The sequence below is a fragment of the Akebia trifoliata genome, chromosome 3 (genome assembly GCF_017979445.1).
Source record: "Akebia trifoliata isolate Shusen 1 chromosome 3, ASM1797944v1, whole genome shotgun sequence".
NCBI lineage: Eukaryota > Viridiplantae > Streptophyta > Magnoliopsida > Ranunculales > Lardizabalaceae > Akebia > Akebia trifoliata.
The window spans coordinates 50,785,471-50,857,559 of record NC_141377.1 but is presented as its reverse complement, the minus strand read 5'-3'; the positions used below and the strand labels follow the sequence as shown (position 1 = coordinate 50,857,559).

The window sequence follows — 72,089 nt, the reverse complement described above, 5'->3', positions numbered from 1 at the left end:
AAACACGCACAACTTACTTGGTGCCTGGTACAGTCAGATTTCGACCTCTCAACACAAGAGAAGTTTCCTGTCCACCCACAACTGCCAAAGGTGACACGGATATTAGCTCTGGGGTACTCCAGGTTCTCCACGATTTACACAGACGGATCTTGCCTGAAGATTGATTGTAAGCACAGCATTAGAAAAGTTATATTAATAGACAATAGAAAAAAAAAAAAAGTCTCCGAGTTGCCAACTTCGACCCATTTTAGGTCCCCTTGCTCTTTTCAGTCTCCAGATGCTATGAAAATCCCCATTGGAACAATACTAAGATCAAGGTACATAAGCCTAAAACAAATAACTAAATTAATTAAACATATGAGGAATAATCCATAAATAATCACCATCTTTATGTGATGCCAGTAGTCTGTCTGTATGAACCAAAAACCTTCCATTTCTCCAAAAATCTGAATCCGAATCCTGAACTAGCAACTTGACACGCTGAAGAAGGTCTTGTTTGAGCTGAAATCCAAGACACACCCTGCCAGTGGTCAGGAAAAAAAGGCTATAATATGAATACCCATTTATGTTAAAAGCATCACTTTACTTACTTGCTCCCAGGCCATGGCAGACATTGATATATAAATCGATAAAATCACACAACCAGGTCTAATGTAGCTCTCCATTTCTGAGGGGCTGTGAGCAAGCCAATTTAATATCTGAAAGAAGGAACAATCAAAGTAGTTAGGATTTCAAAAATCAGAATAACTTGATAATCAAGTGCACAGCCAAAAGCAAGTTTATTTATTAACCAAGGTGGCACCTTAAAAAACACCATCTTTCCTTACCTGTGTCCTTAGTGTTGAAGGGAGTTTACTTGGGTCTTTGTCAAAGAGTTTAAAAATGATACGCCCAGTCCGATCCTGCAGAGAAGCAAAACGCAGCCATTTCAATCCCACAATAACAGCATCAAAGTTGGGAAGGAACAGAACACAACATAAATACAGAAAAATCTAAGACAGAACAGGTTTCAGTGGAACAGAATTACCTGAGCATCAGAGTTCGAACTAGAAGGGGACTGATCTGACCCAGAAGAGGAAGTGTAGCCAGCTTGCCAAGTTACATTTTGAACTGACCTATTCTCAACTTTTCTATTCGGCTCTTTAAAGAGCTCCAAAGATGAGCACCAACCACCACGAGTAGTACTGGCCTCAACTGTCCCATTATCCTCACCACTGATCGACGAACTTTCATGTTTCATAATTTCTGATTCAGCCTGAAGTGGAAACAGTTTTTGCACAACAGGAGGTGAACATGAAGGAGACCTCTCTTCCATGGGATTGCTACTGTCAGAGGAAAAGTATTTTCTGGAAGACCCCAGCTTTGGTGGGCTTTCATTCTCAGGCGAGGAATTAAAGAGCTGCAATGGAATACTTGATCGAGCTTCTTGTATCTGGCAACTCGAAGCATCTACTGGGGATTGATATGTAGTGGTCCTTCTCTCTCCAACTGAAGGGAAGCCAGGAATTAGTTTCTTCTGTAAATTGAAACCAGTGGCCGGGTCAAGGCAGTTCAACTTGGTGTTATTATCACCGCTGTGGCGAATACACTGAGACAGAGCAGCAAGGGCATCAGGTGAAGACGAAGCCAGTGCAGCTGAAAAAACTGCAAGCAAGTCCATGGTTGATGGAGCAGATGTGTTTCCATTCGTTTTGTTCGGCTGTTCTGAAGAAACTTGTTGTGAAACATTCAGATCGAAACCTCCGGGTACAGGCGGCAACCTTGCAGCAGAGTTGGCAGTGACGGGTAATGAATTTACCTTACTAAGAATCTGGATTAGCCGGTCTCTATCAGGTATTGATGCACCATTGGTAGTTTTTTCTCCATTGTTCCCTGTAATTCAAACCATTTATGTTCCAAAAAAAAAAATCATGGGAGATGGACAAGTGTACATGGGCCGATGTGATAAGAAAAGTCTCCAACTCACCTTGTAGACCAGCTAAAATGGTCAACAGATTGACGACATCAAAGTTACCACTGCCGGTGTTATCTGGGACTCCAGGAAGTAACATCCGAGACGAAACATCTTCTGGTTGGGTTTTTCTTCTTCGCCGGTTATGCCCTGCAAGCCTACGCCTGCAGCTTCTCTTTCCCTCGTCAAACTCTGATAGAGGATGAAACCTGCAAAATAGAAACAGAACTTCAGCATGGGTTCAAGTATAACAAAGCACCAAAGCCATCATTTGGATGAGACCATGTAAAAAAAGAGGTAGTAGGGGATCAGAATATCGAAAACTTACCACATATTTCAACAACAACAACAACAACAAAAAATCAACGGAGAATCTACATAACCCACTCTAGCTCTAACCTACAAATGCAAAACCAGAAGCAAAGATCTCCCAAAAATAAGATCTAAGACGCAGACAAAAAGAACTTTGAAGGCATAAAATGTTCAACCCAACAGAGCTTAGGAGAAACAAAGCAAAAAAACCCACATGAATTGATAAGTTCTGCTAAAAAATTGCTTATTACCTACTACAATAAGAACCTTGAAGGCATAATATTTACAACCCAACAGAGCTTAGGAGAAACAAAGCAAAAAAAACCCACATGAATTGAGGAGTTCAGCTAAAAAATTGCTTATTACCTGTTACAATAAGAACTTTGAAGGCATAATATTTTCCACCCAACAGAGCTTAGGAGAAACAAAGCAAAAAACCCACATGAATTGAGGTGTTCTGCTAAAAAATTGCTTATTACCAACTACAATAAGAACTTTGAAGGCATAATATTTTCAACCCAACAGAGCTTAGGAGAAACAAAGCAAAAGCCCACATGAATTGAGGAGTTCTGCTAAAAAATTGCTTATTACCTATTACAATAAGAACTTTGAAGGCCTAATATTTTCAACCCAACAGAGCTTAGGAGAAATAAAGCAAAAACCCACATGAATTGAGGAGTTTTGCTAAAAAAATTGCTTATTAGTATTACCTACTACACTGCTGGCAAAACCTCTGCATCTGATTTCCCACAAGTGCCTTAGTGGTCTTGCTGTGAACCTCACACACTTTATGCCTACGATGATAATCCTTCGCGTTAGACAAATCTCCTCTACAGTCATCAACCTGGCACATAGGATAGCTACCACCTCCACCAGGAGATCCAGATCGAACCCGTTTGTTGGGTCTCGAAACGGGCTCATCAACAGAATACAAACCACCGCCAAGCTTCAAAGTAAGATTCTCACCATCTTCATCCACAGTATTCTTCTTCGAGCCCAGAGGCTTCAAGGGTTCTTGCCCTTTCTTTTTTTGACCAAATCCCAAGTGCACAACCTCAGCTTCTGATGGTTTGGCCACAAATTTGTCACAATCCCAATCCCAAACCGTAGGGTTCCAATTACTCTTTGTGTTTTGGAATCTCTGCTGCTGCTGTTGTTGTTGCTGCTGCTGCTGCTGAAAATTAGGGTTTTGCCATGGTAGATCACGCTTCTTTGCCATCGATGCCACTTCGCGAAAACCACCAGGAATTGCTTGGTGGATGAAAAATGGATGAGCGACTTGCGCACCTAGTTCTTCCATTTACCGAAACCCTAAATCACAGAAAAATTTGAACCCCCCAATTCTTCCAATACTCACTGGAACCTATAAATCTACAACAATTAAAATCGAAAATTAGGATAAAAATTTACAAATTCAAAACAAAATAAGGTGATTTGTTCTGTATCACACAAAAATGAACCCCTAAATCATCAAGTACTATGAGAATCGTTCCTCAAACGAAATCTGATGCAGAGAAACAAATCTTTAATTAAACAAACTTGATCTCTTTTATTAAAAAAATCTTTAACAATCCTGACTTCTCAATCAAAAACAGAACATTAAAAAGTTGACAAAGAAACAAAAGTATCAAAATTATTCTAAACTGAAACTTCAATCTTCGTCGAAGTTGGAAAAATCTACATCGAGATCTTTGACTGTTTCTTGTTTTTTGTTGTAAAAATCTCCTGAAAATTAAATTGAACTAAAAATAAATAAAATTAAAGATCGAATCTTGAAAATTCATAGATGGTACTCACCAATAACCAGATCTAAAATTAGAAAAGCGCCGACTTGAACATTTAGGAGACGAAAGATGTTTCTGTAATTTCTTCTTCATGACTTTCCCCTTTGTTTCTGCTTTGTTGTTGGTAGAAATGGTAAATATCAATTGAAATTAAGGGCTTTTTGTTAGGTTTGTCTCTTGGGTTGGCCCCGCAAGTGATGAACAGGGCCAAAAACGAAGAATCGGACACCACCTTCAATTATTTCCTAGTAGTGCTTAGAGGAATTTCTCTCTCTTTGTCTCACGATGGATCTTTTCTTTCCATCACTTTATTTCATGTTACTTCCTTTCTGTTTAACAAGTCATCAAATGAAGACTCCTATGATGCTTCACCAAATCTCAACCTACTCCACAATTCACATGAACCCACCCTCCCTAATTACCAAAATACCCTCACTTCTATAATTAATGACAAAAGAGATTTATTTACTTTATAAAATTACAAATTTACCCCTCCCAAATAGATCTTGAATATTAAAAACTAGAAAAAAAAAAGTTTATGTGTGGATATACCTCTCCCACAAGCACAAGAGTAAAAGTTTAATCTCTTCCGCAAGAGCAAAAAATCTCTTTGCGAAATGACAGATTCTTGAAGTTTCTCAATAAAGAATAAAAAATCTCTTCTCGCAAAAACAAAAACCCATCTAAACGTTTACTAACTCCCGCAGGAGCAAAAGTCATCAAGAAACTCTATCTAAATGCATAGAAAATATCCACAAAATACATGTGAAACTAAATTATCTTTTACCATTATGAAAGAAAGAGAAAGCAAATATGTGTTTGTTTACACAGAAAAAAAAAAAATGCCCTCATATTACATTTTAACCTTGTTATTATTAAAAAAAATTTCTTTAGTCAAACTCAATAAAGAAAATGTTGGACTGAGACGTTTCACACTGCAGTGACATGGTAGTATGCAAGGAATCATAGATGCTTCTTACTCGTATCTCAAGGAAAGGCATCTACCATGTCGATATCGTGTGAAACACAATGAGTAACACCATCACTCCTGCACGATTGCATTCTAATGATGTTAGATAATTTTCTAAAATTACAAAGACAATCGTAATAAGATAACATTTTACTCTGTCATCTTTTATCTTAATTAATATTTTAAATATAATATAAAATTAATATTATCTATTTAAAAATTTGCACAAATCCTATTTTATGTAATGCATTTGCACTTGCACATCCCACCTAATATTACTATTAATGTGGGAGACGGGTGTGTTTTGTTGAAGGTAGTTAGTTTTTTTTTTTTTTCCCAAAATTATCACCTTTGCATTGTGGTAATGACATAATATATTATAAGATTCGATTATTTATTTAAAGTTTTTAAAATAATCTCTAAAATTTATTTTAAAGACAATTCTACCACAAATATTCATAATTCGTGTGCAACTCACATACCACCTATTAGTTACCATAAAATATTTAAATTTAGGAATTTTAAAAAATTGAGAAAGTGAAAACTAACTATACATATATAATCTTTTGGATCATGTCATGAATGAATTATTTACTTCTTTTTTTCATTTCTTAAACAATTTAAAATGTTATTTCTTTTAAGCTTTGATTCAACAAATTGTAGAGCACTTTAAGGAAAATCCAAGGTAGGGGAATGTACAAACAACTTTAAATATCCAAATTGTGCTTTGATGAATATTTGATATACCCCCATGTTTCCAAATTAATGAGATGGTCTTTTTGACCTTAGTCTTTTTTATTAGGCCTCGTAAGAATGTGCCAAATGTTGTTGTCTCCAACCTTTATTCAAGAGAATATATCCTTGTAGTACATTTTTTTAGGGCACCTATAAACATTTTTCATGGTTGAGGGAGAGCGACACGTTGAAAAAAAAAAATACCACCTCAACTCCTTCGGAGGAGGAGGGGAACTAGTTGAAAAATGGAGGTGGCAACTTTAGAAAAACACTGTTGTTATAAGAATAATGCACTAAAAATGATCTACTCCATGACCATTAATTTTTATTTTCAAATCAAATCTTTAATTTCTAATATTTAAAAAAAAAATAAAAAAAAATTAATTGTCACCTTCAATCCTAAGATTTAATCTACTTCACATTTCAACTTCAAAGAGTAAGATAGGAATTTTATTTATTTATTTATTTATTTATTTATATATTTTAAAAAATAGAAGATGCTGGAATTTCGAATAAATAAATCAAGGGTTTTTTTAAATAAGGTTAAGGCAAGGTTGAGAAAGTTAGGTTGAAGATGAATTTAAATAAATTAAAAATAAATTTTTTTCGAGGTTGAAGGAGGGGATGTTATTAATTGTAATTTGTTAGGTAGTTATAATGTCATATAACAGTTTTGTTGATTATAAAAGTACAAAATTGGTTGAATGATGGTGAAGTTTTGATAAAGGGGTATTTGAGACATTTGTGAATATTTGATTTTAATTGCAACTTTAATTCTAGACCGTTAACTAACGCATTTGCACTGAAAGAAAGACAAACCATTCTCATAGTGGTAATCACCGTTTATTTCGTCGAGGCTCCGTTAGATGCTGACACATCGACTTCTTCTTTCTCACCACCGACTCAAAAAGAGGATACCTTCGGCGTCACGGAATTATCGCTGATTCGAACATTGGCAAAATCACTTAGTCGAAATGACAAAATTAACCCTCACATTGCAATTTTTTTGACTTTTTAGTTCCACTATGCGCCATTTTCGTTGTAATTAATGGAAGTAGGACACCTGTCTTAATCACAAATTTGTAAACGGGTTGAACAACGGAGGTAACGTGTATCAACACATTTGATGCATCTCATGTGCAGCAAAGTTGGAGTCTTTGTCGTACGCGCGCGTTTGAGCACACAAGTCCGTATCATAATGTGCTTGTCATCATCAGTCATGGCTGGAATTTCACTCGCGCGTGAACTTGTGACACAACTGCTAACACATGTAGAGAACTTCTACTGCCACACCAACTATTCTAAATGCTAACATCACCCCCAAGATATGTGCTAATTCTTTGGTGATCTACGTTTGAATCGGTGTGGCGTTAACAAAAGTTGGTGTGACAATAGAATCTTTCTATAATTATTGGCTTATCATATACTTCTTGGAAGTAGATCCTCTGTAGCAAAACAATCTTGTAGCACTTTCTCTACAGATGAAGGAGAAAAGAGTCATGTTTAAAAAATATGATATCTCAACCCTTTATTGTGCATCCTTTAGATATGATTTAGAAAGAAAAAAAAATTCAAAAACATTTTTTTCCACTAATCCAAGTCCTTGGAAATGAACAGCCATTGAACTCTCAAAATTTGGATAATGAAATTTAATTATATTGTTGATGCAGCGTTCTTTGAATTGTTTAAACCACGCTACAGGAGATCTGCTTCCTGTACTTCTTATTTTAAGATCAAAATAGGTTTTAGTATGGAGTCCAAGGAAGACATTTTCTTTACCATTATAATAAGAGAAGACAAAGTAGAAATGTTTCCACACTAATTGGATCTCACAAATGCCCATACTTTTACATTTAAACATACCGTACTTAAGGTCATTTTAGTGAAGATTTAGATCACAAATTACAAAATTATTTTTTTTTACTATGTAATTTTCAAAAAACTTTTAATCAATATTTTAAATTACAGATAAACCCTTCTTGATGATAAAACTTTTGGTGTTGCCATCAAGAATGTTTTAAGATGGATTATGAATTTAAGTCTATGATATCAACACCCACAAAATTTATCAAGCTAGTTACATCTAGAATTTGCATACTTCCACATTCATGTCTTGGTCAATCTTTTTTCTAGTTGTTGAACTTTTTGAAATCTGTATAAGGGACACTCGATACTTAAATTTGAAATTAGTTTTATTTTTTCAAGAAAAAACTCCTTCCCCCCACACGACTCTATTTTGCACTTTTTATTGATTTCAGGCTTTTATTGGTATTTTGCTATAATTTTTCAAAAATAATATTGACTTACTTATCAAGTCAATGTCATACATGACGATTCATTCCATATCAATTATCTTATTTTAGTTGTTTAGTATACTTTATCTTGATGTAACACATGTACTAAAGATAAGCCCATCTCAAATATCTATGCATAATGAAATCTTTTGATCTAATTGAATATGAATGTTTAGATTAATAAAAGAAAATTCCATTTTTGGTTTAGTGAGAGAAGAATTATTTTGATTATATACAATTTACAAAGGGATATAGATAAATTATTCACAAAAGTATAGAAATAGAATTCCATCTAGAAGGACATTCTTTACACTTTGGTCTACAAGGGACACGTATTAAGTCATTTCTTTACATAAAATAGGGAAATTGACATCCACGATCTCCTCATCACATTGAAAAACTAGTTGGGCTCCTCATATAATAGGGGTACACATGTAATAAGGTTTCAATGTAGAGTAGGGATCCAAAACAGTGTCCCGTACCTAACCAAGGTTAGGTGGCACACCATGTTATGTCTCATGGCATTTTAGATCACCAATTGACTATATGGATATGTGATCCATCCCTTGATGAATCTACACACAAATATCAGTTTGATTGGTGAAGTACATCCATTGATTATAGCATTGTCTTAGGAATGATTTCTAATTGTTGGATTTAAACCTTTTTTCAAGTGCTAAGATCTATTGGATGCAAGTTATCAAATACTATGATTTTTGGTACGTAAGTTCACCGAGGGATGGACCACATATACATACAATCAATGGGTTTCAAAAATGCCACATGACATAAAATTGAGTGTCACCTGACCTTGGTCAGGTATGGGACACCATTTTGGGTCCCTACTCTTTAATGTATAAATAATAATAATAATAATAACATTTTCGATTTACAAAGAGGAGTTATTTTGATTATATACAACTTATAAAGGGATGTAGATAAATTATATACAAAAGGGTAGACATAGATTTTTATTTAAATGGAGACTCTTGATTCCATGATCTATAAGAACACAAAATGAATCATGTTCTTCTTATCAGGTAAGGAAATGACGGCCACGATTTGATCACCACAATGAAAGCCTAACAGAATTCCTCATATCAAACTGGGACATGCAAGAAAGTTTTAATGTGCTGCAAATCTCACAAACATTTCACTGATACAACCTATCAAGCAATTCTTATACTTCTCTATTACACCTCCCTCAATTCGGGTGGGGCTCTAGGCCACAAGCCCGAATTGATTCTCAATAATATATATCTATTTAGAGACTTGGTAAAAATATCAAAGTTCTTGACATGAAGTTAAAAACTTTGTTACAAGCAATCAAGGCCTACCTTCTACTACATAGAATGACAATCCATTTCAATAGGCTTCGTGCAAGTATGGAAGACTGGATTGACTATTATGTAAAGACATTGGTATTATCACATAATAGAGTAGTTGGTTTAGGTAACATGACGGCAATATCACAAAGAATAAATGGATAGCCACGTTAGCTCATCAATCGTAGAGCCTATAACTCGGTACTCAACTTCAACATTGGATCAGACAAATGTGGATTGCTTCTTGGTACTCCAAGACAAGCAATTAGAGGCATATAAATCATGCACTCTTAACAAGCATCTATAAGGCAAAGTCAATTATACCACTAATACATCGAAGAACACGTTTGACAACTTGATATTGATAATGATCCATAAATTGGAAAATAGTGTCACTAGAGAAAGGTCGATCAAGTCAAGCCATAGATTGGTACCAAGTAAACCCTAAAAATACTACAATAATGAGAATGATTGGGATATGGAGTAGAATAATACAACAAGGACTTCATCTATGCATGAAAATAATCATTCACCAGGATACTTAGACAAAGAAAAAATATGACGGCCTTGAAGTGTAAACTAAACATTGGTTCCAAGAAAATAAGAAAGCTTAGATCTTTTATGAAAAAGTCTCCACCAAACCCACGAATGAAAGATTTAAGAAAGCAAATATTATCACCATTTAACATAATCTCGTTCACATTAATTAATAGAAGAAACACAATATCTTATGAAGTTCGACAAAGAAAAAGAGAATGGTCAACAATACTTTAATAGTAATTGATATTTTATCTTCTTAACTTTAATATTTAGAGGTATAAATATAAACATATGAAATGGTTTGAGAACCATACCAATTTATCAAACAAATGGAATCATCTGGTTCAAATCGGAGTCAGCTGTACCCGATTCGATCCGAAAATTCGATTCTTAGAACCTGGTGCTACCACACAGTGGCATGCACCATAGTAATTGGAACTTTGCGATGTTGACAGGACTCATCACCATTGGGGCATCACGCGTGTCAATCAGTACTAAAACAACTATACGTGTATACACGTGGCAAGATAGTACGGGTCCACTTAACGTTAATCAAATGTTGCTTTCCGGACACTGTTGCACTGAATCGCCAGCTGTCTCTTCACGTTAAAAAAGAAATGCAGGTTTCCATCGAACCGCACGGACGCACAAAACCCCATTTTATTCAAACCAACCACAGACCCAGACCGTACGGAATGTCAGAATTTTAACTTAACCAGGATTGTGGTTACTAACTATGGTCAAGTACCTGTATTGGACTTTTCTTCTGACATAGTTTTACACGTGGTGGATATAATTAATATAGAGATTTACTAAGTAGTCCTGTGTGTTTCAATTTTATTACATAAACCCTCTTAATTTTACAAGTTTTTAACTCAACATACCTTTCTTCCTAAATAGGTTGTCTGACTAACTTAGTAACATTTCAAATCTTACTATGGGTCGTTGCTCATACGAATTATCATATTTGCAATCCAACACAATATATTTTTAAATTTTATAAAAAAATCTCAGATTAAAAAAAAAAAAAAAAATCATTTTTAAACTTAATCTATAGTATTGAAATCAGGCGATCATCGAACTCCTAAATTTAAATTTAAAATTCAATCATAAAAATTCTTTTTTTGATTTTTTTTTTTTAATTCTTAGAATATAATCCTCTACAACCGCATTAGATCATGTTTTTGAATGCAACATGTGATAAAAAAAATTCCTACTAATTGAGTAAGGAAAGTGTTTTTCTTTCTTAATAAATTATGAAATGGGATCTAAATTTTTCATAAAGATTAAATATTCAAATACCCTTAATTCTTTTTTATAAAATAAATATTTAATTAAAAAAATAAAAATATTATTGATATTTAATCATTTAGATGCCTCTTAAGGTTTGTTACTTAACAAACTTGTAAAAATAAAAGGAATTTTTATAATAAAATTATAATAAATAGGTTTGTCCAATAAATTTTTCTAATTAATTATAGATAAGTTTAGGTATCGAAATTCGAAGATAGACCTTATTGCCACGTAGACAATGTAATTGCTGACCTGTCCATTAACGTACTCTCACTATCACGAAAGCCCTAGCTCCCTCCTTGTCGTTAAACTTATTAGTGCTGTACATCTCATCTTGTCCGGTACCTCGTCCACGTCTTCTAATTTAAGTACATTTACGAAAAGACCCCTCACACCATTTGCAAATCAATTAAATTACCCATTTACCCTTCGCTAAATTAGATCTCAAAAAGCACCACCGACTTTAATGTGTTTGTCATAAGAACCAAATAATCGTGTAGGGTCTGTTTGGAAGTAACAAAAATTAAATTGGAAAAAGCCTTTTTCCTTGAATATCAAAGGCAAGCTACGACCAGATTCTTGTTAGACTATTATTTCTCTTATAAAATTTGTTCGAGGGCTTAAACCAATTTTAAAAGAGTGCTGATTTTTTAATTCAACCTAACAGGGAGACTCAAAACTCACAGATGTGGCATGGGCAAGAACTATAGATTTAGTCCCTCGGGATACACAACTACCTACCATCTGTAGTAGTGTATCCCGAGCGAAACAATTTACGATTCTTTGCGCATGAGATGTCAATAAGTTTTTGAGTCCAACTTTTAGGTTGAGTTAAAAAATCATTAGTCATTTTTAAAACCAAATTGCCACTGGTCCAATTGGATTTGATCAAATTTTTCGATTGAACCAAATCGTTCTATGAGTATTTATTTTTTTTTTAAATGTATACATATTTTATAAATATCCATATATTCAATTGAGTTGAATTAAGTTCCGACAGTAATCCAATCAATTTGACAAATATTGAGGTCTGTCCTTAAAAACATTGACTAAAACTTTTATTTTGATTTTGAAGTTCTCTTTGGACAACCCACATCATTTTCTTGATTTGATAAGAAAAGGGAGATGAATTAGAGAATGGACATGGATGACTCAAAGAAAAAGAGAGAAATGATTTGTTAATTGACCAATGATAATCTGACTTGAAAAGACTTACTCGGTTTGGATTCGGTCGATGTGGCAAATGCACAAAACTGCAGATCTCTTTTCCTTGTGTATCCCAAAGAAAAAGATATACGATTTTCTACACTTACCATGTCAACCAAATACAAATCAAGTGAAATTTTTTGAGTCAGAATATCATGACTCGTGTTAATCATTTCAAATTAAGTAGTCATTGAAAGGAAAAAACAATAAGAGACTCCAACGAAGGTTACTAAGAAGTGACGAGGGAGAAAAAGAGAGGTCCTACTAATAATGATACGTAGTTACGCTTCAAGGGTTAAAGAAAAGGCTTATGGTTCTCTCAAATGTACCACCAAAGTCCAAAGTCGACATCACAAAGTAAATTCAAGATGTTTCTTTAAGATAATTTTAATTTTTTTTATTGTCCTTAAATCAAATAGTATTTACATAAGAAGAAAAAAAAAATGGTATTTTGTTTAATAAATCAAGTACGTCGATAAGCATGCCAATTGGCATAATCTTATTTGGATAAACATGAATCTAAGAGTTACTATTCTAGATAAGTATAGATTGATTTGCCTTCCTTTTTAGGGGGATTATGATTTCTTTTAGAGACTGATTAGTCGCACACTATTAGTAGCTAGTTGCACACCAATCTTGAATAATAACCATCTTTTTATTACATATATTTTAACATGGTACTTGCACATCATTATTGATATTGTTAAGATTTAGAGTTATTCACTTCTCATGATTTTTGTCATCTTTTCTATTGTAAATTGTAAACATGCTTGTTATACGATCAAGTCTTTCTTACAAAAATCATTGAACCAACAATAATTTATTTGAGCACAGTTCAAGAAGAATAGGAAGAAAAAAAAAAGTGCAATATTTTAATTTTTAGTGCAATCATTGAACTGGATTGCAAGGGAAAATTTTTAAGTGATGGATTGCAGTTGATAGTGCTGGGTGTGCAACTAATCGGTCCCTAAAGGGAGGTTGGGGGAGGAAAAACCGGAGAAGGAGATGTAGTCAGTTTTATTCTAGATTATAGTTAAATTGTACTCATGGAGCACTGACAACATAGTCGATTGATTTCACGATGAATCCCATAAATAAATCATTTTGTTCTTTATTTTTATTTTTGTTGTTTATGTGATTGTATGATCAATTGATGAAGAAACCTAAAAAATATTCCTATATATACCAATTATCTAATTTTTGGTTCTTTTCCTTGTAAACATTGTTGCAAACTCATTACTTTGCCTTCAAATAAGAGAGACAATGAGAGAATTGTACGATGAGAACATAGTCTTTGATATACAAATTGCAGATGCAACAAACATCCGCATCATACCAAGTCAAAGGACTAAACAATTGATTAGATTCCAAGGAAGAACACTTCCTCGAAATCAGAGAGCTAACTCTCTTTTCGAGGAAGCTCTGATATAATTTTCGTCGACATCAAAGTTTAAAGGTCAAAATAATGATTAAAAGTGGGTCATAATGACAAATGTATAAGCAATTTTAATCCGATAATCCTATCGCTCTACCAAAATTTATAATGACTTAATCATCAAAGTACAATCATAGTGTAAATGGGACCAAAGATTGAGAATTAAAATTTACCATCAAATTAAAAGGAGAGAGATTAAATATGGAAGAAAACCACAAACCATGAGAGAGGGAGTTGGGGAATCTCAATTATTTAGTAGAAATCTTTTTTTCTCACATGAGAGAATCTCATTGGGGGACACACTCCCCCAATTGTCCTTATTTTGCTCATCATTGGTGTTTCCTTAAAACAAAAGGTCGTCAAATAATAACATAACCTTGGAAATTAAAACGAGGAAACAAAAATGGGATTGGGCCCTAAACCCAACCTTAAAGAGATGTATTCTAATTAAGGATCAAAATAAGGTAACCTCTCCATTTATTAGGGGTCTTTTTATTTTGGGATTCTTTTAGAATAATGCAAAACTTAAGGATGTGCACTTAAAGGATTTGCATCAAAATATATCTAACATCGAGATACACACTTTTTGATGCCATGTGTTTAGTCTAGAAGGAGTACAAGATTAAACTTCCAACAACAAATATTGCAAAAAAAGAAAAAAAAAAATCCATAAATTATGGATTTAACATATAAACAGTCGGGGAAAATAGATTTTTTTTGTAATTCTCTTGTAAATTTATTATGAGTCCTGATAATATGACTCGCCAGGTGGCATACTAAAATGACTCCATTATGTGGATATGTTTGGGAACCATAGATATGTATGCCTCGGGATACATCTTTGTATGGGGAAGTGTAATTGTGAATCTCGAGGTGTTTAGTTCTACAGTTCCCGAATTCATGAAGTCATTTGAGAATGCCACCTGGCGAGTCATATTATCACGAGTCATTTGTTATATCTGTATAAGACAATATGCATCCGTTATATTATTTTGGGCTTGGTTGGGCCAGGCCAGCTCAGGTCACATCATAGGCCTTGGCCTGGTTCTGATTTAATGGACTTAATAAAGAAAGATACTATTGCCACTCCAACTGTGTACAATTCATTGGTGATTTATATAAGACTGGAATGGGTGAATCTCCATTTCATGCGTTGAATATGACGAAATTCTGAGTTTGGTACATTGTTCATTATTTTAATTCCGAAAACATGCATTTGTCATTTTTATAGCTTACGAACTCGTGAGTTCGTCACTTTTAATATTTACGAATTCATAGATTATAAAAGTGACGAATTTACTCGAAATGCATGTTTTGGGAATTAAAATGAACAGTGTGCTGAAACCATAATTTGGACATAAGTTGCTCACATTTTGGGAAAAAATCCTATGCGAATTGGTGAGGCATTAGCAAAAGTTGGTGCGGCAATAAAAAATTTAATGTTATAAAAGGTTATTTTAGAAAAATAACTAACTATGTTAATCATTTAATATGTTATAAAGGTATTTTATAATTAAAAATATTAACTAATGTGATTTTGCATATAAAATAATAATGAAAAATATTTTTGTAATTTTTATTTAGAAAACTAAAAACTAATTACCATGGTTATAAGAGGTGGTGAGATTGAAATTATAATCCTTATGACTAAAATGACCTTGATAATAGTCAAATTAAATGTAAAAGTGTGGATATTTTATTATTTCAAATTTTGGTTTCAACAAACACCCATTTGGCCTTCTCTTAGTATCTAGAGAGGTGGGAAAATCTACAATTTTCAAACTTGTCCACATCAGTGACTCGATTAAGTATGTCAGCTTGCAAGTCATTTTATCAGGACTCTTGGGTGTAAATAAACAATTATTGGGCCATCTCTCAATTACAATAGTCAAAGATTAAAAAAGAGGTATTATTACATAAATAGCCCTCGTTACAAGAATTGGTCTCCAGTCAACAACTAGATTGCCAAACTCGAAAAACCTTTCTCATTCCCGATTCAGAATTTCGGTACAACCCTCTTCTTTGAAATACACGTGGCATTTTTAAAGAGATATCAAATAAAAAGCCACATGTTTTATAACGAAGAGGGTTCTTCCAAAATTTTGAAGCAGATTATCCGCTTCAACTATTTAGCTGTGTAGAATAAATTCTACATCAAAATTTGAACATTTACATTTAAGCTTGTTATGATAATTATTATAAGGAGGCATATGTAATGTGCAAACGTGAATGTATCAAAAAGGTTTATTTGTAATTTAAAATATTGATTAAATGATTTTGAATATATAAAATGATATTTTTGAAAACTAACAACTGTGATTCAAGGGAAGTGGATAGCAATTTTCTTTATTTTTGACTAGAATGACTTTGATTATATTAACTTTAAATGTAAAGTAGAGGGCATTTTTTAAATTTAAATTTTGGTGTTGAATCACTTTCTACTCCACCTTCTCTTATTATAATGCTAAAGATAATTAAGATCATTTTAGTCAAAAAAACAAGAAAATTGAAACCCACGAGGTCACGACCCTTGATTAGTTTTCAAAATTACAAAATATATTTTTTTTTACTATAATATTAAAAAATCTTTAACCAATATTTTAAATTACAAATAAACTATTCTCATACATGTGTTTGTGCATGCACATACCACCTTCTAGTCATTCTAAAAGAGTTTGTGCAAACATGAATATATTATAAGGATATTTTTATAATTTAAAATATTTAATTAAGGAGATTTTGAAGGTAAAATTGAAAAAGGTGATGTTTTTGTAATTTTAAAAACTCATTGATCTGATTTTAGGATTGTAAGTTTATTAATTATGGATGAAAATGACCTTATTAAGTTTAGATGTAAGGGTGGGTGTATTTTTTTTACCATTCCAGTTTTGATGTCGAATTAGAATGATGCTTGAACCCTTTTTGGAAAAAAGATTCCTATAGGTTCAGATTCAAATTCTCAAATCAATAGAATCAGAATTGGAGAACAATAGATACACTCTTTAAATGTTTTTATCGTTTCCTAGTGGATTTCATTCTCAATCAGTTCGGTTCCAAGAGATCGAACTGTAATTGATTCCGATAAAAAAGGAAACCAAGAATCATCCTATCAAATTCCAATTCTAGTTAAATGGATACCCATTGACACCCCTAATTGAGACTAAGATACTTCCATGAAAAAAAAAAAAGAACAATTACAAAGAATAGGTGATTTTTTTTTTGCATTTTCCAAGGGAGGATTTCCTAAGGATTGGAGTAGATGATATAGATCATAAACTCTGGGAGGTCGATCTACTACCTTGAGAAGACGCCGCGTTCATTAATGATGAGGAAAGCTGACTTCACCCATGATAAAATGTGTTTCGAACCTATAAAGAAGTTGACCTACATTCATTGATTGCTAATGCATGATATATCGTAGAATCACCATGATAACAATTGAAGGCCACTATTTGTCACAAATCTACATCACTTTAATTACAAAGAACATATTTCAAATGTAAAAGTACGCAATCTTTACGACTCTAAATCAAAACTTTATTGAATTATTGACTAATTTAATTTTTTTTATATTTCGTAGTACCCACCACCTCCTTGATCCATGCAAAGAAGGAATTCAAAGAACAAGGATGGAGCAAGAAAAATGACTAATAGAATTATATATGTTATTTATTTTTTATTTTTTTTGTAAGAACAGAAATTAAATATTATTTTTACACTAATGCTAAGGTGACATTCCACAGTGATTCTCACATTTCTGACGTAGAGGTGCACATATAATTGTAGATGTTTTTTACTCATATCTTGAGGAAGCACACTTACGATTATGTGTGCACCCCATGTCAGACATGTGAGAATCGCATGGTAAATCCCAATGTCACCCCATCAAGACTCTTATTTTTTATTTTTTATTTTTAATTATTAATAATAATTTTCTTTTTAAATTAATATAATTTTATTTGACACATCCGAGTTAACTCAGAAGTTTTGGAGTTAACTTTTTTTGAGTTTTGAAGAGCATAAATACATGCTCTGCACATATATATTAAGGAGTTGGGAGGAGGAGGATGCATATTGGCCACACAACATGTGGAGAAAGGTGTCCCGTAACTCCATCCCAAAACAAAACACACATGCTTTTCTATCTTGTAAGTATTGACCATCCTTTCAATGTATGTTAGGTAACTTAAAGTTGACCACCTCAAAGTTAGGTCATTTCTGATCATATAAAGGTTACAAAGTACAAACATTGGATGAGGCGTGAGGGTGAAGGCCCATTATGGTCCCAACAATAGCCGGTTCTCTTAGTTTGACCTATCTAATAGATAGATAGATGTGAGTGTGTGGATACATACATATAAATTAGATTGTTGGAAGCTAAGGACATCTGTAGTGTAGGGTGTGAATGCTGGATACAGGAAGGAGACATGAAATTTCACCTTGCACTTTATATCTTCTTTTTTATTGAAAAGGTGAATTACTTAAAAAGGACCTGATGGAGGGATTTTTTCTAAATAATCCCTAAGTTTTGGGCAGTCTCTTAATAGTATGTTTAATAAATTTTATTTTTCTTAACAGTCCCTGAACCTCATCTCCCATATTTCTCACAATTGAATGTCCTAACTGATCTAACTCATCATTTTCATCTAAAAAATTGGATTTTTGACATTTCAATTAAGTTTCGGAGGTTCTATTCCATTAGAAAGGATTTAAGAAGGAAGAAGTCTGAAAACAATGGGATTTTTAAATATTTTGAAATATATGTAAAAAAACTTAGGATTTTTTCACTTTTTTTTTTCTTAATTTTTTTGATGAAAATCGATCAAGAATGATTCTTTTGGTTTGAAATCACCTAAACAAGTTGTTATTTCAAGTTTTTAGTAGATCTTTCCATGTATTTTTGTCGAAAAACTCGAAAATTGAAAATGGGTGGATTTTACTAATGTCGAATTTGTCAGTAAATAAAAAGTGGTGAACTTGACAATAAATAGTGGTGAGTTTGACAGTAAAAATTGTGAACTCGACACTAAATAAAGAAACGACAAGTTTGACAATAAATAGTGGTGAGTTCGATAGTAAAAATTGTGCACTCAACACTAAATAAAAAAGCATCGAATTCGACAACAAATAAAAAGTGGTGAACCCGGCAGTAAATAAAAAAGCAGTGAGTTCGCCAATGATGAGGGATCATTAAAAAATAAAAAGTTCACTAAATATCCTATCAAGCTATCACACAAAACGTAAGAACTATTTAGAAATAAATTCCTCCATCAAGATCCTTTTAAGTAATTTTCACCATAGAAAGAATGGAAGTAATGTCAAGAAACAAAAGTGTTCCATTTAACTCCTTTAAATTCCTTTATTCGCCTCCTTGTTCACCGTGGACACACTGAAGTAGTTCTTTTTTTCTTGTTTGGGAGTGCTGAATATGTGTAGTCATTATGATCCAAGAATATAAAGGAGTCGTCTCCACTAAAACTCTTCTGGTAGTTTTATTGCTCAAGTTATTAAGATTTACAATAAATCCATGTGATGCTACATAGTCACAATTAATTATTCAGGGAACATTGAGAGTTCAATAACTCCACAACCTTTGCTCTGACTCACGGAACCCATGAATTTCTAGCCCCATGTTTACAAAACTTCTAACCCATGTAGGACAAAACATGTTTGGTAAAGCATAGGGTGGTGAACGAAACCCATATATCTATATATATATATATATATATATATATATATATATATATATATATATATATATATATATATATATATATATATATATATATATATATGGAAATGTTCAGCACCCAATCATTTACCCAACAATTTGCCCAATATGTTTTGTCCTACATGGGTTAGAAGTTTTGGAATTAGTTGATTTTTGGTGAAGATGATCTTCTAACTGTAGAGATCATCCTCACCAAAAATCAGCTAATTCCAAAACTTCTAGCCCATGTAGGACAAAACATATTGGGTAAATGGTTAGGTGCCGAACGGGACCCATATATATATGGGAAATGTTCTGCACCCAACCATTTTTGTCCTACTTGGCTTAGAAGTTTTGAAATGGGCTAATTTTTGGTGAGGATGATCTCTACGGTTAGAAGATCATCCTAACTAAAAATCAGCTCATTCTAAAACTTTTAACCTCATGTTTACAAGTTGAAAAATCATGGACCGTCCATTTTTTATAAATCATTTTTGATGAGACTAGAAGTTTTAGAATTTGCTGATTTTTGGTGAGGATGATCTCCTAACCGTAGAAATCATCCTCACCAAAAATCAGCCTATCCCAAAACTTTTAACCCATGTAAGATAAAAATGGTTGGGTGTCGAATGAGACCCTATATATATATATAGGTCCCATTCAGCACCCTACGTTTTACCCTACATGTTTTATCTTATATGGGTTAGAAGTTTTAGAATGGGCTGATTTTTTATGAAGATAAGATCATCCTCACCAAAAATCAGCCCATTTCAAAACTTCTAACCCCATCAAAAATAGTTTACAAAAAAATTGGACGGTCCACAATTTTTCAACTAGTAAACATGGGGCTAGAAATTTCGGAATGGGCTGATTTTTGATGAGGATCTTCTAACCGTAGAGATCATCCTCACTAAAAATCAACCCATTCCAAAACTTCTTACCCATGTAGGACAAAATACGTAGGGTAAAGCGTAGGGTGCCAAACATTTCCCATATATATATATATCCGATTATTGGTTTGTAGCTCATCATTCAGCCCGAGTTTCGGTTTTCAGATCAACCCAAAGGTTGTGTTGTGTGACAAACATTTGTGGCTCAGTGGTCAGACATGCTGTTAAATTTGCAGCTTAAACTCGTTTGTGAATGGCAAATCCCCACCACCACTGTCAGTCCTCTTTCGCCGACTCATAGTAGTGGCACACAAGGAAAAAATACAGTTTGAACATTAAATACTAACGACGTTGGACGTGAGAGAGATATGTAAATGGAAATATGTAAGGAATCATTCTTATTGTTGTATTACATTGGTGGATGAAAGCAATACCTGAAAAGAGTTGAGTTGTTTCTGTCTATATATATATATGGTAAATAACATAAAACCAATCTCTTCTAGAGTAGTATGAAATGACAGACCCAAACATCAAAGAAAAGAAACCTCTTAAGTAGGGAATAAATAAATGGCACTGATATATTCCTCCATCTAATATATAAGGTAAAGTAAGAAAATATATGTATATCAAAACCTCTATCTACCTATATACTTGCTGTAATAGTAATAATTCCTCAGAAACCAAAGCTAGAGAGACGAAATTTAGAAGAGTAGCCACTGTTTCCCACCAAGCATAAGGCAAGAACAACAAAGACTGCAAGAAGGACCCACATCCATGGCTGCATCCTTTTCTTACTCCTGTTCCGTAGAGCCGGAGGAAGAAGAACCTTTGGTTTCGTTTGTCTCGCCAGTACTGATGGTTTCTGAGGCTTCTTCTTCACCACTTCTGTAACCTTCTCTTTGGTTTCAGGTTCCTGGGTCATAGTTTCAGAATTTGAAGCTGTATCTCCTTCAATTCCACCACTTTCTGCTGCTGCTGCTGCTGCTGCAGTAGCCGCGGCAGCCTTCTTCCTTTCTTTCTTCTTCATCTTTTTCTCTCTCTCCTGCAAATGTATAAGAGAAGATTAACGACATTTCCCGATTAAGTAATATGGTTTATGAAATTTAAAGAGTAGAAATGAGTTACCTTCTCCTTGAGTTCAGCTTCCTTTTGTGCTCTTAATTCAGCCATATGTTTGGCCTTCTCAGCTTTCCGCTTCTTCCTCTCCTCTGCCTCCCTGGCTTTAGCCTTCTCCTCCAACCGGTGCTGCTCCTTCAACTTGACCGCTTCTTCTTCTTTTCTCAACTCCTCTGCCTTCCTCGCCAACTCTTCTTCCTTCCTCTTCAACTCTTCTTCCTCTTTAGTTTGCTTATTCTCTTCTTCTGTCTTCTCTTCAATGCCAGAAACAATTGCAGAACCATTCTCCAAAGCAGTCGGTTTGCTGGTTTTCTTGGATTTAGCTATTGAGCTCTTCTGTTCCAAGTTTACCACAGATTTCACATCTTCTGCATTCTTCTGTTTTACTGCTATAGGTAGAACTGATTTTCCTTTTTCTAAAGTTGAATTAGTCTTGGCCAAAGTGACCTGAGTATCATCAACTCTCTTATCTACGACATTGTGTAGTACGAGCGGCTCCTCATCAGGACCTAATGATCGGGCATCCAAAGTATGGAACCTCCGAAGAGTACTCATTTTGTTGTATCTGATGTAGTCATTTCGGAACTCATCATTCTTGTTCCATAGTCCCATAATAGTCTCCACCTAAACATGATGTTTTATATTTTAATAACTCATATTTCCTTGATATTGATTTCACCATATAAAGGGAAAAAAGATAGAAACACGAGCTCACCTGGTTAACACAAAGATGTTGTAGTGCCTCTTTATCTCCAGCTTTTTTATAATCTACAGCTTTCTGCACGTCTTCCTTGTACTGATCGAAATATTTATACTGCAAATTCCAACAGTTCACATCAGTGGTTAAAGGGACATTATATTTTCTTCTTGATAGGGTCCCTTTCTTTTTTATGCCAAAAAAAAAAAAAAAAAAAAAAAAAAAAAAAAAAAAGAGAAAGAAAGAAACATCGCATAGGAAGCTTAAGGAATCTCAGTATCATGACCATTCATCCAACACATTAAAACTACAGGGACAAACCTGGAATAATTCAAACTTAACTGTTGAATGAACATCTATCTATATTTAGTTTAGATACTTAAAACAAGGACATACTACCTCCTCCGTTAATCTATGCCATTAAAAAACTGGCTGTGAGAATCTAGAATTTTACACTTACAACTAAAGGGTCAGACAAGGGCAGCACACCCTTTTTTGAGGACTGACAAACTTAATGGTTATGGAGTGCATTCTAGCAAAATATAATCTTAGAAAGGAACATTGATGCATCCATTAGATAGAGAATCCTAGTGTCAGATTTACCCATGTCAACAATGTATTATTTGCGAATATTCCAATTCATACTCACAAACATCAAAAATTTCCCAAAATGTAGTAGCATTTGTTTCAGTTTTTTAATGAAATAAAATATGATTAGATGTTACATTTTCTTAATGTGTCAATCTAACTGGGAGTCTAATTTAGTATTACCTCGATCAGATACTGCTCTATCATCTAGTAATTGTTAAAGGGAACCTGGATATTTGAATTAATAGTAATAATAAAAATATGATATTCCCCTTTTCATTGGGGGAGATTCATTTTTTATTATTGTTCTATTTTTGGAAGATGACCTTCAATAAGAAAATACAAAACAAGAACAAAAGGTGCATCGTAAGAAGAATTGCAATGTAGGCGCGTGTTCCAGTCAACTACTTCCTACACAATCAATCAGCACTGATCCTTCCAGATGATATGAATGATTCTATTAACATCAATCAAACTAATAAAATAAAAAATTATACAAACATTGGCAGAAACATGGATTTAAGTCTCTGTGCAGATTGAATATTATTATTGATGAATGATTTAAAAATCACAGTGGACTGTGGTCAACTCAGTTGTAAGATGATCCCAAGGACCATCTCCGTGACTTTAAACCAGTATTTTTTAAATGCTAATGCATGGGGCAAGGCATTTCCAACCAAAGCCTTTGAAGCATAAGCCTCAAGGTTTGCATTTTTTAAATAGATAACAAATTAAATATACAAATTAATAAATAATAAATATTCCAATCAATGAGAAAAAACAACGAAAACTACCAAAGATTTATGAAAATCCAAAATTTCACGTTCCAAAGTTTGATATCAATGTTCAAACGCATCAAAATCAAATGAAAATTATACCACATCCGTAGTTTTATAAAACTTTCCAATGTCTTAGCCCCAGGTGAAAAGCCACACTTAAAGTTTAACAACCACTCTAACCAAAAAAGAGAAAAGCATAAACTATTCCAACACTAAGAAAAACAAAGGAGTATGCTCGGCATAGAGAGACATACAGAAATAGGAAGAAACAAGGTAATAGTGAAAGAAGAATAAGAACCAAAAATTGCTAGAGTTGTAAATCTACTAGGTCCTGTAGAAATTAGGGCCAAAATAAAATATGTAATGTATATCTATATAATAAAACACAACAGTGGACCCCAGACGAAGGTTTGGAGTCCACACACTTTATTGCCTTTCCTCTTCTCCTCTCCATCAATTTGTCTTTCCTCTCCTCCCCCTTTTTTCCAATAATACCCCTCTAACATTACTATCTTTCTAGTATATACCATAATAACTTTTTAAGTAAATTAATTTTACAGCAGGGACGATATTATAAATTTCAAGGATTCTTATATACTGAACCTACAAAAACTGGGAAAAAATGCAACACATCCTCATAAGGCATACGCTTTATTAGGCAAAAGGTGTGGGCCTCTTGTGTGGCGTAAGCTTTCAATGCCTTTTGAATAAGGCAAGAGCCTTTGAGGATAAAAAATCTATTGCTTACAAAGTCATTTTTCAAGATCCTTGCCCTAAGGTCATCTCTGACAGTATTTGGAAATATTGCTTCTCTTCTCCAGACCAATCAATCACCAAACGCTCCTTGCTACCTAAAATTTGGACTTTTTCTTGGGTTGTGCTCATCATCCTTATAAACACACCATGTCAATCTTCGGTATTGTTCCAAGATTATCAGAGTGTCCCAAAAGAATACCCAAATAATACTTACCATAGATATCATCTAAAAGGATCAATATTTATGAGAAATAGGCTCAATCATACACTACAAATGCAAAAGAGAAATTACCTTCTCATTCAATTGGTTCTTGAGATTGCGTAACTGTGTATATGCTTCTTTCTGAAGATCCTCCGCAGCTTTATGCTGAGCATTCAATTCTGCAAGCTTACTCTTCTCATCAAAGTAAATCTTCTTAGATGCTTTGGTGATCCCTTCAGTTCGCAAAAGCTCATTTCTGGTGGAATCCAATTCTTGCTTAAGAATCTATGAGCATGGAAAAGTACATGAGCATCTCCACAAAAAAAAAAAAAAAAATTCATAATCAAATAATAATTGATGATATAGCAACAAAGTATTAATACTTTAACACGCTCTTCAATTCTGTTTCTCTGGTCCAACGTTGGCTGGGCTTCAGTCTGACCACCCAAACTAGAACGAAGTTTCTCACGGTCATGCTTCAATTGTTTGATTTCATGTATCAACTGTTTTTCTTCTTTCAAAGGCATGGTTTCATGTCCTATCCTATGCTCCATATTAGATATCTGTTTCATATATCACCGATTCAAGAGAATTACAAATCAATAATTCCATCATTGAAGAAAGATGAAGACAATATGAGTTCTTACCTTATCATCAATATCCTTAATGGATGTTGCATCCTTCATTCTGTTAATCACAGCTTGAACAGGTTCCATTTCCTTGTGTTTGGCTTTGAGTGCATCTCTAGCGGCTCTCTCTTCTGATTTAGCAGAATCAAATTTTGCACGATATTCTCTACAAATAACCTAAAACACTCCAAGAAGTTAATATCAATAATACAAACAAATATAATTCTCATTAATAAATCTTACATTCTACAAAGAATAAGACTTACCCGTTGTGATTGAATTGCTAATGCTATAGCATTCCTACTTCGAGTCTTCTCTTGATGATGTAGGTCAGCAAGTCTAATCTGATCATTAATTTTATTATCGTCAACATATTTTGGAATTCGAACCAAGAAAAGGAAAGGAATTTTTCCCTCTTCATCATCCACCTTCTTTTCCTCCAAAGCATTAGGAGTCAAACCCTTTGGGGAAGATGGATGGCTCACATTTCTATCAATCTCTTCAATGCCCTCAACTTCTTCTCCACTGATAGAATGCTCTCCATTTTCAACAGCTATGACATCACTTTCAATGGAACAATCGCCGATCATGGGTTCTGACACGCTTTCATCTCTTTCAACAGAGGCGACATCTCCAACTTCAGATTCTGATTTCAAGTCATCAGCATGACAAGGCAATATTTTTGAGTTTTCGGGAGACTCGTTTACAATGCTGGATTCCAATTCAATTTCAACAATAGGCGACATCGATGTGCTTTCTTGGCCTTCAGCAGAATCATTAATGACTTTAGTTTCCGAAACAGTCAGTTCAACGGGACAAGTAGGTACGCTTTCGCCACTTTCATCTTTTTCTTTTGTAGCATCTGTTTCTAAATCCATCTCCTGCTCTGCTTCGATGTGCCCAGAAGGCTCCGCCACGGGAATCTCCCCTTCTAGTTTTGCTGTTTCCTTCTCCTCTTCATTATCAAGCTGATGCACTTCGGATTCAACATTAGTTTCCTCTGAATGTAATTTACCTTCCTCTTCGACCTTCGCCTCCCCATTGTTGAGCGGATGGATTTTGGATTCAAGAACATCGGATCCAACAGCTTCAGTAATCGTAATTAGGGATTCCTGATCTCCTTCGACAATCTCAGCTGAATCTAGTTTGTTTTGTTCCTCTACCGGATCATTCTTCTCTATTACATCCCCAATAGATTCAACAACCTCAGTAATCGTAATTAGGGATTCCTCATCTCCTTCTACAATCTCAGCTAATGTATCATTCTCCTCTATTTCATCCCCAATAGATCCAACAACCTCAGTAATCACAATTAGGGATTCCTCATCTCCTACAATCTCAGCTGATTCTAACCCATTCTTTTCCTCTACTGAATCACTATTCTCTATTTCATCCCCAATAGATCCAACACCCTCAGTAATAACAGTTAGGGATTCCTCATCTCCTACAATCTCAGCTGAATCTAATCCATTCTGTTCCTCTATTGTATCACTCTTCTCTAATTCATCCCCAGCAGATCCAACAACCTCAGTAATCATAGTTACGGATTCCTGATCTCCTTCAACAACCTCGATAGAATCTACTCCTTTCTGTTCCTCTACTGTATCACTCTTCCTTAATTCATCCCCATTGGTTTGGTATTCTGAATCCTTAGCAGTGATATCTTGTTTTGCAGAGGAAACAACGGTTCCCTCATCACAAGATTCAATTTTTCCTCCCAATTCCTCAATGTGGACTTGTTCCGAACCCACATTCAATTCTGAAACAGTTTTCTCCTCATCCATGGGTTCTCCTTTAGTAGGATCTTCCAAAAACGTAGTTTTGAAATCGGATTCGAAAAAATTGGTCGAGATATCGTCAATATATTTCAATTCTACATCAATCTCCTCTGCATTGTCATGCAGAAAGTCATTGAAATCACCACCGACCTTTGGCAGATCTTCGCAGGGAGTCAAATTCAAACCGCTCTTTCCACCAAAATCAACCTCAGAAACACCAGTACGATCGTCCGATTGAGCCGTCATTGAAGAGGATTTCAGAATCAAACGATTCTAGAATCTAAATTACTCAAAATCAAGCAAAAAAAAAATCAAACAAAAATAAACCAGATCTTTCGAGATCAGAGAAACTTACGCGTTTGATTATTTCGACTGATCAAGACGCATAAATAGACCTCCGAAACCCTTTAAAAATCACTTTGAATCCTGAATTTGAATCTGTGTTTGAAACTCTACGAGACGTATCTCTCTGTTTGAAACTCTCGAATATATATTACTAGGACTTAACAGAGTTAGAGACGGTCAGGGATTGTAGAAAACTAGAAATAGAATAGAATTTGTATTTTAACGGAATTAGTAACAGAGTTAGAGAGGGGAAAGGAGAGAGAGAGAGACGTGGCATAGTGGATAATTTAAGTTAAATTCTCTTCTTTTAGTAGGTAATTCATAATAGGCTGTAATGAGCTGGACACTAATTTATTTTAGAGTCGTGATGTGCACGCGATTTTGGTACGCCATTTGGTACGTGGATGACGCGGTAAGAGTATAGACCATAGATCATTTTTCATCGGGATACATAGTAAAAGATGTACAGTTCTATGCCCATGTCACGTCAGCCAGTACCAAGCGTGCAATCAACATTATTCTCTAATTAAAGAATCAGACTAGTCTTACTAACTAAGTAAGATTTGTATTCTTACTGAGAGTCATTGGACCCACATGGATTAACATATTGGCAATCCAACAACACAATTTTCTAGAATTCATCGAAAAACTCAAGATAAAAAATAAAAAAAATCATATATAATGATCTATCTTGAACTTGATTCAAGGTGTTGAAAATGGACGGCTAATAAATTTTTAATTTTACAATTAAAATTCAATAGTAAAAATTATTGAATTTTTTTTCTCAAAATTCTTAGAATTTTGTTCTCTACAACCTGTGGCATCAAATCATGATTTCGGATGGCACAATGTGATGTAGTCAAAAGAAAATTATTACTAGATTTTGAAATATTACTAAGAGTGGTTGGACTCACATGTCATGCTGGTCCAAAACCACTGTAACTCTCCAGATTTCATGATATATATTATGTTAAAAGACTATGATTTTATTTTATGAAAATAAATAATTATTTTCTAACTAGAAAACCTTCACTCAAGTCAATACTCAAATGACGTGACACAAAATCATATATCGGTTTCTCAGAAATACACAACTGCACATCTTTTATGGAGATTTACAGTTGTGTATCTCGAGAAAATAGATCTATGATTTTGTATCTATGCCACATCAGCCAAGTATTGACCGAGTGAAGACTTTCTAGTGAGATTATCAACAATCTTTTGAAAATTGATGTTATTGAACTACAAGATTAAAAATTCAAATCCAACGACAAGAAAAATTTGTGTTCTATTTAAAAATAAATAATATATTTTGTTTGAAAGTTCTTAAAATATTGTATTCTACATCCAATCATGTTTTTGGATGCCACCTTGTGACGCGGTCACAGAACTTTTATCACCTAAAGAAAGTGTTTTCTCTCGCTAAATATAATTGCAATTTGGAATGACTTTCAAGTCGATAGGGGTTCTCTCACGTCTCGAAAAGTCTCATGAATGTTTCAACGCCTTTTAAGACTCGGAGACTCAGCCTTACCCGAATTAGTGTTACCGATGCTTGAAAGAGGAGTTCATTGGGCACCAGTTAATGAACTCGAGAACCAGAGCTTTCCCTCAACTATCATCGGGCCTACCATGTAGGTAACTTTTGATTTATTTATAGGGGCGATCGATATATATATATATATATATATATATATATATATATATATATATATATATATTTTTTCTAATGTGTGTGCTCTTTCTCTTTATGTTTATTCTTAACATTGGCAAATTTGAGATCTTCCATTGTTGAAGATGACTTTAGGAACCTAAAAAGTCAAATAATTGCTAAAAATATAGTAATTTTATACATCGAAACTCCTAATCTTGAAACCCAAAAGATGCAATTATGAACTTCTTGCTTTGTACGATACGTATGTAGGAAGCCCATTTTTCTTTCAAGTATTTACTAGTGGATTTGACCTTTCCCGCTTTCTATAGTGGAGATGGTTGCACATAATGATAGCTCACGACCATTTTATCAAAAACTTGTGATAAGAATGGATTTCATTCTGGTTCTCGGGACAATCCCAATGGATCATACAATAGATGGTGGCATGCATTCGATAAATGCATAACGACACCACACCTGAATACCAGCTCGTGGCTATCCTATACAAATGAATTTTCAAGAAGCTTCAAAGACGCCACGTGTTATAATCTTTAATTACGATACAAATAGAAAAAAGATGTGACGCAATCCATGATTTTCAATATATATACATATATAAACAGTTCCAACAAAGTCAAAGGTACGCAATTGGAGTCGAAAAAATACTCCATTACTCTGTCAAAATTGACTCTCAAGATACAATTGTTGGAAGGACGAAGTTAAAATCGAATAACTAGAATTACATTGAAGAGTTGAAGATAGGATAATCAAAGCTGAAAGAATTATATGAAAACCCCCACACATCTTCCTCGTACTTTTTGATATTCTTCATGTTATGTTTTCAATATCCACATCTTTCGATCCTAATCACATTGTTGTTTTTCTCAATCTCCATTATCTGATAGTAATTAAGATAATTTGAATCGTTGACAACTAATCTTAAGTTAAATAAAACCATTTGGTATAGAATTGATTGAGTTTTGAAATCATGCCCAGGGTGCCCTTCATGGCAATTTTTTTTCTTATAGTTTTCATGAAACTCGACTTCATATTCAAGTTATAAAAGAGTGATGCTTAACTTGCAAGACTCCCGACGAGGATATTGGAAAAAAAAAAAAAAGAAAGTCTACCAAAACGGTGTCTCATTCCTATAGAAACATATGGTGCCTACGTGACGTATTTTTCTATTGGACAATAAACGCTTCGAGTTGCATGTCTTATAGAAAACGGCTTAAATTATCTTATTCCATAGGGAACTGGACGCCTTACCTGATTCTGATTCTTTAAAAATTACAAAAATATCATTTCTTTTATGTTATTTTCAAAATTCTCTTAATTAATATTTTAAATTATAAATAAAAGAAAATCCTTATAATACATGTGTGTTTGCACATGCCACCTACTAGTTATAAGGAATGTTAAGAGATTATTCTATAAATTTCAACTAGTTAATATGATTTTACAATGTGTTGTGTCAGTTAATTTAATGCAAAGGAATTTTTACAATTTAAAAAATTTACTAATGTGGATTTGTCTTTTAAAACCCCAAAAAAATATAATACAAGGATATTTACAATTAAATAAATAAAAAAAATTTAAATGTTGATTTGCTCTAATAATACACAATAAACATAATTCTTCTCATAATGGTGTCAACGAAGTGTGCTTCCAACTTGCAAAGCATGAAACCAAAAAAAGAACTCCCCATGACCTTGTAGTTCTTGGATGTTGGATCAATACCTACTGAAAATTACATATTTTTAACAGTAAAATAAGAATTTTATTTTTCTACTATATTACTGAGAGAAGAGCAAGTATTATTGACACAAATTCACATCAATTTATTTATAAATTATGAAATTATCATTGTATTAAATTAAATAACCCAAGATTGCATGATCGAGCGTGATCTGTTTAAAAATGTGGATATTTCTAGGGATCGTAAGATCAAGCAAGTCTATTATCTAGATTACTCAAAACCAAGCAAAATATCAAATAAAATCATAAAAAAATTAGTCAAATCTTTCAAGGTTAGAGAAATTTACAAGCTTAGACCATTTTTGATTGATCAAGATGCATAAATAGTCATTCATTCTGAAACCTTTGTCTCAAGTTTAAAAATCATTTTGAATTTTAAAAATCCATTTTTAAGTCCAAATCAATCGCAATAATCATCAAAGAATCAGATCCTTAGAATAAAAAATTTAATATTAAAATTGCAACGAGAGAAAAAATTATTAGGGTTAGTGTTTGAATGAAGAGAATATTTTATGTGATGACAAAGGCAAAGTATCTCCCTCTATTTCAAACTCTATAATTTGTGGGACTTAACAAAGTTAAAAAACGGAGAACGAGAGATAGGGAGAGGGATATTGTGTTTATCTACACTATATTTTCGATTATTCAAATTCACAACATGCCCCTTTATCTCAGCCTTCTTTGAGAGAGAGGTTTCTTTTTTGTGTTTATTCACACTTTATTTTTGGTGATTCCAATTGATCAAATGCCCCTTAACCTCAAATTTCATTGAAATACCCATTTAAAAATGACCTAAGTACCCTCATCTTCTATTGTTTTAAAAGAAGTCGGGGAGGTTGAAGAAGAAGAGGAATGATTTTAAGAACTTGAAGATGACAAATATTTATATACACAATGAACCAAGGAAATGATGCGTCATAAACCCTTTATAAGATGGCACAAATAACGAGGTAATCACCAGTAGTGTCATATGAGGTCAAATGACACATGGCATTACATGAATTAACTGCATTGTTTTCATAACCTCGAATCACTAATTACCATGCACAAGTCCCTGATAAAGGTCGTTGTGGATGGTAAAATCAACAAGCCATGTCACCTATGCATCTGAGTACATTTACATTGTTCCGAGTGATCCGAAACAAAGGTCCTCGGGGACAATCTCGAAAGATCAAAGGTTGAGATTTATGTTACTTACTTCATGGGTTATCTCGATTTAAGTTCAGGTTCGTGGTTCCCCACTTTAGAATGAACCCGATTCGTCAGGGTAGACAAAGATAATTCGTTTCTTGGTTCGTTTTGATTTCCTAGGTTAGTTCGCTAGATTGATTCGCTTGTGTGCATATATATAATTCAAGTATACAAAGTTATATGTACAATTTAAATTTTAAAAATAAACAATGGAAATAATAATAATAAATTGGTTTAGTTTACCAGATCAATTAAAAAATTGTTTGGTTCACTGAATAAAATTGTTGGGTTTGCCAAATTTAATGTTTTGGTTCATCGAATCAAAATTCAGTGGGTTCACCCTAAAAATTTCAAACCTTGATCTAATCCATAATCCGATTCAAGATCTTAATTTAAAGGTATGAAAAGAAACAAGAACCATTGAATCATATCAAATAAATATCTAAAAATAATAATTAAAATAAATAGATATTTATAGTTATCAAAATGAAGAGCATCATCCTAAAACTAATCCAAACATTAAGTGTAGTAATACTTGTTGAATACTTATTAAATTCAAATCAAATATAGCAAAATCAAATTATTTTAAATTTGAATTCTAAAGAGACTAAACAACTAACTAAAAATAAATAAATAAGTTATGTCCACTGATGATTTTGCATTTTCATTGCCTAACTCTAATCTCAATGTTTATCATCTGAAGAAAAAAAAATCAATAGAGTCGATATGCTAAAGTTTGTAGGAAGTCAACATTACACTAACATCTATGCATACATACATATAAATAAAAAAAATATATATGATTATGTTATTATCAAGTAACTAAGCCATTCAAAAATAATTAATGCATGCAATGATGATCGATTTTCCCACTGGTTCAATCAAACTCTCCGTTCCAAAATACGAAATCTTCTTAAAGGGCCTTTAGGGTCTTTCATCTAAGGACTTAAGTTATAACTTGCTCAATTCATCATTCCAAAGTGTGTTCATAATTATGCAATTTCATATTCATCTTCTAAAAGAACATTTCATGCAATTTCAACATAAGCATTATCACGATAACTAAAGATTTGTCACAAAAATCTACCATACATTTATATTTTACATTATTTATCAATAAGCACATAAGAAACACATAACCATACTATATACTTAAATTTTATTTATTACGTATATATAAATAAATGTGTTGTGAGAACTTACCTTAATCAATGTTGAAATTTGATTCATTCTTCTCCGTTTTACACCTTCTTGATTTTTTATACCAAATATTATATAGATAAAAATTACATGACTACTAATGGTGTCCAAACTTTCTTAATAGAATTTTTAGCGTCTCTCTCATCTTAAGGATATTGTTTAAAATAAAATAACACAGAAATAAAATAATACAATATTTAATAATAATAAAAAATATTAAAATAATAGTATTGCATTGCAAGTCGAATTTTTTTTAATACAATTTTTTTTTGAAAAAGAGACTTTCAGATCTTTCCAACTATATATAGATCGTCGAAAACGGATTAGTAATGAGTTCCCAATAGATTTTAGAAGTTAACCCCATAAATTTGCCTCGAATGATGAGAATCATAGATTCTTCAAAATGATAGAGTTTTTAAACTTTAATATATTTTTTATTTTAAAATAATATATTTTTTATTTAAAACTACAATGCATAAAAATCTAAGACTATTAGAAGATCTAGAAGTTCCCACCTTAAATTTATGCTAAGAAATATTTGAAGAGCGCAAAAAAATTGAGTTGGATTGAAGATTTCATATCGGATGCGATTGAAAATCCTATTTCTTTGATTTTCCTCAAAGTTTGAGGTGAATTGAGAAATTTTCTCTTTTGAAGCCTAATATGTCCTCTAAGTAGATGAAAACCTAGGTTGAAGATGAGGGAGACTAGAGTTTTTCTAGATTTTGTTTTAGAAGAAGAGAACATGAGAAATAGATGATTAATTCAGAAATTTTTGTGATTTTTAATATTTATAGTGTTAAAAGATGTAACGGTTATTATTGAATTTGTTTTGTTTTAATTAAAAAGTTCGTCCCAAACTTCGATTTTTGTGAACTTATAGTCTATTTCGATTAATTTTTTTATGCGGATCTAATGGTGTAATCAATTTTGAAAAATTCCAACTTCAAAAAAATATTTTATTTGTTAACTTATGAATTTCCTTGAGACACATGTTTAAAAATCTGGGGCATTACGCTTGATTTTATGAACCTAGTATGGACCACACAATGAACTATTTTGTTTCATACTAGTTCGTAGTCAAACTAGTAATAACGAATTGGGTAACATAGGTTGGAACAATCTTATGACTTGGGTTGTTTGATCGAAGAATGTGTGAGTTGAGTTGCTAATTTTGAGGATTATATAAAGTTAATGTTGTAACCTAGGCAGGTTGGAGGGTAAGCCCAAATTCAACCTAAGTGGCAGAGCCGTCTTACTCAACCTGAGCTTGAGCTTTTAAAATCAGGTCGAGCTCGGAATAACACGAGTTAGGTAATTTTGGACAGATTAAGTGGGTTGTGTCAGTTGAAAATCCTTAATTTCATTTGATCAACAAAAAAAATTTATATCTTAAAAAAATAGCATTACATGAAAAAAATGGTAAATTCAATGCCAAGGTTCGTTGAATTTAGCAAAATTCTACTAAAATCAATGGACCTTGGCATTGAGTTTACCATTTTTTTCACATAGTATGACATTAAATTTAATTTTAGATGTCACCCCAATAGACATCGATGTTTAAACCGATGTCTATAATTTTAAACATCAGTTAAAAACCAATGTCTAAATTCTTTTTTGTACTAGTGTCATTAGTAAATAAAATCGCATACAATCTCCAAATCCATCATTGAAAGAATGTCCAAAGAGAATGAAGAGGGAGAAAGTGAGTAGAGTCTTTATTATTTATTTGTAAGAAGTAACTCTCAAAGTCTTTATTATTTATTTGTTTTTTATTTTTTTTATCTCTTTTGAACTTATATGAAAAATGCCTTTCATCTTCAAGAAATTTGTACATATATAGTATATATAAGCATATATATATAGTAATAAACTTATATAGAAAGAAAAGGGTAAAAAAAGTTATCTTTCCTTAGTTAGTACAAATATATAAAATAAATAAAAATGTATAACTAATATAAGAAAATAAATAGAAAAAATGCATAATATAGCATCAAGTTGAGTTGGATTGCCTGAACCCTTAACTCAACCTCAACTCAAATTGAGGTTGGGTCGAGATATTCTAACCCTGGCTCAACTCATATTCTATATAACTTGGCTCAGGTTCGCCCATCAATCGAATTGAGTTCGGGCCAACCTACTTAGGTTGCAGTCCTAAATCAAATCCTATAAATTGAGGGATATGGGGATATACCTAGGGCTGGCGATGGGTTGGGTGTGGGTCGGATAAAGTTATTTCCATATCCTTATCCAACTCTATATCCGCTTATCCATATCCAATTTTTTACCCACTTATGCTAAGGATGTCCATATCCAACTCTTTATCCACTTTTTTAAAGGATATCTGTATTTGACTTGTACCCAAATTTCAAGTGGATATCCAAATCCAATATATATACATCTCACTGTGAACATGATGGAAAAAACCTTAATTTTTTGTTATACATATATTTTATTGTATTAAACTCAGATAAATAGATAATCGAGTTGGATAGGATACATATCCATATCCAACCCTAAAATATTCAAATAAAAATAATTGTGGATAAATTTATCCGAATTCTTAATCAAATAACAAATTTGTACGATGAGTCAAGTAAACAGATATTATCTAACCTATTGCCAACCATAGATACACCTTGGATCAAAAATTTAATGAGGAAATAATTATTACAGTCCTAAAAACAAATAAGGAATGAATTTCATTTAGGATAGTTTTTCAATTGAATAAAAATACCAAATTGGGATAAGGATGAATGAGACAACCGAAGAGGATTAAACTGATTCCTCTATAAATAGAGAATGAATCAATAACATAAGGTACATTTTTCATCTACTTTAAAGTGAATGAATTCTGAATTTTAACGAGGAAGGAAATTTGATCCTCCTAAATACAAATAAGAAATGAATTTCAATTGGGTGAATAAAGCTATCAAATTGGGAAAAGGATAAATGAGACAATTAATCTGAGGAGGATTCAATTGATTCCTCCATAAATATAGAACGAATCAATAACATAAAGTACATTTATATTTACATTCCAAAAAATTTATTATTTTTGTTACATATCTGATTTGAGTGTTTGCGAGCAACTAACTTGATCTTAGAGGATTGGCACATCCGAACTGATGATCTCGAGGAGCTCATCATTAAGATCAACGCTCCACAAGATGGAGCAAGAAATTGTATCCACCCACAAACAAGGTCTCTTAACATTTTCAGGACTTTCCTAATGTGGATGATAGGGTCTTGATACCCGAACCCGAACCCGGTTTAATCCTAAGTTGTGGGTTTGGTTGGATGGGCCAGGCTATTTGCACCCGGCATTTGTGCCCACTGGCTGAACCCACTTAAAACACATACTGGGGTGGGATGTATAGAGAAAAGTGGGTGCACTGAACATAGACGGTGGGTGCAAATAGTACCGCTTTTAAAGTCAGATCCCTCGCTTTAACAGACCCTTAAAAGCGCGTTTCTTCTAGAGGTCGCATGGCGAAACCCTAAAAGGTTCATATATCTCGTTTCGAGGGCACTTATAATCAACCAAGTCGAGCATAGCTAGGCAAGTATTTTTTTTAGTTCTGCAATCAAGTTTGTCTTTTCCCTGAAAATTAGGGTTTCTTTCAAAGTCTCTGTAAGTTTCATGATCTTCAAAATATTCAAGAACATTTTCAAACCATACCAAATGTTCGTTTTATTTTATTTTTTTATTTTTTGTTGTTCTAGAGTTTATGAAAAGTAGGGTTTTTATATTTCTAGCTCAGTAAACCAATGCTACTGTAATCCGCAGGTGTTGATCAAAATTTCCTGAAACCCACCCATAACTTATCAACTCACTCAATCTAAACTTCCATTGAAATTACGATTATTGTTCACTTGATTTTGCTTTAATGGCGGAACACTTAGCTTCCATCTTTGGCACCGAAAAGGACAGAGTGAATTGCCCATTCTACTTCAAGATTGGTGCGTGTCGTCACGGAGACCGATGTTCTCGGCTTCACAATCGCCCCACAATTTCCCCTACAATTCTCCTCTCCAACATGTACCAGCGACCTGACATGATAACGCCTGGTGTTGATCCCCAAGGGCAACCCATTGATCCTCGGAAGATCCAAGAACACTTCGAGGATTTTTACGAGGACATCTTTGAGGAGCTCAACAAATTCGGCGAGATTGAGAGTCTCAACATCTGTGACAATCTCGCCGATCACATGGTTGGCAATGTGTATGTTCAGTTCAAGGAGGAAGAGCAGGCCGCGGCGGCTTTGCAAGCTTTACAGGGGCGGTTCTACTCGGGTCGCCCAATCATTGCTGATTTCTCACCCGTGACAGATTTTCGTGAAGCTACGTGTCGTCAGTTTGAGGAGAACAGCTGTAATCGAGGTGGTTATTGCAATTTCATGCATGTGAAACAGATTGGGAGGGATTTGAGGAGGAAGTTATTTGGAAGGTATGGTCAGTCTAGGGGTAGTCGAAGTCGGAGCAGAAGTATAAGTCCGCCACATCACCGAAGGGACTCAGAAAGGCGTGGAGGTGGAGGAGACCACCGTGATCGTGGAGACTACCATGGGAATGGACGTCGGAGTGGGGACAGGCATGGGAGGTATGAGAGCGATGGAGGGAGGCGGCGACATGGGAGTCCAAGGCATACTAGGAGTCCGATAAGAGAAGGAAGCGAGGAGCGGAGAGCGAGGATCGAACAGTGGAATAGGGAAAGAGAGGAGAGACACTAATTAGGGTTTTTATGATGTTTGGGTTGTGGTCCATTTGTGTTCTATGGAGAAATCTAAAAGGGGTGGAGCTGACTTGGCATTTTCTGCTTATTGGTAATTATATGTTTCGTACGTTCTTTATTATAATCCTTTTATGTAGCATGGCATAGTGGTCTGTTTGGGTAATGGTTAATTATTAGTTTTAGTGAAAATGATGCTGTTGACTACTTAAGGATCTAATTTTCTCCATTCCTACTATTATACTATCTGTGGTTTGATTTTATGTCGTTAGCTTCTGTTTGATTCATTGCTTTGCACCTAATTACTGGTATGCTCCCTGTAGAAAAACTGCGTGGAGGTCATCAATGATAATTCTAGTAGACTCCAGAAGAGATAAGAGGTTGTGCTTTCTTGTTAGTTGTAATTTTCTGTGGTAGCATACTACTTTCCAATGGTTATATGGTATGTGAATATCGCCAATGTAGGCTCATGCAATTCAGATTCTTTGGGAGAAAGGATGATTGGGGTGGTGGTGAGGTTGGCTCCTCACAAAACAACAACAATCTTTGGACCAATTAGACTGTCAAGTTCATGAATTCAATGCATTTCTAGTGATTGAATTGTCTTGTTGGACCCAAATTGTATATTAGTGGCCATAATTTACCAAAAAAAGAAGAAGAAAAAGATTGCATATTATAATGTTTACTATATGTCATACCGTGGGTGGAATATCATACTGTACAAGTCGAGAAAAAAATCCTGGCATGAGTGGAATCTCATGTTCTACAAGTTGAAGTTTAATGTCCTACTGATTGCTAGTTATCAAAAAAAAATGTCCTACTGATTGGAAGGAATTCCATCATGAATAGAATCTCATATTTCTCAAGTCAGACAGAAGCTGATTTTGTTGCTTGGGGGTTGCTTCTCTTTTGTTCTTTGTTTTGTTTTTGTTTCCTTGTTTTGGTAAGCTTGTTTGTAGTCTTTCTTGAGGAAGTCTTGTCCTCTTCTTAATAAATTTTTGCTTATAAAAAAAAAAATGTCAGACAAAAGCTCACCATTAGCGAAGTCTCATGTTCTGTAATGGAAAGCTACCATGAGCAAAGTCCCATCTTCTGCAAGTCAGGTGGAATGCTGCCATGATTTTCTTTTTATTGATTGGAGTCCTGCCATGAATGATAGGTTCTACTAGTCGACGAATCTTGCTGTGTAATTTCACGAACTGCAATGAGTGAGTCTCTTGTCCTATTAATCGGGTGAAATCCTATTGCAATACTATTGAGTGGAATCTCACTTTCACTAAGCCAAATGGAGTCTCACATTTCATAAAATTGAAGGGAATACACATTCTCAATATCAATTGGATTCTTGTAAATTCCCTAAGTCGAGTCAAGTATTGCATTCTCCAGGACGAGTGGAATCTCATACTTGATGAATTAGGCCAAATCCCAGAAAAAAATGTGTCAGATGGAATCCCACAACGAAATAGAATTCAGGTGGGTAGAGAAGCATGATGGGGCCCATGTCCTTAAGCTCACCCTGCATTGAGATTCCTGATTCCCAATATTGGGTAGAAAACTACTAATGTAGGTGAGACCTTGCACTCTAAACCAGAATTGTATCACTTCAGTCGAATAGAACCCAAGAATCAGAGAATTTCATCCCCTCTGGTCCACTTCTCTCTTTAATGTTGATACTGGTGTCAATTATTCTGACCAGTTTTTATGATGTTTTTTTACTATAAATGTTACATATTGTCTTTTGGTAATATACCTATAAAATATGAAATATATGTCATGCTATTTGATATTTTTGCACTTAGTACTGACACTGGAACATTCTTCCCTGTATTATGAAACCTACTAAGAATGATGCATAAAAAACTCCTAATATGTTTGGACTGCTAACCACTTTTCATGATATCAATTCGTGCTGACTGAGACCATCTTAGGGATGTTTTAGTAGATATACTAATAGAATTCAACTAATTGTGCAGTGTTTTCTTATTTTCATTTTCTTTGTCAAATAGCTGTTGAATGTGAATGGACGAATTATTTAAGAAAACCCCACTAGATTCTGAAAAAAAAAAAAAAATCTTCTTTGTTCACCTTGGTATTATGAAATGACTTATTTGTGATGTTTCTGATTACTACATTTTTTTTTATCTTTTAGAAATAAAGGTGGTGATATGATTACATGAGTCTTCTACCCTACTCATTAAGTCGAGCCCAAGGAAGCTATGCTCTCATTAGTCGGGTTCCAATGCTCATCCAGCCTTGCCATCTTGAAGTGTTTCAGTTGACTAAAGGACAATTATCTCTGCCTTGGGGATACATTTCAAGCTTCACGTCATCAAATGATGGTACCCTATTACCCATTTCTGTGCCTTGGGTATTAATCAAGATAACTTTCATGCTACTAAAATGGTAGTGGATCCAACTGATTTGTTCAGTGCGTGCTCTTCTTGGGGTTAGTAAATATGAAAGTTCATTCATGTATTTAAGAATGCAAGGTTGAAGAAGGTGTTTCTAGGCTTTGTAGGGAGCTTGGGAGGTAAGTTATCGGAGTTGAGTGATTCTGATTGGAAACCTTGATGTTCGTTAAGATCCGAAGGGTGTCTATGTTAGTACTTTTGGAACCAGGAAAGGTTTGCAGTTCTAGCAGCCGTGAGTAGGCAATATTTGCTCTTTTTTATGGAGTTGATGGTGGGGTAACTTTTAAATCTTAAGAGCTTAGTATGTGGTACTATAAGGTTATATCACACTGTCTTCAAAACTAGGTTTGTTAATGTTTCTCCACTGTGGAATGTAAGGTTGAGATTCACAATGTGGAATGTTCAGTGTTGTTCTCTATTTTCTCAATGATTTTTTGCCGGTCTGCATTGATGGACCCTGTTAGCAATGGGTATGGGTGGAAGATTGGAGCCAAGCTCAAATGTACACAGGTTATAGAAGAATTCTAATAAGTAGATTCAAAGTCTGAAGGTCACACTAAACCCCCTTTGTTGGGAAAGGTCTGCAGTGGAATTTAATGGAGGGTGCCGCTGATAAAACCTCTAAGATTTTTATGGGGATCATTATTATGTTGTGGTTGATGCTAGGTGTGACAATGAAACGGGGCGTAGTTTAGAACTCAATAGGCTTAGGTTCATCTTATATCAGAACTTTTTTGATCTGTTTCTGACATCAATTTAACCATCACCAACCATTTCCAGCTCCATTACCCTTCTTATCCTCCCAAGTCTAGGGCTAATTGCATTTTCACTCATCCATGTTATGGCCTCACTTGTATTATTGGAGTCATTACCCATCCATTCCAAAGTCTCCAACTTATTGGAAATAATCTTTGATCAAAATTATTCTTCATTGGTATGAATATTTCATTTTTGTTCTTGATTGATTGACAATGAGAATATCTTTGTTCCTGTCGACGGTTTCAGCCTTTGCATAAATCTGTGATTTTAGTTAGTATATTTAAATTCGTTATTATAATTATAATTACCACTGATGTTTGTTATTATAATTATTGTCTTTTTTGATGGGTAAGCTGGACCTAAACCCACAAACTCAAAAGTTGTTTTTGCAATGTGTGAAACCAACTGAGCTATGAGTCTAAAAGCCCTTATTATAATTATTGTTTCTCTATTAAATTAAAATTGTTATAGGTCATGGATTCAAGTCTCCCATGTCGAGTCAACTAGGGAGTTGATTGTGCTTAGGTTATGATTTGAATGCCCTTTGTATTCAAGTGATTTTCAGACTTTTAGAGTAAGGCATTAGCTACAAAATTGATTTAAAGAGAATACACTCTTTTTGTAAAGCTCTGAGACTCAGACAAAGTCCTATGTACCTAAAGTTACAAAATCAGCAATCGTACCCAATGCTATAATCCAAGAAAGAGTCGTTATAAACTGACGCGATAAAACATGTGAGTGCGCAGAATCATAGATCTTTTTCTTTGGAATACACAAGAAAAAAAAATCTACGTTTACTGTGCACTTGTCACGTCAACCTATTCATTTTATCCATAGTCTGATTCTAAAATTATAGAAACCACAGACTAGTGGGATGTGCAAAACACAAGTATCATGAGGGTCTTTTTGTAATTTAAAATATTAATTAATGGAATTTTAAGATATCATGAAAAAGGCATAATTTTATAATGTTAAAAAAGCACCTAATATGATGATAAGGAGGTGGGATCATCATTTTATTGATTTTTGATGAAAATGACTCTTAATCATCCTAAATTTAAATGTATAGGTAGGGAAATTTTTCTCATTCCAAATTTCGATGCGGGATCATCATTTTATTGATTTTTGATGGAAATGACTCTGCCTTCTCTCCTTATAATAGTGAAACATGTCCAACATCGTACTCTATTTTAGCCAGTTTCAGATGTTGATGATTTTAGCCAATTTCATATGTTGATTATGGAAGGATCACATCTAGAAGCCAAACTAATGTGCCATTAGATTTTAGATTTTAGAATTTGGGTGATTTTAGATTTTAGAAAATACCAGCTTTTTTTTGGCTCACATTACTTTGTTTGATTGTTTGTACATTTATGATAAGTAGGGTTGCAACTTAGGCGATTGGGTAGGTTGGAGGGTAGACCCAAGCTCAACTTGAATTTATGCTTAGGGCTGACAATGGATCAATTTGATATTGAATCATACTGTTCTCGATCCGAGAATTTTACCCCATGAACCAAATTCGATTCAATTAAGTTTTTTTAGACCCTGGTCCAAACTAAATCAATTGAAAAACTAGAGTTTTGCCATCGACTTGATTGAAGACTGAGAGAGAGAGAGGAGAAAATAAATGGAGAATGTGGAGGGTATTTTTTGAAAAAAAGTTGACATGTGGCAATCTCGAGACAACTTAGCCAAGCGTCCGAATCAACAAAGAAGGAAAAAGGGTCGGTCATTACCTTTAACCAAGCTCTGGAAGTCTATAATTGAAGTTTGGGAGTTTCAACTCCCTGAAAATAAGGAGTTTAACTGTATTCACATGAATAAAGGAAAGTTCCTAATCAAATGGAATCGCCCAAACAGAAATCAAGGAGAAAATCTAGGAACAATCAAGGAAGGAAGCCCTTACAAATACATAGGTGCAAGGCACAAAAATGTGTGCAATCTTTTCTAAAAAATGAGGAGATGCTATTTCTTAAATAAAATCTTGACTTGAGCATTAGAGAAGTCGCGTTGCAAGCACACCCAAAGGCACGAGGAGTGGAGATAAAAAAAAATCATCACAAATTCCAGGATAGCGCAAATTTTTGCATCTGTAGAGAATAATACTCTCAATTAACGTTTCATCGCCTGAATCAACTCATATGACTATGGTTGCGTTTTAGAACATGTCAGATTCATAATCAACTAAGAGAGAGAGAGAGGATGGGTAGCAATGGTCTTCCTACTCAGGCGTTACAGTTGAAGGTGTTGTTGCCAACTCTTCTACTAAACACTAAATTTTAAATTTTGAAGGTATAACCCCTTTCAAACCTCAACTTCTAAAATCAGAGACCTGTGATTCTGTGACACACACACACACACACAGGAGTGGCTTTTGTTTAAAGAGGGAGATGAAGGTTTTGCTTAAAGAAGGAGACGAATGAGTTTTATTTAAAGGATAATAATTAGATCAGATTTTTAATGGTTTGGATTAGTGTTGATCTGAAATTCATCAAATCTTTTAAATTGTGATTCGAATCCGATCCAAAAATTCATAAACTAAATCCGAATCCAATGCTTTTTAGATCAAATATAAGATAAAAGTTGAATCATTGCCAACCTTACTTGTGCATCCAAATTCTGATTGAACTCGAGTTAACCCGAGTTAGGTAGTTTTGGGTGGATTCAAGGGGTTGGGTTTGTTCAACTAGCCTAATTTGTATTTATCTATTAAGTAATTTTATTAATTAAAAAAATACTTTAAAAATAAATAAAATATATAATTAACATAAATATTTATATATTATCATATAGCCTCAGGTACGAGTTAAGCTAGGTTGCCTGAAGCCTCAATCTGAGTTTAACCCAAATTAAGGTTGGATTGAGTTATTCTTACCCATACTTCAACTTAGGATTCTACATAACTCAATTTAGACTCACCCATTAATTTGGGAAAACCCATCCAATTGGGGCGGATTTACAATGCCCTTTCTCTCCCCCCCTAGAGAAGAGACGCTCTTAAGCCGAGGCTGAAGCTCTTTTTCGGACGTCTTCGGTCAGGACGCTCCAAGCTCGGCAAAACTGAAACTGTGCTTCAGCCATGACCCCTTCGAAGGACCAGTCATAGATCGCCCAATACATAAAGCCATAGATTTCGGAGAAAGCTTCCGCGTCTTCTATGACATCAAGCTCTATATTTAGCTGTTAGCCTTCCACCATTCCTTGCTTCGCAATAAGGCTAAAGCAGAAATTATTGACAAAAGACAAGACAGGAGAACACCCCACCCTATCCGTTCCGTTACCTTTTGGACTTGCAGACTAGCCTTTGGACCAAAAGCAGGTAAAGCATCTGTATGTCTTTCTTCCTAAAAATCAAATAGATACACATAGTATTTTCAAAGTCTACTAGAGGTTATGACCTATTACGATAGATAACATCAGTACATAAAAAATCCTAAAGTTGTTGACACACACACACACACACACACACACGACCTTCCACTCTTAAAGTTGCCCCCACAAAAGCCTAGCTCTGCCCCTGCCGCCCAAGTCGCAGCCCATTGATAAGATAATACTGGGCGCTTAACAATTTGATGGGCCCATCGAAAACATGTAGACCATGTGCCGTGATACCAGGATCATTGTTATCTCATCACTTTCCACCAATAATACTATATACTATATACTAAGAAGTTCAAAGAAAAAATAGAAAGAATATCTCGTCGAGATCCCTTAGACTTACGGCTCAAAGTCATGGAGCCGCGCCGAGTTCATCAAAAGCAAAAGCCGAAAATTATTGGTGGGGTTAGGTAGGTTAATAGGGAATGTATTCTGCTCGAGTGTTACGTAAGAGGTAAAAAGCCTCTGCTCTAATCAAATTACGAAAATATCCTTCCGCTGAATTAAGAAACAAGTAAACTGTCTGTCATCGAAGGAGAAGTGGTTTGCATGATTACAAACTTACCCTTGGTGTTGGTCTAGGTGAGGCCATAATTTGGCATGCAGCCTCATTTTTATTGATTTTATTTTATTAACAATTAAACTCTAGAACTTATAGAAAAATATGATTTAACTCTAATTATTTGGAGGTTTTTTTTTTAGAACGAGAGATACAAATATTTATTGTAAATAATGACTTACTCCATCCTATTTATGTTTAGGGTCTGTTTGATCGCAGGGATTATGTCTTATTAAAGGGAATGCAGATTCCTCAAAAAAATGGTTTAAATATTTATGACCATAAGCAAAGTTTAAAACTCGTCAACTTCAAATTTGGTTGAGTGTAGTCGACTCGATTGTTAAAGTACTCTTTTGATAGTTCTTATTTCTTAAAAGTATTGTGCCCTAAGTATAATATTTGACCATGAGATGCATAGTCCAATTAAATAAATGAGGGGTGAGGAGTGAGGGGTTAGGGAAAAGTAACCATTAAACATTATAAAACTGTTTTTAAATTTTAATTGAACTAAAATAAGTCGAAGGAAAAAAAGTAAAAACAGAAGGGCAGATGTATCAAATAAAATCTCCACAACAGATTATATAATAAGAAATGATACTTGGTATTGTATTTGGTTCAAGATAATTATTTTGTTATATTTTTACAAAAGAAAATTGATTTGACTAAACAATTTATTTATTTATATATTTTTATTTTTAAATGATTTATATGATGAACCAAACAGGGCCTTTTACCTTTTTTATATTTTTATACTTTGATTCAATACATATATATCTTTATAAAAAATAACAAAATTGAAAGCAATGTTTACAACTGCGAGACACATGAAAAAGGAAAAGAAAGACACATGGGGAAATCACATAAGATGTCAAAATGGTACACCTGTAAATTTTATGAAATGAGTGGTGATTAATTAGCAAAGGTCGTTGGTCTGACCAAATCTAGCATAAGAGGGTAGGAGGGTAATTCAGTCATTTCCCTGCAGCAATGGCATTCTCGTGATAATAAAAAACAAAATGTGGCAGTTTAGTAATTGGACTCCACTGGTAGTTGGCTCTAAACTGGTGGCGTTTTGATACTTGATAGTATTTCCTCCCACTATAAAAACCGTCCCTTCAGAGTCCACTGAGGCCAAAAGAGAAGAAACATTGTAAAAACAGCAATAACGATGGATTCGGATTATGGCCTCCCCAGAGAACTCTCAGATCTGCAAAAACATCGCTCTCTCTATGAGCCAGAGATTCCTCCATGCCTCCAGGTTTGTCTTCTTTCTCCCTTTGATTTAGGGTTTCTTTCTCTCTACTTTCACTCTAGATCTTCTCTCTTAACTATACCATTTTTAATCGAAGTTCTGGATCGATTTTTTTTTTTTTTTGGTTATTATGAAACTAGATGATTCATGGATCGCGTGTTGTGGTGGTGGTCTCTTTGTAGTTTTGAATCTTTGACGGATTGTGAGCTTAGATTGGTCATTCGATCTGCTTGAATGAGGCCAAATCGATTAGAAACCGTGTTTAGAGTTCAGATCAGTTTGTTTTGATATTTTATTTGGCGTTGTAAAGACTTTCTTATACATCCAGTTTGTTTGATCAGTATGAATCACTGTCGTTGCTTCATATATTTCTCCGTCTAGTTTATTTTTTGAAAATTGGAGGTTTGATTTGTTTTAAAGGTGGAGGTTTATTTATTTGAAAATTGGAAGTTTAGTCTTATTTTATTTTTAAATTGCTGCTCATTCAGATCCATTAAATTGTTGCATAAATGATGTACTAAAATGTATACTGAAGTTAAAAGCTAAACTAAGAAGTATGTTTTGACGTCTCGTCCATGAATGAGACTGAGGCGTCTCGGACGAGTTTTCCTATTTATTTGAGTCGTGTGGTTCAAGAATGACACAATCGACTGACTTTTAAGAGGCACGTGATTTGAGACAACTTGTTAATCCGTTGTTTCACGATACTGAGACAAATCGGATGATGCTAAGAAGAAACCAAGCAAAGTGCTTTCAATCCAATCGGCTGAAAGTTAACATCTTTTTGAAAAAGCAGGATTGAGGGTTGGTGTGATGAGAACATGTTTCCTGTATTTCAAATCATGCTTACTGTATTTGATCATTCTTACTCCCCACTATGGAATTTTGAGTAGGGATACAATATCTGACACCTTACAGAAGATTTAAATCTAAGAGTATATATGAAATATGTACCCCATAGAAATTTCATTATTATTATTTTTTTCCTTCTGATCAGTAAGCGTGTTTTTAATGAGATCTGTAACTCAGTGATAGGAACAGTAAAAACAGAGTGAACATTTTATCAGTCCACAATGTGCATAATGATGAAGTATGATCATGTATTTTGTTAAATAAGTCTCGAAGAGAAATCGTTGATGTCACTGGTATCTAGAAATATGTACTCATGGTTCTGCAATCCATATTTGTTCACTATGGATTGTTTGATCCCTGTTTTGTTCAGAATGGATCTCTATTCCATTTGAAAAGTAAGCATGTCCATGTATTTAGGACTAATAAATGACCTTTGTTTAGCAATGTGTCTGAGAATGAAACAGAGTATAATGGTTCCCTTTTTTTTTTAAATACTGTTCATAATCACCTTCGAAGTAATTTTTTTTTCTTCTTTTTCTTCTAATTCTTATTTCTTAACTTGATTGATGTTACTTTTTCTGTTTGAGGTTTATGAGATTGTAGGCCCTTTGTCTTGTCATACTCATAGGATTACTATTTCATGAATACAGGGAACTACAGTCAGGGTAGAATTTGGTGATGCAACTATTGCTGCTGATCCCTCTGGTGCTCACACCATCAGCCGGTCTTTTCCTCACACATATGGTCAGCCTTTGGCTCATTTTCTAAGGGCAACCGCCAAGGTCCCTGATGCTCAGATCATAACAGAGCATCCCTCAATCCGGTGCGTGTTTGATGATTATCACCAGGTTCATGTCTTTTAGTACATATTATTTTGGCCAAATATCAATGTTTCTTAGAGCGAGCCTTGTACGGAAGTTTGATTAAACAAAGTGGAATTGATCTGAATTATTGTTTATTAGACTATAGTCTTGCACACTTTTACCTTCATATAAGTGGTGAAAATGAAATTGTGGGTGGCGTCATTTGAATGATGGCGAGATATGTGGCAAAAATTGAGTTAAGGGGAACATCATTTAAATAAGGCATCACACAATTTCATTAGAAGAAACTATAGGAATCCTCATACCGCTTTAGAACTTGAGTCTTATAGCTTCTTTGTCCATAATTGGTGAAACTTGCTTCTACCATATGTCCATATCATCTTGGTGAGCAATTAGTGTTCAACTTACGTATTTCAAATGTTTTCTCACAGGGTTGGAGTGGTCTTCTGTGGGAGACAGTCTCCCGGAGGGCACAATGTCATATGGGGTCTTCACAGTGCTCTTAAGATTCATAACCCTAATAGCACTTTGCTTGGATTTCTGGGTAAGCTAGATTTTCTATCTCAATTTTTAGTATTTGGTCTGCACAAAATTCCATTTTGCTTACCTTTAAAGGTGTTTAAATAACTTATTCTAGGCTAAGCATTTTAGGTTATAACTGTGACTCCATTTTTCATGAAGTTCATGTATTCTTTCAATTCCCATATTAGCTGGCTAGGCTGGATGTTCTTTTTTTTTGAAAAGTTGTTATGCTTCGCCATTGTGTCTTTCAAATTGTTTTTCATCTCCCCATCATGTGTAAACTATTGTTCTTTAGTTTTTGCTGTACAATGAATTCATTGTAGCTGTTAGTTTGGATCCTCAACATTAATAAAGCCGCTTCAAAAGGTCAATTGCCTATTTAGTTTGGTTGGCTTGTGGAGTTTCAATTGAGAGGCAATATCATCTGTTGGCACTTTCCATGTGTTCTATTACTTTGCATCATGTTAGGGCATATCATAAATGTATTACTTTTGCCTTGAAAATCTGTACATTTTGATGCTAACTGCATCTTCAGTTGTGTCTAAATCTGTTTTTGCACTTGTTCCACTTCTGGTGACTAAGTTGCAAACTATATTTCATCAGTTTTGTATGCATGTTTTTCTTTTCCTGAAGATTGTCAGCTGTATCATTTTGTTTTATTGTATTTTTAATGCTCTTCTGGAAATGCTGTGCTTCTACAGTTCCTCTTGGATGTATTTGTTTTGCTCAAAAAGTGCGCCATGAAAAGTTTTTGGCAGAGAGATTTTTTCCTGCAAATCTTCTTTTGATAGCTTATATCTGTTTTTGTACATACATTTTGGTATTTGCTGATCCAATCCATTCTTTTGAGACCCACCTACAGTTAAATTCAATTTATTCAATGATTGACCAGTGACCAACCTCCATGGTGAACTATAATCAACACATGCAAATATCCATTGGTCATCTTAGAGAGGAAATGGAGAACTTCCTTGTCAAAATTGAATATGCAATAAGGAGTTTTGACACAATTATGAATAAAAGAAAAATAGAAAGGAAAAAAATAACCCATCTCCATTACTCTATTTCCAGAGTCGTATCTTTTTTGGAACTAGCACTTGTCAAGTGTTTTACTGTTTCACCAAATTAAAAATGATAATTTTGTGAGATCAATGGGGAGATTCTGCTAATATTGAATGAGAGTGACTGTTGTTCTTCTTAAAAGGGTATGTGTAATGATCTGTAGATATGGATTGAAAAGCAGAACATGTAATGCATGAGTGGGTGAAAATTAAATAAAATGAAAATTATGAAGGTGTTTAACTACAAGAAAGACCAGAGAGCTTCAAGGTGTGAGGGATTTTCATTTGGAGATGTGTCCTATGCCGAACTCAAGATCATTTTATTATTTCGCTGGGATCGACAAAGCAGTGAAGAAGAAAAAAAAGAAAAAAAAAATGCAAATATAGGAATAGCAGCTGATCGGCTTTCTTGGGTTCAAGTGTATCTCTCTTTTTAATTTTTAATATTAAACAGATAAAAAACTAAACATAGAACCATAATACAACAGAATAGAAACCATATAACTAAATAATCAAGTAGTGCTTTCAAGCGGAGAGAATTCTATGGCCTTTCCTCTTTTTCTGTGAGGTTGAGGGTTCTGTAGTTTTGCAGTGAAGCTAACTCTTGGAAACACACATTTGGGATAAAAGTTTCCAGGGCAGGCGTTTTCTGTGAAGCAAACATTGCCTTGTGCAGATTAGTGATTTTGTTGAGGATAAGTTCCTCAGCATGGGTTCTAACCCTATTAAAACTTAGTTGAAGTTCACAAAATACAGACCATACAACTAAAAGTCAGCTTCAACCACAACTTTCTTAGGGTCAGAATTGGAACATTTTGGAGATTTTTTGTGAGGGGATCTCTTCCTCAAGGAGCTCACCCTCTAAAAAAAACCAGCCCAATATTCGTTTCCAAATGGGGCACGTCAAATGATGTGTTGTGAATGGTGTGTCAAAATATGTATGCATGCATATATTTGTGAGGGTTGGGGCGTGTTGGTGATGCATTCATTCGTTCATGTGTTATTGCATGGATTCTTCTTGGAACCCCAAGTCCACATCCAAGCCTTTGTATCTCTCCATGGGCCACACTAGAAACTAACACATTGCTTGTAGATTGTTCGGTGCTTCACTTTATATTTTTGTAGCTTCTGTTAATTGATTATTTCTTTGCTCTGTCTTTGTTTAGGTTAGCTTCTAGCTATGATCTTATGACACCTAACATCTCCGGATGGGATTCATCTATGTTCTTGTTGGGATAGTGGTCCACGGTCCAGACCCAGAAACTATGATATTGCATGTAAATTGATTTGGCGTTTCACGTTATATCCGTTGTAGCTTCTGTAAATGGATTTCCTTGATCTGTCTTTGCTTAGGTCAGAACCTGGTTATGAACTTATGCTACCTAAGCATCTCCAAATAGGATCCATCTATCTTCTTGTTGGGATAGTGGTCTTTGTTCTTTTCAGGATCCATAATGTGCTCATTAAGGGTCTCACTAGAAGTCTGTTTACTTTTTCAATTCCTTCCAAGTCATTATCAATTAGTTAAATAAAATTCCAAAAAACTGATGCATCCTCGTTTCTGACAACAGGTGGTTCAGAAGGTTTGTTTGCACAGAAAACACTGGAGATCACAGAAGATGTTCTTTCTACGTACAAAAATCAAGGTAGCTGACCGATTCCTATTACTTTCCTGTGTGTACACGTGGGCTTTGAGAAACCCCATTGCCAACCAGAATTGTTTACGTTCTAGATTTGGCTATAACTTTTTGACATCTGCTAGTCTGAGCTCTGCACTGGTGCAATCTATGGTGGATTTACACTTGCATAGGGTTTTACGTCGCTGGTTTGAAATCAGTTTATTTTTTTATTACTTATTTAAAATGGAATTTTTTTAATCAGAAGTTCTTCCACACACGATCCTGTTTGCTCCTAAGAAAGTACTAAATACTGGAAATTTTAGCATTTCCTTTATAACACATCTCTCAATTTGTCTACTCAATTTACCATATGAAGCTATTGATCCAACATATCTATCAAATATGATCTGTGATTTTGAAGGTGGTTACGATATGCTGGGTCGAACAATGGATCAAATTAGAACAACCGAGCAAGTAAATGCCACATTAACCACATGCAAAGCTCTGAATTTAGATGGCCTTGTTATTATTGGAGGTATGTCTAATAGTTTGCTTGTTGATTGACTATTTTGTCAGTTCATAGAATGTTTCTTACATGTAAATAATTGTTGTTCGTGAAGGTGTTACATCAAACACAGATGCTGCTCAACTTGCAGAGATATTTGCAGAAGCAAAATGCCGTACAAAGGTACCCTGAACTTTGGGATGTATTTTCAGACTTCTTCAGTTTTACCATATCTAAGTTAATAGACTTTTTAGGTTTTATATTTGTTTCTTACTGCACTTTTTTGTTACTACACGATTTGGCCTTGCCAGGTGGTTGGAGTTCCTGTTACATTGAATGGAGATCTTAAAAACCAATTTGTTGAAACAGATGTTGGTTTTGATACAATCTGTAAGGTATTAATCACATGATCCTTTTACTCTTTATTAGTGCAAGAAATTTACCTTCATGTGTTTCTAAAAGCTAATGGATTTTGTTTTTCACCACATTTTTTTATTTGTGTGGAGAAGCAGTTGTCTTTACCCTCCACTTTGTTACAAAGTTTTACTCAAATATTTTTTATTACAAAAAATCTAAGCCTGGGATGACAATTAATAAATAATATGACAGTAAGCTGGTCCATAAAAAGAAAGTACATCTGGATATGGGTGACTGTTATGTGATTTTTTTGGAGATTCAATGATAGTCCCTTAGACTGTTCATATATGTGTTGTTGATTAAAGAATATCTCAAAACATTTTGTATTCTTTCTCTCTCTCAAGTCTATATGCTAAAGGGTGTTTCCATTTAGCTTTGGAATATTTGAATTTTCTCCTATTACCCATAATCTACTGTAGATTATATGCAATTTACTGAACTTCCAACCAAAGAAAAATTATACACCTGTAAGATATATTGAAGCTTGTTTCTTTCTGATTTCTTGTCTTCAGGTCAATTCCCAGCTCATCAGCAACGTTTGTACAGATGCTCTCTCTGCAGAGAAGGTACTTGTCTCAATTCATATGATTTGATTCTTTGAGTGAGCTAATGATATCATGTTATCTATCTTTCACGCTCTAGACGTGTAATGTAAATAAAAAACAGAAATAGAATTGTTTAACAAGTGGATGTCTCAAGCTGTGGTTTCAATTAGCTTTATTTATTTAATACCCATATTCTTTTTAACTTATTTTATAGAATTCCATAGCACTAATGATACCCTCTTGTTCCTTCAGTATTACTATTTCATTCGACTCATGGGCCGGAAGGCTTCACATGTTGCCTTGGAATGCACTCTCCAGTCACATCCGAATATGGTCAGCTTTCCCTATTTGACATATCCTTTAGTTAGAAATGATATTGTTCAAGATCTGCGTCCTGAGTAAGACTTGGTTTGCTGCAAAAAAAAATTTCGTTCTTTCTTTCAGGTCATCCTGGGTGAGGAGGTGGCTTCTTCAAAGCTCACTCTTTTTGACTTGACAACACAAGTTTGTGATGCAGTTCAAGCCAGGGCAGAACATGGTTGGAATTGTCGAATCAACACATTATTTTTCTTGTTTCTTTCCTCTTTGTTTTTTATAATATTATATTCATATATTTTTTTAAATCAATTTTCTTTAATTATTGCAGACAAGTATCATGGAGTCATCCTTCTGCCTGAGGGGCTTATAGAAAACATTCCTGAAGTATACGCTCTCTTGCAGGTAGCCCACGTGATACAAAATAAACTGCATTTTTTTATATGAATCTTCACTGTAATTGCATATCTTTCATTAAGCAGAAATGGAAGATGGTGACTTGTTAACATGAGATCATGCTTTGGTCTTGTAACTACCCCAGGAAATTCACAGTTTGCACAGGCAAGGAGTTAATGTTGATAACATTTCTTCACAACTTTCACCCTGGGCATCGGCCTTATTCGATTTTTTGCCACCCTTTATCAAGAAACAGGTTCTATTTTCTCTTTAACGGTTTCATTTATCAAGAGCTTCTTGCCGTTATATTTGAAGGTTATTGTTTACGATGCTATACTGAGAATGCAACCTTTGTGGTGCAGCTTCTTCTTCATCCTGAATCAGATGATTCTGCACAATTATCCCAGGTATGGAGACTTGAGATCTTGGTATTGGTATAAAAAAGGGTATGATGAATCTTTCTCACTAGTTTACGTTCCATGATTTCTTCTCCAGATTGAGACAGAGAAACTTCTTGCGCATTTAGTGGAAACAGAAATGAACAAGCGATTGGTAGGTTTTAAGAGATTCGAGACTCCTTTATATTCTGATTCTTATTTGGCGAACTCCCATGTCAAATGCATGTGCTAGAAAACTATTTAGACTTCATTTTTTCATTTTCTCCCACTATGCATTAGTTACCTATTCCTCACTAGTTTATATATTAGTACTTGCAATTTTGTTTTGCTCGATGTTTTCTCGTCATTTTCTCCCCTCATGCATTACTTATCTATTCTTCACTAGTTTATATCAGTGACTCACAATTTCGTTTTGGTCGATGTTTTCGTCATTTTCTCCTCTCAAGCATTACTTATCTATTTTTCCCTAGTTTTTATCCATGACTCTCTGTGTTCTTCTTCCCTCAACTGGCTGGTATATTTAAGTTTTCATTTCAGAAGAAAAAGATACATAACAGAATATGTGGCTTTCGACAGAATTGAATGGGGGAACAATATTCATTCAGCTGACCCTAATTTTTTCAGTTATGGCTTAATCATTATGAGAGGAGGAACATACTTCATTGCCCTTACGACTGTGGAACAAAAAAACAACTAAAGAAAAGGGCTTGAAAGTGATTTCCCCCCTTTTAAATGGGTCTCTTTCGTTGTTCCTTGTACAATTCTGTATGCCAAAATAGCTTATAAAAAAGAAATGACTTAACAAACTGAAAAGAGTTGTTCCTCTGCTTGGGTTATGTTTGACCTTAAGGCATTTTGTTGTATTTTTTCATTTGATGATCTGAACAGAAAGAAGGCACATATAAGGGGAAGAAATTTAATGCTATCTGCCACTTCTTTGGCTACCAAGCTCGGGGATCTTTACCATCAAAATTTGATTGTGACTATGCCTATGTAGGTTTTCATTACTGGTGCTTTCCCGTTCATTGCTGTTCATTTGTTTCTGGGGTCCATACCCTAGAATGACAAAACTGTATTCATGCAGGTTCTTGGGCACATTGTCTATCACATTCTAGCAGCTGGTTTGAATGGTTACTTGGCAACTGTAACCAACCTGAAAAATCCCGTGAACAAGTGGAAATGTGGTGCTGCTCCAATAACGGTAGGATCTGTTGTATTCTCCATTTTATACTTTTATTATCAAATGTTTAGTTGTAGTTTTAATTTGTGTCCCTAACATTGAGTTTTCAGGAACGTTGAAACAAATTATGATTGTGTTTTTGCTCTTTTCCTTGAAAAAAAAATCGTTCACTAGAACTTGTATTGGGTTCACTCTAGTGGAGGGCGTCTTTTTTTTCTTTTTTTTGGGGTGTGTTACCTGAAATGGTTGTGGATTATAACGTGTTTGGTTAATCTTTAGGCAATGATGACTGTAAAGCGGTGGTCACGTGGTCCAGGGGCCTCCTTGATTGGAAAACCCGCTGTTCATCCTGCTACTGTGGATTTGAGAGGCAAAGCATATGAGTATGTCTCTATTTCCATGACTTAATTTTTAATGGATGCTTACTTCTTGAAGTCCTGCTGAGAGTCTTCATATGGCTTGGCACATTAATGGACTACAGGGGCATTTTAGATATCGGTTACCTTGCCTTTGCTTTTGTTTTTTCCCTATAATGCATTTAATGCACTTCGGATATATGATTTCTCTGAAGCCTGGGATGAACTTTTATGATATATTTTTCTGGGTGGAATTTTTAGTAAACACTGGAGAAAACAACAGGTTTAATTTAAATTAGAAGCTTGATTTTGTATGAGGCAACCACGGATTCAATTATGAAGTTTGACTACCAGAAAAAGATAAATGCTAGAAAACGTGTCAATTCCATTTCCTAGGTTCATCCATTTTGAATTGGGCATCAATATGAGTAATCATGAATCTACGCTCACGCATTAAAATAGATGCTTGGGGCCTAAAATTCAAATGCTTGGTAACCCTTTTAATATATATATATATATATATATATATATATATCAAAAGCTTAGTAACTTATATAGCATAAATTTTCTCGTCTATTAACAACTAATGGTTTAAAATGGGCATGCACATTACAGTTTGAATTTATTAAGCTCATGTGGTGTACCCATAAACTCAGGGTTCAACCAAGTGTGCCTATGCAAGCCAAGACATCTTTGCTGAGACTTGGAGACAACTAGAAACCTTTGGTTAAATACTCTTCTAAGCCGATTCATATATTTGTGCTTGATAATAGTTTTCTTTTTGTATGATGGATTATAAAAAATTTATAAATGTTACATAAACAACATTTTCCTATCCTTTTGGTTCTCATGAAACAATTGGGGGGCTGTGGGTTACAGGTTGCTGAGACAAAATGCTACGAAATTCTTGATAGATGATGTCTACAGAAACCCTGGGCCTCTTCAATTTGATGGTCCTGGTGCCGATTCCAAAACCGTGACCCTATGTGTTGAGGACCAAGACTACATGGGCCGGATTAAGAAGCTACAGGAATATCTTGACAAGGTGCTCTGGTTTCCACCTTTGCCTCTTTAATTTGAAATAATATATAGTATATGTTTTATATACAGTCATTCAGTGCTCTTCATTAACAACTTTCACAGAATATCACTATAGATTGGGGCTTTATATTTGACTATATCCTCACTATTTCATTCACTACTCTTGATTCTTTTTTTTCATTAGTTATTAAATGCTATTGATTACAAAATTGTACACCTTTTCACTGCTCTAAATATTTTTTAACTTAAACAAGATTCAGAGTTCTGTTAAGTGGGGCTGTATTGAAAATCTCAAATTTCTGTACCAACCTCTTTTATTGTTTATTTACTTGAATTTTTATTTTTTATTTTTAAAATTTCTTGTCCGTATGTTAAGCCTTTTTTTTTTTCCTTTTATGTATGGCAGGTCAGAAACATTGTAAAGCCAGGGTGCTCACAGGATGTACTGAAAGCAGCGCTAAGTACTATGGCATCTGTGACAGATGTTCTCTCTGTAATGTCGACACCTTCATTCAGTGGTCAGGGACCCATATAAAATTATATTTAGGACTTGTCCAGCTTCCTTAGTGGTAACTTCATTAATTAGAGTTACTGATCATGGTGCCTGAAGTGAAGCTCTAGTTGTGCTCTATTGTCTTTTGGTTGTGCTCTTATTTTACCTTAATTTTATTTTCGAAGGATGTTTTGAATTAGGATCGTTTGATATGAGAAAACACTGTCTGTCTTTCCGGCTTTCTGGGATCTGTTTTAGGATTGAAAATTCTAGATGACGAGTCTTTTTGTTTTCATGGGAATAATTATCTAGATGTTTTGCGAATAAGTTTGTTTATTAGAAAGATTTGCCTTTTTTCAGTGTGTGTAGTGCCTAAGTTTTACCATGTGTTGTTTTGTATTTTTATTATACATAAAATCAGCCTATGCAGATTGATTTGTGGACCTCATGGATCTGAAACATCACGATGGCAATGGCATCAAGAACTGTAAATGAACCAAAACACCATGGAGCATTTGGTTTGGATTCCAAGATCTGATTCTGATTCTTGGCTCATTTGCTTCAGATTATAAAGAGATTCTTCCATAATCAATTTAAAAAAAAAAAAAAAAAAGGTCAAAATCAGACATAAGAGGACTAGTTTTTTGCAATAATGCAACGTTTTTTCCAGTTGGGTATTTAACATTTCATATTAAAACTGTAGAAATAGGTTTGATAAAAGAAAAATTACAATCTAGAATCTGAAATCAGTTTTCAAAAACATTGTTACCAGCTGAGAATCTCATCCTGTCAGTTACAATTACTCATGGCGAGCAGGAACCTTACGATCAGCTTCCAAAACATGGCTGCATGGGGCAACTCGTACCTTCAAATAGGATCCCTTCAGGATGCCAAAGGAATGTTTGTAATCCATTCCCTATACAGTGCATGATAAACTCTCTAGTCTCCCATAAACAACTTTTCCCCCTATGAAGGCAGAGAGAGAGAGAGAGACCATGACACACTCTTGGGCCATGCCAAAGGAATGTTTGTAATCCATTCCCTGTTACAATAGTAAATCAATTCTTTAGTCTCCTATACACAACTTTTCTTCCCATGCAGGACCAGAGGCCATGCACACCAGAGAGTTCGGCTAGTAAGGCTTGTCAGACTCACATGGACACCCCTCTAGAGTTCATATACTAAATCATATTTAAAAAAATTAAAGGAAAAAAAAAATATTTTTTTACCTGACCAAAAACTTTGAAAAATAACTCTCTTACAACTTTTTTTTTCTTCCCTTAAAATGTTGTGTTCAACATCCTTGAGCCATCTGATCATGTTTTTGTTTTGACTATTGATACAGCAACACAGCATTTCTTTAGGAACGCACAAATATTTTTCCTAACTCCAAACCGTGAACCAAAAGCTGCTAAAAATATCATAACAAAGTCAACAAAATAAACAAAAAAAAAAAAAAAAAACTGCCCCCTCCGACCGTGCTCAGTGATCATCAATGATAGACAAGGCAGATTGAGGCAGACAAACATTAAATGGATCCAAACAAGAGTACATCCAACCTAATTCATGGGGTGTAAACATGCAGTTTATCATGAGCTTTTACAAAGATCAAACCCAATGGTGAATCCTCCAGGCCAGACTCCAGATCAGATGGTTGGAACCTTACACGAACTCCACGCACGGTAATTCACAGTTCAATATACCATCTGCCCATGCATAAATTTATATAATGTACATACTATGATTATGGTCCCCTCCCCAAGACTGATGATCAGAGATACCATCCATTCATCTTGGGAAAGACTAAACAATGAAACTATTACTTCAAATTAGAGTTTAGTCATCTAAATAGTGAATAACTTTATCTAAACCATCCTAATTCTAAAAGAAGATGGACAATCTTGTGACTTCAAAGCTCATCTTCCATGTCGAGCTTTGCATTTTGAACTTTAACAGATAGTTGTAGTTTCTGTTCCTCTATATCTTTCAAAACTCTCAGCAGGTTTGCTCTATACATTTCACACTTCTGATTTGCATGCTCCAACTCCTGAGTTAATTCATGAAATTTCTTCTTCTCACCATCCTACACACCAAAAAACAAAAGGTGTATGCCAACTGTTTAGTCAACCTATGAAAAACAACCCAAATAGTTCATCAGATGCATCAGTTAAGTACCCATCATCCAATATAAAATCAATCAGCCATAACAAGATACAAAATGAAAGGTCGGTTTCAACAAATAGAAATCCAAATGTGAGGAGTATTACCAAATACTGAATTATAGCAAAAGATCACTCAAGTTTATCAAAGATCCCATGATTGTGAGCGAAAGTGTAGGCATCTATGAAGTACATAACTGTCAGGAAATCATTATTCCAGATTGGAGTCGCTATGTTAAAACGAGTTATGGCTGACCAGAATCCTGTTCCAGGACCTTAGGTTTCTTCAGATGGCCAGAGTCAGAATCAGGGTGTAGTGGCTTGTGGTTCAACTCTCGTCTTGCTTGTTAGTTGAGTGTACTAGTGAAAATGGATCAGAGAATTCCACCATGTTCTGTCACTGGGATCCATCATTTGGTCCAAATCAGTCCTCTCTAAAATCTCTTTTTTTGTTTGGTTGGCTTCCCTTGGGAGGATTTTCACGATGGATAATTTGATTGCTCGGGGTTGGATCACTCCCAATTGTTGTTCCTTTTGTTTGAGGGATGGGGAATCTGTTGATCATATTTTAATTCATTACTCATTTTCTCATAATATTTGGTCAACTTTCCTTGGTCTATTCCGTATTAATAGGGTCTTTCCTCGTAAGTTCTCATCATTGTTAGAAGAGTGGGTCAGTAATGCTTTCTACTCCAGAAAAAGACTCCTATGGGCTATGCTTCTCTCGGTTATTGCTTGGGGGGTGTGGAATGAGAGAAATAACAAAGTGTTCAATAGTAAGATGAGAAGCTCTCATGACGGTTTCTTGGAGATCTTGGGCATTTTATAGCTTTAGTCAAAACAGTACATAAAGTTTGCGGGGTTACTTTTGATGACTTTATTTTTAAATGGAATTCTTTATGTAATCATAGATGTTTTAATTTTTCTTTTGCTTCGCTGCTCTTTATGAGGCCTCCTCGGCCTCCTTGTACTTTGTTCTTCCTCCTTTCTTCAATATATTATACTTATAAAAAAAAAAATTCTGCCATGTTCCATCCCAATAGGGAGGCAATTGTTTGAGATTAAAAGGAAGTGGGTCTCAAGTAAGCTGATGATGATGATTGTGGAGAAGAGTACTGTTTGGGCAGGCTCCATGGACTTTTCAATCAATGAAGCTTGGTGGCTCTCCAAGATGCAATAATCGCAAGTCCTGAAAGAGCCATTCTTAGAATATTATCCGGATAATGGCCACATTAGAATCGCAGAAAGAGAGGAATTCTAGACAAATACCAAGGGCTTTCAGTAGCCTTTTTTCATTTCCGAATTTGCTTGCGACAAGTCCATGCCTTAGTATGAGTTCGTTGATCGTGTAAGGGTGATCCATCTTGATGATAGGATTTTTTTTATTTTTTTATTTTGAAAACTTCCAGTCTCTCATCAAAGAATCGTGCAAACCCCTTGATCTTCCCTGATGGGATCAATTTCTCCAGTTGGGCTAATATCTCCATAGCCATAAATGGTGTGATAGTACCTTTTTTTTTTGGGATAAATATAAACTTTTATTGATAAGACAAGATGTCCTCAACAAGAATGATACACACAAGCACGACAATCCTTTCCCTATAGAAATTAGATCCCACCTAAAGAGAAAGTCCTCGAAGAAAAGGTCTCTAAAATCTCTAAACTGCTTACACCATAGAAATAAGAAGCCAACAATAGTAATAACAACCACATTGAGCGACTTCTCCTTGCCCTAAAAATTTCTCCCATTCCTTTCCTTCTAGAGACCCCAACAAATAGCAAATGAAGCCATCTTCCAGAGAATCCTATCTCTCCCTCAGAGAAGATGTTGGTCCTCTAATTAGAGAACAACAAGGTGATCGAGAGAATATGAAACCATGATAGATGGAACAAGGGCAACAAATGAGACCACACTGACCACGCAAATGGGCAAGGTAAGCGAAGGTGATTGACTAACTCCTTACTAGCTCTACACGAGAAACAAAAATCCATCACCAACAAGCCTCTAGATTTAAGGTGGTCAAGAGTTAAGAGCTTATTTAGGGCCACCACCCAGATAAAAATAGAAACTCTGGTGGGAATGAAGGGGACCCAAATTTTCGAAGCAGGGAAATGGTGGCCAACCTCTCGCACAAGAAGAGAACAAAAACTTACTGAAAAGATAGCATTTCAATTGCCCATCCAAGTCAAGCAATCTTTTACCTGGGTGCGAAGGATACAAGAGGCCAATGAGGGAAGCCACCTCCTAACTCTCCTAGTCATTAAAACTTCTCCTGAAGCCAAAGTCCCATGATGCCTCACCATCAGTCAAATTCAAGAAAGAGGACACATCCAAAGTCCCATGTGATAGATACCTTTGAGGGTGACAAGGTCTTCAAACTGGCTAAAGTAGATCCTCAGTGGCCTAGCCTTTAGTATTCCTTGGATCGAAGCCTGGTGCTAACTTTAAATCTCAGGCTAAATCTGAGCCATCGGCCATGTCAATACCATATAGGGGTTTTGGGGATTAGACTAAAATAGTAATTTGCAAAGAAGCTACAAGTCTTGTTAAAAGGATTTCTGTTCAGGAAGAAATTTTTGAAGGTACCAAAGCAAGTTATGACCTTATTCCAATGGGGGAAGATCAATAGATTCTTATGCCCATAAACCAAGTAGACCTTGAGTGGTTTCAATTTGTAAAATCTATCGGGATGGGTCAGAAGAGGGTCACCTTCTCTCAATAGTGGGCCAGGTCTATGAGATTGTCGATTATGTGGGAGAGAGGCTATGCCTGGATTGATATCTTTGGGATTCCCTTTCATTGCTGGAACAAAATTGACTTCACAATTATAAGCAAGCCTTTAGGGGGGATTATTCATATTCATGATTTTCTTAGATGAAGGAAAAGATTTATAGCAGCAACGGTCCAAGTGGGCTTCCTAGCGTTGTCAATTCCGAAGAGATTCATTATGGTCTTCATACTTACCTGATCTCTACAAAGGTGGTAGGATTGGGTTTTGGCTCAAATCAAAAGTAGTTGTGGAGAATCCTTTGAATCCCCAATCAGAAGTGTCACCAATCACAGGTGGATAAGGAAGCTTGGGCCATAGCAATTGGAATCAATCAGAGTCTTTGCCGAAAAAGAACAGAGTTATGTTGGGGTTTGAGGTGAAGGACCTAACAAAATCAATCCATGCCTTGAAAAGTAGTTCTAAAAAGCTAAAGAAAAAATCAGAGCACCAAGCTAATCTAAATATGGCATATCTTCTACAATCAAAATGGGCTTCAAGCTTCGATACTTTGGGAATAGAAAGCAGGTTTACGCTAAAAAGGTTGTTGATGAAATTTCTTCGAATTAAGTTGAAGGGAAATTGGTGGATCGTGCAATGGAGATTATTTTAGGTGTGGAGGATTCAATAGGGTCCAAGTTTGCGAACTCTTTAGAGGTCCTTGGTGGTGAAGAATAGTTGGAGGGAGGGAAAGAAAAAGTAGATATTTCAAGGTTTTTCTCGAGTCTTGTAAGGAAAAAGGGTCAGTAGGTCTTTACCTAGAGTGCCTAGGTTTTCTTTATTCCCAAGCAAGGATCATATCTCAAGGATTGTGAAAGATTTCATTACAATAGGTCTAGCAAAAACTGCAAAAAAAAAAAAAAAAAGGCTAAGGAAAAACATGAACCCAATAAGCAATCAAACTAGAGTTATGTGGATTTGGATATGATTACGTTTTGGATTGGCCCCAATTTCGTCTAGATAATGATGTAGAGCTGACCTCAGAGGGAGCCCAGTAGGCTGAACTTGACCATTACTCTTTAAACTCTCATTCGAAGCTTGTTTGGAAGAAATGGGTGGGTCAAAATCTTGGCCAGGAGTTTTCCTCGTTAGAAATCAAAGAGCAAGTGATGGAAGATGATGGCAATAGAAATAGTGGGTACAGTATCACTGCAGATTCAAGGGGAGGAAATAAGGGTGATCAAGTTCAAAACAAGGTAGTTCGATCTTTGAAGGCTTATCCCAAGTCATACTCAGCCATGGTAAAAGACCTTCTAAAAGCAATATTAGTAGCTGTAGGAATTTAGGGTTGATTTCAAGCCCTTATGTCGTTGGATTAAGTGATGTGCAAGGGCTCACAAGGAAAATTTTCTGAATGTTTTTTTTTTGTAAGCTTTTAATGAGAGTCTTTCTCGGCGTACTCTTGTAAGTGAATTCTACTTCTAAGCCCGAGATGGTCACAATTAGAAATCAGGAAGAGTGTTTCTAGTATGCAATGTGGTGAAGGCTGTCCTAATATTTCTCTCAAATTGAATTCGCGGGAATTAGGGAAGCCTGAAGACTTCAAAAATCAAGAAGACGACTTAGTCCTTGCAAACAAAAGAAAAACTGTTTACTTGAAGAAATGTCTTGCTGGTTGTTGAATTGTATGCTTACAAGAAGAGTGTTAATGGTCATATCGACGAAAAACAAAGATGATACTGTAAAGATTTTGAGGAAAGGAAGTGAAAGTTAGGGTGCTTAATAGGAGTAAGGAAACAGAAGGATTGATCCACATTTTGGACACAAATCAAATTGGAAAGGAAACTATATTTCAGGACTTGTTTATTAGAGGAGAAACTGATTTCCAACATAGTGATAGGGAAGGAGACGGCATCTTGAACTCTTACAAAAAGGATGGAGAGAGTTCAATCAAAAAGAAAAAGCTTAGGCCAAGATTAAGGAAGTGGAAGAGCTAGAAAAAGATACGAGTATGTTCCTTTTGCAATCGGGTGGAAGTAGAAGAAAAGGAAAGGGATGTGACAATACCTGTGATAGTTAAAATTCTCTCATGGAATGTAAGGAGTTCGAGTGAGCGCTCAAAACGGGTTGCAGTAAAAGATCTGATTCTTCTCACAATCCCCATTTGGTTGGGGCTTACAAGAGATAAAGTTGAGCCCTTTTAAGGGAAAATCTTATCATTGAGATTTGGGGTCTAAGTTCAACTAGATGGATAGCCCTTTCGACAATTCGTCTCCAGGGGGAATATTGATCTCATGGAATGCAAATTGGGTGTCAGTTGAAGATCATCTAATAGGGGCCTTTTTCCTGTCAGTGCTATACAGTTGTGTTAGAAAATATTCATCTTGAATTTTCTCAGGTGTCTATGGGCCTAATTTGCATAAGGAGAGAGAGCATTTTTGGGAAGCGCTAGATGATGTGGCTTCTTATTAGGGGAGACCGTGGTGTGTTGGTGGCGATATTAATGCCATTAGATTCTTGTCCTAGAAAAATGTGGGGGTTTGGTCACCCAAGGGTATGAAAGCATTTGTTGAGTTTGTGAATAGAAACGATTTGTTGGATTCTCCCTCTGGTAGATAAGTGCTTTACCTGGTCAACAACCAATAAATTCCAATTATGTCTTGAATTGACATATTTCTTGTATCCAAATCCAATTTTCGACCACTCTTGAATTCTACTAGAGGTTGGTTTAGCCTTGAATAGTCAATCTCCATTTCGTTTTTGAAAATATGTGGTTGGAAGCGTGAAGGTTTTTTGGAGTTGGTGGTTTTGTAGTGGAATTCCTATGAAGTCTCTAGTAGGCGAGGAGTTAGGTTTAAGGAAAAACTAAAATCCCTAAAAACAAATATAAAAGCCCTAAAAACAAATTTGACATTGTGGAACAAAGCGGATTGAGATAGAAAAGGAGTCAATTTTGAATGGGATTCAAAGGATCGACATGGAGGAAGAGGAAGTGGGTAAGGTTTATTCGAAGGATAGAGTTGCTATAGTTAACCTGAGAACAAAGTTCTAGAAGATCTCCTTAATGGAGGAAATCAACTAGAAGCAAAAATCTAGGATAAGATGATTAAAGAAGGGGACAAACAACACAATTTTTTCACCAAGTGGCAAACTCTAATAGGAGGCACGACTTTATTTCTAAAATCAATGTAGGTGGAGAGCTGGTAGAAGACAAGACCAAGATCAGGGAATCCATTGTGGAGTTTTATCAAACATCTACTTTGAAGAGTTTACTAGTAAAATAGACATTAAGAAAGCCTATGATCATGTTAATTGGAACTTCCTATGGTAGTTAATGAGTTGTATGGGCTTTGGACAAATAGATTGGATGAATAGGAAAATGTGTGACCACGACTTCCTTTTCTAAATTGGTAAATGAGTGTCTGACTAGTTTTTTAGAAAGCTCAAGTGGGTTAAGATAGGGAGACCCTCTTTCTCCTTTCCTCTTCAACATTGTGGTGGAAACCTTGGGTAGGATGATTTCTAGAGCAGTGCATTTAGGGGCTTTACAAGTGTTTGAGGGCGATTCTTTAGGGTTGATGGTTTCGCAATTGCAATTTGCCGATGACGCCCTCATCTTCCTAGATGCGGTGACCGATCAATTTTGCCTATTGAGGGGGCTTTTGGGTTGCTTTGAAGCAGTGCCTGGCTTGCCAATTGATTTGAGAAAATGTAAGATTTTTGCGATTGGGCCAACCCTTGATAAAGATGCTTGGGCAGATTTTTTTGTTTGTCAAGTATAGGCCAGCTTATAAAGCTACAACATTTGTGATTTGGTTGTACAATGTGAGAAAAAACTTGGGTGGGTCGAACGCAAGATACATGTCCAAAGGTGGTAAGTCGACCCTCTCTATCAAGCATCCCAGTCTATTTCCTCTCTCTATTTTCAATTCCTAAGAAGATGGAAGCTCTATTTGAGAAATTGATTACGGACTTCCTTTAGAATGATTGCAAGGGCAATGAGAAATTTTACTTGGTCAATTGGAAGATTGTTTGTCGGACAAAGAAGAAAATTGGTCTTAGAATTAGGAAGCTAAGGCCGATGAATTAAGCTCTCTTGGCAAGTGGTTGTGAAGATTCGGCATGGTTTTTAGAGATATTCATTAAACCAGAAAACGGGGACTTTAACCTTCAAGCCTTAAGAAAAAAAAATAGGATCTTTAGAGAAGTAGAAGATAATGCCAACTGAGTTTTTGATAAAATAATAAAAAGGGTTTTCTACAATTAAGGTGAGGTTGAAAACTATGTATCGGAGATGAGGTTAAATAGATTAAATAATTTACCATAGAGGTTGAAGAGCTTGAACATGACATATTTTGGGCACAAATATCAAAGGTTTTAGGCTAGAGGTTGAGGGTACGGGCATTTAAGTCATTTTACATTAGTCCATAAGAAAAGGCCAAGCTTAAGGGGTCTTATCATCAATTAGAGAACATGGGGTATCTCAAATATTCACCAAAATACAAAGGGGTATGTCTAAATCATCCTTGAAAGTTATTTTATAGCATAATGATTATCATCCAAAAAAAATTAAAGGACTTAACAAAATTGTGTAGAACTGCAAGGAAGGTGGGGGAAATTTTGGAAAAGAAATTAGAAGGGAGTGTATGACTACGAAAATAGAATAGGCTCTCTTAAATTCATTTAAATGGTGTGTAATGACAAAAAGTTGGTGTGGAAATATTCTCTTTCCCTCTAACATGTGGCAGGTTGTTTATGTTGCATCATAGTTGCAAGTTTTACAAAAACAGAATACAATAGCCCCCCACAACATGTCCTACATTACTACTGAGAAACACCATTTTTTTCTTTTTTCATCCTAGCCCTATATTCTTTTTTCCCCTCCCTTTTACTCACAATATAACTTGGTATGCGACTTGAGTGATGTTGTAGCTTCTAGTTGGGACTTTTACGGATATTTCGAGTAAAAAATTTCTTATAGGCCTGGGGGTTTGGGAGGAGGGGTGGCATGGTACTAGTGTATGGGAGATGGGTATCATAAATTATGAATTTTATGCCAAGGAAATTAGACCTGGAAGAAATAACATGACAGATATAATTGATAAAGTTTGGATTTATGAAATGTGAAAATCTGAACCAAATTATACCTTTTAAAGAATTTATGTAAGGAATACATGACTACATGCATCAGGACAATACTCTAGAAAACCTCTTCCTATCTCACCATTCCATCAATCACTTTTATGGAGAGGAAGACCCAATCGGTTGGGATAGTTGTCAGACTAGTTTGCCTTAAGGTTGTGGGATTGGGAGAGGGGTGTGTAATATAATCTCTGATTTCAAAAAACACATCTGATTCAAAGTGGGCAATGATAATCGCATTCCTTTTTTGGGAGGATATAAGATTCCATTGAAATAAGCCTTCCCAACATTTGTTTGCTTTATCAAATAAGAAAAAAAAAATCTTGGTTCTTCCTTCCTAGTTTCTAAAGGTGGAGATAGGTCTTGGGATTTTAGTTTTAGGAGAGGCTTTAACGATTGGGAGATTCAAGAAGTTGCTTCCCTAATGAGCATTATTTCTTCCTATGATTGCGACACCCAGGCAGAAGATTCTAGGATTAGGAAAGGGACCCAATATGATAATTTTTTTGTGAAATCATTTTTTATCAGCATCTTGAGGGGGGAGGGGAGGGAGATGTCCTAGTCAAAGCAATTTGGCATCCTTTGATTCCTTCAAAAATCTCGTTCCTTGTGTGGATTGTGTCCTTGGGTAAACTTTCAACCTTGGATATACTTAGGAATAGGGGTATGTGCGTTGTGAATTCTTGTTCCTTGTGTAAGGCAAGTGGGGAATCAGTGTACCATTTGCTCCCCACTTGTTCATTCATTGTGCTTGTGCAACCTTAGTGTGGTCTCATTTTCCTTATCTGTTCCAGATGTCCTGGTGCACACCTAGGTCAATTATTCAACTCCTTCCTAGCTAGAGGGCTACAAAGTTGTCTGGTAGAGAGAGGTTTTTTTGGAACTTAGTGCCTTTTGCTATTTATTGGGACTTATGGAAAGAAAGAAAGGGAAGAATAGCTTTCTCTTCAAGAAGAGTTTTTCTCGATTATGTACTTTATCTTTTATTGGCGTAAACAAAATAAGGAGTTTGGACTTTACCTTGATTGGTGTAAACAAAATAAAGAGTTTAGGGGGTTTTTTTTCGAAGATTGGTTTTGTTTAGGTGGGATCTTGTGAGTAATAAGAAATTGTAGTCTTTGTATTCTTGAGGCCACCTCATCCTATCTCAATAAAGTTCGATTTATTAAAAAATTATATATGCATGTTGATTCCATATATCTGTGAAATGGATGGAGAATGTGAAATTGAACAAAAGAATTCTTGAGAAAAACTCATAAACCATGGATCATGGATCGATGATCCAAGCTAGACACACGCATACTGAACCATAAAATATTTTTAGGATGGATATAAGATATTATATCAATCATTTGAGCATTCTTTCCTCTAAATAAGCTGGAAGATATTCTGATGGATTGACATCCAAGGAGAAATACAACATATGAAGTGAACTACGGGATAAAGCACGTGATAAGAGGTTAAATCAACCATTTCCTGAAAACCTAAATTCCTTCCTATTATGGTAAGAAAGAAAAAAAAAAATAAATAAAATATAGGATGAGCTGCTAAGAAAATAATTAGCGATCATTGACTACTAAGGTAGGTTTCTTTTATATAAAAAATAGAAACATGCGACTGTCCCACATGTCTGACAATGCACTTTGGTGATTGACTTTTAGTTCTACTCTTTAACAAAATTAAGCCTGGAAATGTTACTTAACGCCATAAATTGCACACTAAGAGAACATAATTAAATTTCATTCCAAGATTTTAGTCAATAAAGGCAAAGGAAGCATACCAAACAAGCAAATCCATAAGAACAAGCTAGCTATTCAGGTCAAATTGAGTAAATAAATATCAATAAAATAAGGATTCTCTTCTCCTTATCTAAAACCTTTAACCACAAGTGGTTATATTCCTCTAAAATGTGATAATTCTCTTTCAATAAACTACCGTAAAAGACATGGATAGAACTCGTGAATTTATCCTAACAACAATGATTTCCTAGAAGACAATGATGCTTGTCAAAAAGCTTTAAAATTAGAAGCAATCTATTCATGATCAATTTGTTAATAAAAAACAACATTGAAGCTGAAATTCCAAATAATAGCCACATTTCTGAGAAAAAGAAATCATGTTTTAGATCAAAACACAAAAATCATCCTAGAATATAGGGATTTTATTATTTATGCAAGTTTGTGAAAATCAATGCAACCCACAAGCCATATATGAATCATCCATATAACAGATACAAACATTCTTAGCATTTGCTACAAAATCTATTTCTCGATAAGATTTAGAAAACAGAAAAAAATAAAGAAAAAAAAAACCAGAAATTGAATTTGACAAAATAGAAAACAGATAAAATAAAATAGCAGTAAGAAATATTGAACAATAATCTAAATAATGAAATGTAGAAGCAATCATTTTAAAACAGCAATAAAAGAGAAGAACTGACCACAGACTGAGGTTGGCCCAAACCCCATTGAAGAACTTCACTGTCTTCTCGGCTACTTCCATTGACTGTAGGAAGTCTCCCACCATTCTTTTCTGCAAGATCAACTTTTTTTGCAGCAACTTGTAAAGCATCCATTGCCACATTGTACATGTCTATATTTTTTGCTCCTTTATCTACATACTTGAGAGCTTCGTGCCGTAAACTATTGTATCGGACAGTATGAGATTCTCGATAACTATTCATCAAATCGCTGGGACGTTCTTCCAATACAACGCTGCTCTTGGCATTTCTTGTCCACCGTTTCAAAATGTACTGAGATGGGAGAGTAAGAACATTTGTCACTCTAAACACCGTTAATATATGTCTACAAAGCAGGCCCGAGAACTCAAACATATGGCAACTACATGTTGTTTTCATCTCTATAACATTGAATTTAACAATGTAAGCTCTATGATCATCCCCAAATTTGGCTACTCGATATGTGGTTATTTCCCCAAAATCCTCCAATTTGGTTGCCATGAAAGTAAGAGTCTCAACCAACTCCTCTTGAAATTTCATAAATAATTTCCTTGTATAAAGCTCTGCTGCTTGTTTCTCCATTGGTGATGGGGTCTTCAGTAATGGTTTGGTGCTCACCGTTTCATAATCTGCTTTCAACTCTTTTTCGTACCGACTCTCCAAAGCCTTCTCATACAACTTAACAAAAAGCTGTAGAGTGGTCGATGCATTCACGTACCCATCAAAGTAAGAGTTCATACTATCACTCTGTTGGGTTACAGACATTTCAGCAAAGAACGTGTCTCTGAGGTATACCGGGACCCACTGCCTTCGAGCAGCATATATTGCTTGAAGCCATCCATGCTCCCTGAGTTCATATTGATCAATGAGACACGACCAACATGATTCGAACTCCTCAATTGATTCAGTCAGGTTTACACACTTGTGAAACTGTGCTTCGAAACTGGGATGAGAAATATACACTGGTGCCAACTTCTCTTGGGCTTCTTTAAATATGTGCCATTTGCATACACGATGACGGGTCTTTGGGAGTACTTGTGTGATGGCAGACCGTATCACCCGATCATGATCAGTAGTGATTGAGATTGGAGGGCGACCCGACATTGCAGTAACCCATGTCCTAAATAGCCAAACGAAAGATTCTTCGGATTCATTTATGAGGAAAGCACAACCAAACAACACGGGTTGCCCATGATGGTTCACCCCGGTAAAGGCAGCGAAGGGTAATCTATAACGATTTATCCTATAAGTTGCATCAAATGTAACCGTGTCTCCAAAGTAATTGTAATTCGTCCTCGCCTTGGGGTCAGCCCAAAAGACATTGCTCATGGATTGATCCTCTTCATCACCCTGAACAGCATAGAAAAACGCAGAATTCTCAGCATGCATTTGCTTCAAATAATCCAAAAGGAGATGCGTGTCTCCTCCAAGGGTCTTTTGGCGATTACTTCCCATGTAATTTCTAATATCCTTTGCAGTGAACCCAACATTGTTAATTCCACCATATTCTTTAGCCAACGCAGACATAATCCCGCTTGCGCCCATCCCCGCACCCTGTAAGGTATCAATCAAGGCCCTCCCACGACCCGTTACATTCCTATGAGACCGGAGACAATGTACTTGATCAGGAGGGACTAGTTCATGGTTATGTTCTTTTACGAATACGGTAACAACCCATTTCCCCGAATTTAGTCTCCTCACAGCCAAGACTGCCTTACATCCAACTCTAGTCTCGGGGCGAGGCCTTCTGATCTTAGTAAGAGGTTCACTACCCGGCCGCTTTTTTTTCTCGACACGAAACCCTTCCTTTGTACACACAAATTTTCTATGTACAACTGCACCATCTCGCTTGGATCTACAAGACATTCTGACACGAGTGCCGAAGCCAACACGACGAGCATACGAGTTGTAAAATGCCCTAGCTGTCTCTTCGGACTCGAATTCCATACCAACGTAAGGTTCAAGATTCAAATCACCATCAGGGACGTACAAATCCCTACTACCACCTAAACCATCGGACATCTCATCGTCTTCATCTTCATCGATGGGATGTTCGATGTCCAGAACTTCTTCATCTTCCGATCCCGCATTCAATCCGATCCCCTCGTTTTCCATAGTTCAATGTTTCAAAGTTCAAACTCGATTGATGAATTACGAAAGATTTTACGCTCCAAAAATATCAAAAAACAGAAAATCTAAGGCATTATGATGCATCAAATTCAAATTATGAGAGAAGAAAACTAACCCTGAAAATATTCTGGGGGACGAATCCAACGGATCCTTTTCAGCCCAATTTCAAAGAGAGAACTTTCTAGGGTTCTGTTCCAGCATACCATAGAGAGGGAGAAAGCACCAAAACTCAAATTGCAGAGAAAACCCTAGATTTATTAGGCTTTTTGGAAATTTTAGAGGTTTTGATTTCGGGTTTTGAAGGTGGAGTTGCAGAGGAGGGAAAGAGGGTCGGGATTTTAGGGTAATGATCTAGTATTTGACTAACGTTGAAGTGAGGTTTCTATCACCGTTCGATTGGAAAGTAATCCGACGGTACAAAGACATTTGGACCACATCATTAGAAAAACGTGGTTGTGAGCCGTGTTTCTTCGCCCTTTGTATTGGACCCTACTACTTACTACTGTTGGTGCAACCTTCACCCTCAACATTTCCTAGTCCGGATTTAATGGATCCCCGTGAACACCCACTTCGTCTAGGGCATAAAATGGGCCGGACCCATATCCAGATTAATTTTATCTGGATCTAAAACCAAATCGGATCCAACTAGATAAAACTGTATCCAAACCATTTTGTTTTCCCTTGAACCCCATCTGACCTAATTGGAGTCGAATGGTTTCATTTGGGTCAGGTAATT

General features: G+C 35.0%; 5 protein-coding genes across 6 annotated transcripts in view; 2 read left to right on the top strand and 3 right to left on the bottom strand.

The window, feature by feature from the left end:
* LOC147407764 (squamosa promoter-binding-like protein 14) overlaps positions 1–4,373 on the bottom strand; it is a 6,311-nt gene extending 1,938 nt beyond the window's left edge. The window contains exons 1-8 of the mRNA XM_086436509.1: positions 4,061–4,373; positions 2,974–3,634; positions 1,967–2,160; positions 1,028–1,872; positions 828–902; positions 591–698; positions 384–501; positions 18–153 (exon numbers count right to left, since the gene is read on the bottom strand). Coding sequence (XP_086292635.1) covers positions 18–153; positions 384–501; positions 591–698; positions 828–902; positions 1,028–1,872; positions 1,967–2,160; positions 2,974–3,563 — 2,066 coding nt within the window. The 5' untranslated portion in view covers positions 3,564–3,634; positions 4,061–4,373. The remainder of the gene's footprint in view (positions 1–17; positions 154–383; positions 502–590; positions 699–827; positions 903–1,027; positions 1,873–1,966; positions 2,161–2,973; positions 3,635–4,060) is intronic.
* A 16,437-nt stretch (positions 4,374–20,810) lies between these two features.
* Positions 20,811–27,641, bottom strand: LOC147407763 (uncharacterized). Its single transcript, XM_086436507.1, has 8 exons — positions 27,346–27,641; positions 25,479–27,270; positions 25,231–25,389; positions 24,967–25,146; positions 24,674–24,868; positions 22,277–22,375; positions 21,571–22,185; positions 20,811–21,487 (listed from the first exon to the last, which is right to left on the bottom strand). The coding sequence occupies exons 2-8, from the start codon at positions 27,234–27,236 to the stop codon at positions 21,119–21,121; spliced, it is 3,375 nt and encodes a 1,124-aa protein (XP_086292633.1). The 5' UTR covers positions 27,237–27,270; positions 27,346–27,641; the 3' UTR covers positions 20,811–21,118.
* Positions 27,642–36,562: 8,921 nt separating this feature from the next.
* On the top strand, positions 36,563–37,964 carry U2AF35B (Zinc finger C-x8-C-x5-C-x3-H type family protein). 2 transcript variants are annotated; one of them, XM_086436505.1, is made up of 2 exons: positions 36,563–36,700; positions 36,929–37,964. In XM_086436505.1, the coding sequence occupies exon 2, from the start codon at positions 37,029–37,031 to the stop codon at positions 37,869–37,871; it is 843 nt and encodes a 280-aa protein (XP_086292631.1). In that variant the 5' UTR covers positions 36,563–36,700; positions 36,929–37,028; the 3' UTR covers positions 37,872–37,964. The 2 variants fall into 2 exon arrangements, with proteins under 2 accessions (XP_086292631.1, XP_086292632.1); XM_086436506.1 differs by having other exon boundaries at positions 36,623–36,772.
* An 8,115-nt stretch (positions 37,965–46,079) lies between these two features.
* On the top strand, positions 46,080–57,115 carry LOC147407761 (pyrophosphate--fructose 6-phosphate 1-phosphotransferase subunit alpha). Its single transcript, XM_086436504.1, has 19 exons — positions 46,080–46,238; positions 47,735–47,907; positions 48,340–48,452; positions 51,063–51,137; positions 51,532–51,645; positions 51,731–51,798; positions 51,927–52,010; positions 52,545–52,598; positions 52,830–52,910; positions 53,022–53,115; positions 53,224–53,297; positions 53,434–53,544; positions 53,651–53,695; positions 53,784–53,840; positions 54,575–54,679; positions 54,771–54,887; positions 55,146–55,249; positions 56,102–56,267; positions 56,670–57,115. The coding sequence occupies exons 1-19, from the start codon at positions 46,149–46,151 to the stop codon at positions 56,796–56,798; spliced, it is 1,854 nt and encodes a 617-aa protein (XP_086292630.1). The 5' UTR covers positions 46,080–46,148; the 3' UTR covers positions 56,799–57,115.
* A 1,176-nt stretch (positions 57,116–58,291) lies between these two features.
* LOC147407760 (protein FAR1-RELATED SEQUENCE 5-like) lies at positions 58,292–71,700 on the bottom strand. The gene is made up of 2 exons (XM_086436503.1): positions 69,206–71,700; positions 58,292–58,839 (listed from the first exon to the last, which is right to left on the bottom strand). The coding sequence occupies exons 1-2, from the start codon at positions 71,336–71,338 to the stop codon at positions 58,666–58,668; spliced, it is 2,307 nt and encodes a 768-aa protein (XP_086292629.1). The 5' UTR covers positions 71,339–71,700; the 3' UTR covers positions 58,292–58,665.
* Between the last annotated feature and the right edge of the window lie 389 nt (positions 71,701–72,089).

Excerpts from the sequence above, each read along its gene's own strand:
- LOC147407760 (XM_086436503.1), bottom strand. The coding sequence starts at position 71,338 with ATGGAAAACGAGGGGATCGGATTGAATGCGGGATCGGAAGATGAAGAA. Across the intron at positions 58,840-69,205 it reads TGGGCCAACCTCAGTCTGTG|GATGGTGAGAAGAAGAAATT; the intron begins GTCAGTTCTTCT and ends TTTGGTGTGTAG.
- LOC147407763 (XM_086436507.1), bottom strand. The coding sequence starts at position 27,236 with ATGACGGCTCAATCGGACGATCGTACTGGTGTTTCTGAGGTTGATTTT. Across the intron at positions 25,390-25,478 it reads TAGCAATTCAATCACAACGG|GTTATTTGTAGAGAATATCG; the intron begins GTAAGTCTTATT and ends GGAGTGTTTTAG. Across the intron at positions 22,186-22,276 it reads AACATCTTTGTGTTAACCAG|GTGGAGACTATTATGGGACT; the intron begins GTGAGCTCGTGT and ends CATCATGTTTAG.
- LOC147407761 (XM_086436504.1), top strand. The coding sequence starts at position 46,149 with ATGGATTCGGATTATGGCCTCCCCAGAGAACTCTCAGATCTGCAAAAA. Across the intron at positions 46,239-47,734 it reads AGATTCCTCCATGCCTCCAG|GGAACTACAGTCAGGGTAGA; the intron begins GTTTGTCTTCTT and ends TCATGAATACAG. Across the intron at positions 53,116-53,223 it reads TCAAGCCAGGGCAGAACATG|ACAAGTATCATGGAGTCATC; the intron begins GTTGGAATTGTC and ends TAATTATTGCAG.
- U2AF35B (XM_086436505.1), top strand. The coding sequence starts at position 37,029 with ATGGCGGAACACTTAGCTTCCATCTTTGGCACCGAAAAGGACAGAGTG.